Raw genomic sequence first — 72,089 nt, forward strand, 5'->3', positions numbered from 1 at the left:
TCTAGTCTAATTTAACCTTGCCACCACCCCACCCATCTCTGACTGAATCTTCACTTTCTTTCCCATCTCTCCAGACCCTGCTTCCCAATTCCTGTGGTACCTAGCCTCTATCTCCTATGAGGCCAAGGAATATTTGACTTGTTTTAAGCTCTAGAATTATATGATTTCATGAAATGAGAGGTTTTACTTTAGTTAATAAGGATCTCTACTAAAATTGAGGGGTAGATACCTCTACCTCCTGTATAGAGTCAAGTATGTACTCTGTGATCCTGCTTCCTGTTGGCTGGGAAGAGCTCGTCTGGTGTGAACGCTCTGAAATAATGGGTTCTGAAAGCTGAGATGATGGGGGGTTGATTATCCCGGGTGGCCAGAGGCAGTTTTTTTAAGGGAGTAAATCCAAGTCATTCTTAGAGTGGGAAACTAAAGTTCTAACCTGGGAGGTGGAGCTGATTGTCAGGTCTGAGTGTTGTGGCAAGGACAGGAGGCAGCTGGGCGGTTGAGAGCTAGGATGGTTGGGGTGAAGATGGCAGGTAGAGCATGAAACTACCCAGACCAAGAAGCTTAGGACTAAGGCTGTGAACAAGAACACTTGCTTATTCAGTGGCTTGAGGTTCCCCTTGGGAAACCTGGAGCTGCTCTATATACTGGCCAGTGACCAGAGTCATGGTGCTTGGTGGGGAAAGGAAGTGTTGGGACAGGAATGAATTATTGCTGGAATGGGTATTCTTGGATCACAAGATACTGTGTCAATTGTGTGCAGCCTGGCTAGTGGTGAGGTATGTGGCCCAACAGAAGCAGGGGTATTTGAGCTGAGCTCTAATGATGAACAGAGTCTGATAAGCAGAAAGAGATGGTGAGAAATATTCCAGAGACACACAGAATAGCACAAGTGAAAACAACCCAGATAATACAAGCTATATTTTGGAAACTATTAGTAGTTAAATTTGGCAGCATCATGGTTATCCAATATGAGAAGAGGGAAAAATAAGGTTGGTAAAGAGTTGAGTTAGTTTTGAGTCACATTGTTGATGACTTTGGATTTTAGGCTGAAGGCAGTCAATGGTAGAGTCCTTGAAAAATTTGAATAGTGGAGTTCCAGGTAAGAGGGTTGATTAAATACACACATCTAATTCCATTACCTCCTGAAATTCCACTAAAACTAAAGAAAAATAATTTTTTTTATTTCAAGTACAAGAATAAGAAAGGAGACAACAGTTTGGAATCTGAAAAATAGATGGATGCCTGGTAACTAACTTAGGAAGGCAGGATAGCCAAATCTTTCCTGTCAGTGTAGAAACCAAGAAACAACCCAATTTGTACCCCAGAGTCATCAAAAGCCTCAGGAAATGGCAAGACTGGGAGCCAATTGGCAGTGAGTGTGAGGGCCAAAATAAGGAATACTGGGTAAAAGTTGTTTGAGAAGCTGAGCTCTCTTTCCCACTCCATACCACTGGACAACTTTCCTTTCCCACCCTGGCAGAAATCTGGAGTTTTATTATCTGGAGAGAGAAAAGCAGAAAGTTTTTGAAAAGAGGGACATCTCACACATTTGAGGATGGAGTTAACCCTACTGAAAACATAGGGACAGAGTAAATTTATACATACTGAATAAAGATTGCAGAGACTCCACCACTCGTACACACACACCCCTCCTCTCTCACTTGTCTCCCAAAATTCTGACAGCCAGACTTCTACCTTTCAGGCAAGATACTGGAAAGCTACCAGCCCAACAGGAAAGACGTAAAGATGGTTTCCTGACAAAGCGCTCCTGCCAGATCCCTTTACAGTAAAGCTAAAGTTAACAAGGCCATCCATAGACTCAGATCCTCCAAACAGATCTTCAGTTCTGCACTTTTAACATGAACAGGCAATCAAGGAATATTAGATATTTAAGGAATCCCCCAACATGGATGATATATACCAAATCAGGAAGAAACAACTTGGCGTATACAGAGACAATGCAGGAAAAAGAAAGCTTAACCTATCATTAATATCTTCAGAGAGTTGATAGATGATGTTGCAACCATGAAGAACAAGGTTCTTCAAGGTCCTTGAAGAATAAAGAAGTATTCAGAGAACAAAATAGATCTCTTGGACATGAAAACATGATAGCAGAAATTAAAAAATACAACAGACAGATTGGAAAATTAAGTTGTGAAAACCTTTAAGAAATAGAACAAAGACAAAAATACAGAGAAGAGGAGAGAAAGATAAGAAAATAGGAGGATCATTCTAGGAGGTACAACACTGGAATCCAATAATCTAGAATGAGAGATGAGAGAAACAGAGGGAAAAATAATCAATGAAACAATTCAAGAACATTTTCCTGGAGTGAAGGACATGAGTTTCCAGATAGAAAAGGCCACCTCAGTGCTAATAACAGTGGGTGAATAGGTATTTCATTACAAAATTTAAGAACACTGGAGGTAAGAGAAGATCCTAAAAACTTCCACATAAAGATAAGGAATCAGAATATCTACCGATTTTTCAAGGGCAACACTGGAAGCTAGAGACAATGGAAATGATTTCTAGTCCAAAATTCTCTATTGAGCCAAATGATTAAGTGAGAGTAGGATACATTTGCAGATACACAAAATCTCATTAATCTCTACATACCTTTCTCAGAAAGTTACTGGTGGATATGTATGTACAACCAAAGTGATTGAGTAAATAAAGACAAATACATGAAATGCAGGAAACAGGAGATCCAGTGCAGAATTTGTTCACCAGACCTAGGATCTAGCTTGTTCAGGTTGGAACAGGTTCAGAAATTTGTGTCTAAAGACACTGCAGGACTCTGTATCTATATGTATTTTTTCTCCTGGTGTGAACAGGTAGCCATGGTGAAAGCCAATGGAACCTCACTTTTATAAGATCCATAATAATTCTGGCATATGGGTGAGACTGAAAACTGACACATGAAAGAAGTACGTTTTTAATTTGAAGGGTCATACTAAAGACTGGTATCTCTCTTAATTATCTTTGCAAAATCCTTAGTTTAGGCTCTTTTGGTTGCTTAGGTATAGAGTAAAAGCAAATCTGCCTGAATAAGGGGAAAACATACACACAAACATACACCCACATATAAATGTATGTGTATGTATGTATATGTATACACATACTATATATGTGTGTATATATGTATACACATGTTAAACACACATGCACACTTACCTAGAGGCATAGTGTATCTATAGAAAGATGCATAAGAAGCTGGAGATCAGTGCTGCCTCTTTGTGGCTAGGGAAAAGGAATGTGAGGAAGACCTTCATTTCACTATTTATCTCCTTGTTCCTTTTGATGTTTTGGACAAAATGCAGGGTAAGAGAGACAGTAGACTGGGATTATTTGGTTGGTGATTGTCATGTTCTTGGAACGAGGAAATACGGGCTTGAATGAGAAAAAAGTGGGTGGATGCTAAAGCTGGAGGAATCTTTGCCTGGCCTGGTGATGACCAGATGTGGCAGGAGGGTGGGGGTGGGCAGTGGGCACCAAGGGAAAGGTCAGAGGGCAGTGGTCAGAGATGACTCCTTGCTTTCTAGCCTGGGTTCACAAATGTGAGGACACTGAGTAGATGAAACTGGCTTCAGAATGGCAGAGGGAGGAGGGTGGATTGCAAAAGTATAATAAGGGGAAGGAGTTAAGAGTCGGCAACCGTAGCTCACGTTTTCTCTGACCAAAAACATTCATTGGTCATATCATGTGCCTTATCATCCACAGCTTCTGGACTTATGAGATGATGGAATGGCTTCTGGAAAACTCAGTGATGAGTCTTCTGGAGGCACCACCTTGGAAGGCTGAGGTAGTGTAGTGTAAGATGGAGTGTAGGCACTCAACCTGTAACCAACCAAGATGTGGCCTCTTCCATGGCCAGAAAGCACAAGGCTGGGAAATAAAGAGGTGGAAGGGATGATGATTCATAAAATTTTCCCCAGCTCTGCCACTTACTAAGTTAATGACCTTGGGTAAATCACTTTGACTTCTCTGTGCCTGTTTCCTCATCAGCAAAATGGGCATAATGGCCCAGTACCTTCATCACAGGGTCGTTGTGAGGATTCGATGAGATAGTGAGTGTAAAGGTTTATAAGAATGCCTGGTACAAAATAAACACCAGTAATATTAGCTAGTACTGTTTCACTTTTCACCTTTCTTGGGGTTCTTCCTCTCAGACTTGGAACACAAAAGGCCTAGAGAATTTAATGTACAAAGAATGGATGTTTTCACCAGAGGACATGTTAGTGTTTTATTCAATCTTTATTTTTTAATTTATTCATTTTTTAATTTAAATTTTATTTTTGGGCTGCATTGGGTCTTCATTGCTGCATGCAGGCTTTCTCTAGTTGCAACAAGCGGGGGCTGCTCTTTGTTGTGGTGCGCGGGCTTCTCATTGCGGTGGCTTCTCATTGCAGAGCACAGGCTTTAGGCACAAGGGCTTCAGTAGTTGCAGCACACGGGCTCAGTAGTTGAGGCACGCGGGCTCAGTAGTTGAGGCATGCGGGCCCTAGAGTCCACGGGCTTCAGTAGTTGCAGCACATGGGCTCAGTAGTTGTGGTGCACGGGCTCTAGGGCACGCGGGCTTCAGTAGTTGTGGTGCGCAGGCTCAGTAGTTATGGCACATGGGCTTAGTTGCTCCACAGCATGTGGGATCTTCCCGGACCAGGGATCGAACCCATGTCCCCTGCATTGGCAGGCAGATTCTTAACCACTGTGCCACCAGGGCAGTCCCTTTTAAACAAATAGTTTTGAAGTACTACCTTAGGTGCCTGGGATCCACTGGTAAAGAAATTAGACACATTCCTGCCCTCACAGAGCCTGGAGAGTTTTCTTTTTTCCGTAATTTCCATAATTTCCATAATGACTCTTCTCACATGCCATGTATTTATTTATTTTTAATTGAGATATAGTTGACATATAACATTGTATTACTTTTAGGTGTACAACATAATGATTTGATATAGTGTATAGTATGAAATAATCACCACAATAAGTTAACATCCATCACTACACATAGTTACGAATTTTTCTTCTTGTGATGAGAACTTTTAAGATGTACACTCTTAGCAACTTTCAAATATACAATTACATGCATTTATTTTATAATCAAAGTATTTTCAATGAATAAATTTTTATACTAAGCTTTTGTTTAACGTACATGCAAGCACACATTACATGGAATAAAACATTACAAACTGAAAAGCAAGAATCCCTTCCTTAACTTCAGATTTCCTAGTTATCTGGAGAAACAACATCCCTTACCTGACATATGTCTCAGTAACTAGATAAACATAGAATCATATGAGACACAGAGGAAAGGGAAGAGGAGAGGGTTTAGGTGAGTCAGAGGCTTTTAGCTAGGTGACTGGAGAATGGGGCTACCTTAGAGCTGTTAAGAGGAAGGACATACATTAGGAGGATAGAAGGAGTAATATCAGACTATAAGTACTGTTAAAATAGAAGAAGAAAATTTAGACTTTTACATCATTTTAATAGAAATTTATTGAGAACTGCTCTGTATAAGAATAGATACATGTATATGTATAACTGAATCACTTTGCTATACACCTGACACTATCCCAACATTGTTAATCAACTATACTCCAATATAAAATAAAAAGTAAATAAAAAAACATGTTACAAAACAGCAAGATGCTTAGAGCCTAATGAAGGCAAGGGCAGGGCAGAGCACACAAATGGTACTATTACAAGTACAAGCATGGCTAGCATAGCCGTCTATAACCCTTTAGGGTCCTTTATGTAGAATAAGAAGAACTACTATTTCTGGGACTTTCCCAAAGTCCTCTTTAGGTTTGGACTGAGGCTTCTCCATCCTTTAGTGATGCTGCCTTAGAGCCAGAGTCTCCTAACTCATTTCTACAGGGCTAATATATTCCTCTCTTGCACCCAGGTTTCCTGTCATTGAGAATGACGCATAGACAGTCCTCAGACACAAGTTTGCTAGCCCTGCTCCGGGCCAACCATCACCTCCTTAGCACATCTGCAGGCTAAGTCAGCCTCTGGGCAATTTGTATTCTGGTCCTTTTAATTCTGCCCCAGCTCCTTCTCTCTCAGCCATTCACTGAAAGAGCCCTAAGCTTCCTTCCATTCACCCCATTATTAAGATGATAGCTCTCCCCCGCCAGCTCTGCTTCCAGCCAGATGAAACATCACAACAACCTGGCTATCATCAAAACCCCTCCCCAACCTCCAAGGAAACTGCAGTCGGCCTTAAGTCCATTTGGACAGACTGTCCATCTGTTGCTCTTCCTATGGCTTGTGGAAGGACTGGACAGACTGAACATTCATGTGTATTTCTGTTGGTCAAGATCTTTCCTTTTCTTTCCTGTTTTGAGTATTGCAGTCTCTCTCTGGCTCTTGAACAGTTGCCCCAGGCCATCGTCTCAGTCGTTTTCTCTGAGAAGAGAAGCAGGGTTTATGATGCACAGCACTCTCCTGCTTTACCCAGCACTCTTTGCTAAGGCTCGGCAGTAGCTTCTTGGGCAGGTGGATCCTCCTTAACATTAGCAATAGCCCAGATGGTAATGGCTACAGGACTGGTTCCTTCTCTGTCTCTAATTTCCTAGATTTCGAGTTGGTCTGCTCACTGTTGTCAGCACACTGGGCCACCACTTTCCTTACTGACCCTCACAGAGGGACAGGAACTCCTTAGCAGAGGGTGGACTTTTCTCAGTAATTACATTATTATAGTACATATTTCTTTATACTTCCAAATATTAATATTAACACTATAAGGCCATAAAATACATAACTCCCACCCGGACTGAAAAGGTAGTTGTTCAGTCACAGGTATACAAGATGGAATGAGGCACTACCTGAGATTCAGAGTAGATAAAAGCCACAATTCCAGGAACTGGGAGTTTTACATAAAACACAATTTATTAACATTAAGAAAAGAGACTGAATCTGAAACAGGAGGTGTTAGTCTTACACATGATTCCTGAGCCAGGAACCAGTTAGGTGGGCTTGACCCACAAGTGTGCTCTGAAATGGAAAGAAACAGTAAAAATCTGCTCCTGGCATAGAGAGCAGAGCTGGCATTGTAGGGAGGCTATTTCACTTAGAGGGAATCCTGAAGCCCCCTCTATTATTAACAGTAATATTTTCTTGCCTTCTGGGAAGGCTTAGAGAGACAAGAAAAAGGTCAGTCAAAACTTGAAAAGAAAAGCATATAAAAACCGGATAGTCATATGGCATTTACTCTTTAATTAAAAATGTGTAGCATTTTTGTCTCCTGAGGCTGTCTCTGAAATGTTAATATCACACTGGACTTCCTCAGATCTTTCAGGTTCCTGGAGTTCTACTCTGGAAAAACAGAGAAAAGAATTCAGTGAGATTTCACAGTAGAGCCACTTTCTCTTTCTAGATTTCAATGATAGGGCAGAATATAAGGGGATATTGCAATAGCAATGAGGAGAAATAAACTACTGAAGAGAGGTGGGGATGTACCGTCCACACTTCCTAAATTACTATCTTTGATTTTTGTCTGGGCCTGCCCCTGCCCTATGCTGATTCCCTGCTGCCTTCCCTCCGCAGCTCTTCCGGACCACTTCCGAACTAAGTCTGACAGGGCAGGCAAGATCTCAGCACCTGGGCTCACCATCCTGGATTCCGAGACTCACAGCGGCTGGTGTATCCAGGTAAGTGCTAGGCACACTGGGAGCTGTGCACCCTGGGATCATGACTTGTGTCTCTGTGACCAGGTTTTTATTTATTTATTTATTTTTGGCTGCATTGGGTCTTCGTTGCTGCGTGCAGGCTTTCTCTAGCTGCGGTGCGCAGGGGCTACTCTTCATTGAGATGCGCGGGCTTCTCATTGCGGTGGCTTCTCGTTGCAGAGCACGGGCTCGAGGCGTGCAGGTTTCAGTAGTTGTGGCTCGCGGGCTCTAGAGCGCAGACTCAGTAGTTGTGGCACACGGGCTTAGTTGCTCTGCGGCATGTGGGATCTTCCCGGACCAGGGCTCAAACCCGTGTTCCCTGCATTGGCAGGCGGATTCTTAACCAGTGCGCCACCAGGGAAGACCTGTGACCAGGTTTTTGACTTAGGGTTGCTTTGACCCCATGACTGTGTGACCAGAGCCTTGATATTCTTGAGAGTCCAGTTTCTCAGGGTGGGTGGAGGTACAGACAATCTGATTGCATCATGCTGTGAAAGGATGGATCACCAGGAATCTTTGTGTATTCCTTCATGCATACATTCATTCTTTCAACAAATATTTATTTTTATAGCCAAGATATGGAAACAACCTGAGTGTTCACTGATGCATGAATGGATAAAGAAATTGTGATACACACACACATACACACACATACAGTAGACTATAAAAAAGAATGAAATCTTGCCATTTGTGACAACATGGATGGACCTCGAGGGTATTATGCTAAGTGAAATAAGTCAGACAGAGAAAGAAAAATACTATATTATTTCACTTATATGTGGAATCTAAAAATAAATGAATAATAATAACTTAAAAAATCAGTTTATAGATACAGAGAACAGACTGATGGTTGCCAGAGGTGGGGGGGTATGGAGGTGGGAGAAATGGGTAAATTTTTTTTTAGTTTAAATAAATTGAATTTTTAAAAACAATCTGAAAACTTGAACTCTTAAAGAGAAAAAGCACCTCACCAAATTTTGCCTTCCACAGCCCTCATACGTGAACAAAGGAAAATATAAAGAAAAGGGTATACACACTTCTCCCTATGCCATATTTAGGGTTACTTAAGTGCTGTTCTTATTTGAATTTGATTAGGTAAAGGATCTAGAAAGAAAACCAAATAAATGAAAAATAAGTACAAATCAAACAAACAAATTATTGCTCAGCTGAAAGCAAACATAAGAGAAACTAAAGCCCAGAATAATGTTTACTTTTCCACAAAACTCCTTTTCAACATGTTATATACTTATCAAACCATTAGAGTGTAAATTCTGTAAGTCCTATCATCTTTCAACCAGTATTCACCATGAAAATTACAACTACTGAAAACTGTTAATATTATTAAAAGGCTGCTTTCTGTAGATCCAAACATATCTGCTGCTGCAGTTTTACAGTTTAAAAAATTTATTGAGCACCTACTATATGCCAGGCACTGTGCTAGGTTCTGGCAGCACAATGATGAGCTTTGATGATATGTTCCCTGCCCTCTATAAAGTTTGATTTAGTTAAGTTTATAGAGTTTAATAATATAATTACACCACTATATAAGTATAACCTGGTGTTATGAAGAAAAAACACAGGAATCCACATGATACTATAACAGGCTGACACAATCTAGTTTGGGAAGGGTTTTTAAGAAAGTGCAACTTGAGTCAGGATCTGAAGAATGAGGTGAAGAAGTGGCAAAGAACATTCCAAGCACAGGGCACAGCAGATGCAAAGACACTGAGGCTAGAGGGTACATATTATCACTCCTCACTTATTTATTTATTCATTCCACACATATAGGACACCCAGGCACTGTGCCAGGTACTGCAGTTACCATGTTGAATAAGATGCAGCCCATGCTCACCACATCAGACCCTTTTGGTATTAATTTTTTACTTGACCACAACTGAACTTGCCATGACCCTCGGGCATTGTGCATAGGGCACACTGCCATCCATTTATAGCTAGGGCATTTCCCTCCAAGTCCTAACTAGTCTCACTTTCCTTTTCCTCTCCATTAGTTCATGTATGCTGAGGTCCCAGCATGCCTCAGACCAAGCCTAGTTAAATTATAGACTCTCTGGGGATTGTATCTGTTTCAACAATGTTGTAGGGTCAGGACTCACCTTTTCTCAGTCTGTTCACTCTCTGTCCCCTCCACTTTGATGGTTTCTGAAAGAGACAAAAACAACTTCAGAAAATGTATTGCCCATAAATACTAAAAGAGGGAAAGTTTGAAGAGGCTCCTAAGTCCTAGGACTCAGAGAGAAATCATTGTTGCCATATATGTGGAATAGATGGTTCCTTGATGAAATTTCATGGGGACTGAGAAGGAGCTTCTTTCATCCAAAAAGTAAATGCCTTCTTTTGTTCATTGTGCCTTAAGTTCTAATGTTGGGAATAGGTTTTACTTACAGCTCTATTCTTTACTAAACTAAAAATACTACTGGGAGGTATAATACATTTAGTTTTAGCAATCATTTAGTGATGGGGATAAACGTTTCCAATCCTTTTCTGAAAGTAAGGTTTAGAAGGAGGAGGAAAAGGAAATCTTGCAGACGTTGGTGACTAAATGGGTTAGCCAGCTGGTGCTACCAAATAATACACAAGGTTGCATGGAGAGGTTCAAGTGGGAAATTTCTAGTGGGCTAGACCTCCCAAAGCCCGAGTTCCTACTGGCATGGACTTACTACTGATGCAACTTTGGGTGAAAATTCCTCTATGTTGACTGTTATGACCGTGCTGTTGTCCCGCTCTGCGCCTTATAGCAGGGGTTGTTAACCCAGGGTCCATGGAGGAATTTAGGGACCGCAGCAATCCTTTCAGCAACACCCCTGATGGTTTTGAACACTTCCTATCTTTGGCAGTTCTCTTTGTGTGTGCATGTGTGTGTGTGTTTAAAAATAATCAGTTTTATTGAGGTAAAATACACAGTAAAATCCAATCATTTTCCATACAGATTTTGATGAGTTTAACAAATGTATGCAGTCATGTAACTACCACCACAACCAAGATATAGAACATTTATATAAGCCCAAAGAGTTCCCTCCAGCCCCTTTTCAATCAATTCCTTCCCCCCACCCCATCCCCTGTAACCACTGATCTGCTTAATGCCACAGTGGTTTTGCTTTTTCTAGGATTTCATGTAATGTGTAGTCTTTTTGTGCCTAGTGTCTTTCATGTAGCGCAATGCTTTTGAAATTCATTCATGTTGTTTCATGTTACCAGTAGTCCATTCCTTTCTATAGCTCAGCAGTATTTCATTGTATGTATATAGCACCATTTGTTAATCCATTCACCAACTGCAAAAATTCAGGATGCCAGATTTTCAGTATTATGAAGAAAGCTGCTATGGACATTTGTGTGTGTGTGTCTGTGAAGACATATGTCTTTATTTCTCATGGGTAAATATCAAGGATTGCTGATTTGTATAGTAGAGCATAAGAATTTCAGTTGCTTCACATCCTCTCCAACATCTGATATTTATCAGTCCTTTTAATTTTAGCCATGTTAGTGGGTATGGGGTGGTATCTCATTATGGTTTGAATTTGTATTTCCCCAATGACTAATGGTGTTATGACTGTGTAACTGTGCTTATGGGCCATTTGTGTATATTTTTATGTGAAGTATCTATTCAAGTCTTTTACTTTCTGCCTTTTGTTATATGGATTGTCTTCTCATTACTGAGTAGTATTATATAAGTATGTATTCTGGTTATAAGTCCTTTATTATATTTATATTTTGCAAGCATTTTGTCCCAGTCTGTGTCTTGACTTTTCATTTTCTTAAAGTCAAAGGGCAAACATTTTTAATTTTGATGAAGTTCAGTTTATCAATCTTATCTTTTTATAATACAGTTTATGCTTACCATGTCCTATCTGAGATTTGCCTAACCTAAGCTCACAAAACTTTTCTTCTATGTTTTCTTTCAAAAGTTTTTTAATTTTAGCTCTTATTTTAGGTTTATGACCCACTTCAAGTTATTTTTTTGGGTGTCTAGGTTCATACTTTCCCATGTGGATATCTAACTGACCCAATACCATTTGTTGAAAAGACTATCCTTTCTGCATGGATTAACTTGGCACTCTTGTCAAAATCAGTTGACAGAATCATATTTTTTGACTCTCCATTTTGTTCCATTGGTCGATATGTCTGTCCTTTCACCAGTGTCACACCTTGACTACTATAGCTATATAATAAATCTTGAAATTAGGTAGTATAAGTCCTCCATCTTTGTTGTCATGTTTCAGAATTGTTTTGGCAATTGTAGATCCTTTGCACTTCCACATAACTTTTAGAATAAGCTTTTTAATGTCCACTAAGGAGCCTGCCAGGATTTTGATTGATAGTGCATTGAAACCAAAGATCAGTTTGGGAGAACTGGTATCTTAATAGCTAGTCTTCTAAACCATGGACACAGCATAACGCTCCATTTATTTAGGTCTACTTTAACTTCTGTCAGTAGTAATGTTTTTTAGTTTTCAGTGTACATACAGGTCTTGTACTTGTTTTTAAAAATTAATTCCAAAGCCTTTAATATTACTTGATGCTACTGTAAATGGTATTAAAAAATTCAGTGTACAATTGTTTGTTGTTAGTATATAGAAAAACAATAGATTTTGTGTATTGACCTTGTATCCTGCTACTTTGCTACACTAAATCAGTTGTAATAGCTTTTAATGGATTCCTTAGGCTTTTCTACAAACATGATCATGTCACCTGCAAAATAAGGCAGTTTTACTTCTTTCTTTCCAATATGTATGCCTTTTATTTCTTTTTCTAGAGTTGTGACACTGGCTAGGACCTCCAGTACAAGGTTGAACAGAAGCAGTGAGAGTGACATCCTTGCCTTATTCCTGATCTTAGGTGAAAGCAATCAGTCTTTTATCATTAACTATGATGCTAACTAAAGGATTTTAGTAGCTGTTCTTTGCCAAGTTGAGGAAATTCTTTTGTATTCCTACTTTTATGAGAGTTTATCTTTCTTTTTAAAAATTATGAATGGGTATTAATTTTGCCAAATGCTTTTTCTGTATCCATTGACATGTATTCTGTATCCACATGATTTCTCTTTTCAGTCTTTCAATAGGTGAGTTTTATTGCTTGGGATTTGGATGTTAAACTTACCTTATATTCCTGGAATAAACCCCACTTAATCATGATGTATAATACTTTTAATACATTGCTAGATTTCAGTTGCTAATTTTGTTGAGCATTTTGGCATCTATGTTCACAAGGGATATGTGTAGTTTTCTTTTCTTGTAATGTCTTTTTCTAGTTTTGGTATTAGGGCTCCCCCTGCCTTCAGAGCAGCCTAGAAACTGACTCCAGGCAGTAAGTTGTGGACAATCATAGGGCTCACCTTATCTTTTCCCTTCTCTCAGGGACTATAGTATTCTGTAGCCTGTTGTCCAATATCTGAAAACAGTTGTTGCATATATTTTGTCTGATTCTAGTTGTTTACGGCAAGAGGGCAATTCCTGTAGCTGTTAATCCTTAATGGGAGGAAGGAAAAGTCTGTGTCTTCTATATAATTTTAAAAGAGCTTTAACTGTTAGAAAAGTCTCTTATTTCCTTCTACCTTCTTATAACCTTCATCGAGATACCCTTTAGAGCCTCAGTTAAGTATGATCTTTGCACCCTATGGCAGTTTTTAGATATTTAAAGGCAGCACTTGTGTCCTCCCCAAGGCTCTTTTTTCCCCCCTGGCTGAGCATTCTGAGTTATTTCAGATATTTCTTTCTTTTTTAAAATACATCTTTATTGGAGTAAAATCACTTTACAATGCTGTATTCGTTTCTGTTGTACAACAAAGTGAATCAGCCATATGCGTATATATATCCCCATATCGCCTCCCTCTTGAGCCTCCCGCCCACCCTCCCTATCCCACCCCTCTTGGTCATTGTAAAGCACCGAGCTGATCTCCCTGTGCTATGCAGCAGCTTCCCACTAGCTGTCTATTTTACATTTGGTAGTGTATATATGTCAATGCTACTCTCACTTCGCCCCAGCTTCCCCCACCCCACCCGCCGTGTCCTCAAGTCCATTCTCTATGTCTGTGTCCATATTCCTGCCCTGCCACTAGGTTCATCAGTACCATTTCTTTTTAGATTCCATATATATGTGTTAGCATACGGTACTCGTCTTTCTCTTTCTGACTTACTTCACTCTGTATGACAGACTCTAGGTCCATCCACCTCATTACAAATAGCTCAATTTCGTTTCTTTTTATGGCTGAGTAATATTCCATTGTATATTTGACTGATCTTCCAGATACTTTGTAAATCTAATTACGTTCTATTTTTGTCAAAGTTCCTCTTAAAAATAATGTTGCTTATAGTGAATACAGTATTTCAGGATGTCTGTACACCAACACAAATAATATTATCCTTTCATACTCATGACAAAATCACCAGTTTTTTTTTTTTAAAAAAAAGCTTCTTTTAAAAAATGAAAGCAGACAATAAAAAGACAGCTTCTAAACTTTTGGATTTGATTACAAATTTAGCATTTTGAAGAGTAGATATGATGATATCTCCTGGTTTCAGTTTTTAAGCCCTGTGAAACTTTCTGTTTAAATGGTGGTTAAAAATAATTTATTTTGGAAAAGACATTTGCCCTTTAAGAAATCATTCCTGAAAGAGCTGAGGCTCTTCCAAATTTGGAGGAGGGAGGCAAGTTGTAAAAATTGTAGGTTGTTAGGCCCTATTACAATACAGATTTTAGTCAGACAAGAACCAAATGAGGAAGTAAAACTTCAGGAGGAGCTATTTTAGTCTTTCTCCCCAATGGGTAAGCTGAGAGGGTAACTTCTGATTGGGAAAAGACAGTAATTGAAGGTTACAATTTCTCATGCTTTAACTGCCCTATTTGACAAAACAAAAAAGGAGAAGAGAGATTAGAAACCAGCTAGAACAACCATGGCATTTCCCTTTTATTCATTTAACAGCCTAAACAGGGTAAATATGTACAGTTGAGGAATAGAAAAACTGTAACTACTGAACAATCCCTGGAAAGGACTTTTGACACCAGGTTAGTTAGTTGGAGGGCTGTCTCCTCTGAGAAAAGGATTAATATTGGGTTAAGAGGAAGCTGCACTGTTGGAAAAATTTCTACTCATCAGTAAGCTTGTGTCTCTGTGGATGGGTCATGACTGTTTCCATGTTTGTCTACTGGTAGAATTTAGTTCCTTGTGGACTGAGATCCCCATTTCCTTGCTGGCTTTCAGCTGGGGGCTGTTTCCAGTTTCTAGAGGCCACCCACATTTCTTGGCTTACGGCCCCTTCCTCCATCTTCAAGGTCAGCAGTGGTGCGTTGAGCCTGTCTCAAGCTTTGGATCTCTCCTCCTTCCATTTCCTCTTTCTAATCCAGGTGGGAAAGATTCTGTGACTCACGTGATTAGATTGGGTCTACTTGGATAATCCAGGATAAACCCATCATTTTAAACTCAGTATTTAATCACGTATGGAAAGTCCCTTTTGCCATGTAGGATAACATGTTACAGATTCTGGGGTATATGAGGTGGATATCTTGTTGGTGGCATTATTCTGCCTATCGTACAGCCAATGCCAGGGGTATCCACAAACAAGTGCAGACATTGCTAAAGTTACAAAACCCAGTTTTACAAACATCTCATATCTACGTGGCATGGTTACTTGGTACATCTCCCTCCTCCAGTAATATCAAGGCTCTTCTCTTTGACCAAACTTACTGGCACATGTGACTATCTGACCAAACAACTTTTTTTTTTTTTTTTTGTGATACGCGGGCCTCTCACTGTTGTGGCCTCTCCCGTTGCGGAGCACAGGCTCCGGACGCGCAGGCTCAGCGGCCATGGCTCACAGGCCCAGCCGCTCTGCGGCATGTGGGATCTTCCCCGACCGGGGCATGAACCCGTGTCCCCTGCATCGGCAGGCGGACTCTCAACCACTGCACCACCAGGGAAGCCCCAGACCAAACAACTTTTATCTACCAATATTCTTTATCACATTCTTGAGGGGGTCCTATATGTACTATGCTCTCTTGTGGTCTTCTGCCTTTTAATACTCATAGCTCAATTTGACCATCTCAAATGCAACAGACACCCTTACAACTCTCTCATGTATACAGACACATCCTCTTTAACTCCCTTTATCTAGTCTCCTGAATTTTTCTGATTGCTTTTTAGGGGAAGAAACATTTTACTTGGCTTTTCTCCATCCCTTTTCTTTGTTTCGTTTGTAAGCTAATCATTCCAATGCAAAACCAAATTTAGGAGACAGCTTATTTCCAAGCAGAAGGTTGCTTCTGCACATTTAGCTAATTCTAAATGGCAATGAGATTGACAGAAAGAGAAGTTCAAAACGGTCACTTTGAAAAGTCAAAGCCTGGACAAGCATGATATATCTGTACATCTGACCCTGCACTGTGAATTTTACACTTTTGTATCATAGAAATCTCTCAGTATACCCTATACTTTGGCAGTTTGAACGGCTCTGCTATATGCTTTGTGTTAATATATTGAAACTGGATTAGCACTCCTAAATTTCTTGTTTTTGGAATACAGCTGGATGAAATGAATGACTGCTAATGTCATCCATCTATTTTCTAGATGGATCTTAAAATCAGTACCCTGAAATCTTAAGATGCTGACCAGAAGCCTTACTCATCTTGTGCTTTTTACCATAAGCGAGTAAGAAGGTTTTACCTTAATTATTAGCACCAACCAAACTTTTACTGGAGGCAATTACTGAGATAAAGTCCAAGCTTATCTTACAACTTCATCCAAACCAGCCCAAACCACAAACAGGCATGGGATTCTTATAAAGTCAGGGACCACTTTGCCCCCTATTAAACACAGGGCATTTTTACAACAGAAGTCATCGGGGAGGCAGCTCAATGCAGTGCTGTTTAAAATAGCAAAACTATGGGAACAACCCAACTGTCCCACAATATGGACTTGGTTAAATAAATTAAGGTGTATCCACATAATGGAGTATCTTGCAGCCATTTTAAATGATGCTGTAGAATAATACTTAGTGACACTGAAAATATTCTTCCAACATTTAGTATAAAAAAGTTAGAAAACAGTACATGTTATATTATTCAAATTGTGAAAAACAGTCCTCATAATACTATCCCACTTATGGAAAAATAACAGGTTAATACATAGAAAAATCTGGAAGTTATACACTAAAATGTCGGCATAATCATTTTTTTCTTACTAGTAGAACTATAGGTGATTTTTATTTTCAGTATATTTGGTAATGGATATGTACTACTTGGTAATCCATATGAGTTAATATTATTTTTTAAAGTCAGTGGGGAATAGTTCATCTAACTTCTCAGTAAACTGAGACTTTTAGAGATGAGAAGGCAAATCTTATGGTCACCTAATCCTCCCCTTCTCCCACCAAACATTTCTGCTTGAACATCATCAGGTCCATAATTGTGAACATTTAGAAGTGTTTTCACCATTTTACTTCATTGAATTCTCACAGTAACCTCATGAAATAAAGTAGGTAAGGCAAGGAATCATCAGCTTTGTTTGGAAACCAGAAGTACATTTGTAAACCTTAGGTTAGAAGTGTTGCCTTTCCTGGAAATCCAGGCAACCTTATCAGCTGCTGAGTCCCATATGTATGGGCTTGAAACCCTGAGGGAACCTTTTCCTCCAAACACCTGCTGACTTTTTGCCAGCCTGGGCTCAGCCAACAGCTCCAGAAGGCAGCTGATTGGGAAGTTAGCTGCAAAGTGGCAATCTGCAGAGGACAAGCACTGACTCACCACATTCTTTAGAGGGGCCAGCCTGCTGCTTCTTCCTTTTCTTTAGTGTTAGAAAGAACACCATCCCACACACAACGACCAATGTTACAAGTAGAGCTGCAATCCAGAGGATGTGGTCTGGGACAGGGGGGCTTGGCACAGGTGGCTTTGCATCTAAAAATGAACCCAAGTTTTCAATCAGCCAGGAAGGTTGATTATAAAAGCTTTATAATTGCTGCTCTTCTCTTTATTTACATGCCAAAATCTCCTCAGGGCTCTACTGCCAGAGCAGCCTGAAATCCACATGATTTGGACCATAGAAAATCCTAGTCTCAGGGCCTCGGCAGCTGACTGAGAACCAAGCCAGTGACTCTGACCAAGTGCCTGGACTGAGCTATCTTGCCTTCCCTTCCCAGAGACTGAGATGACAATGACCATGATCTAGAAGAGGGTCACCTTGGCCCTTGCTTCTGGAATCTGGGTAATGTACCTGTACTGAGGCTCTGAAGGTACAGTCATCTGGGCAGCATCCGGCTTCCTCAGCCCCCTATGTGGTCAGGCCCCAAGTTTTTTTTTTTTTTGGTTTTTTTTTGCGGTACGCGGGCCTCTCACTGTTGTGGCCTCTCCCTGTTGTGGCCTCTCCCGTTGCGGAGCACAGGCTCTGGATGCGCAGGCTCAGCGGCCATGGCTCACAGGCCTAGCTGCTCTGTGGCATGTGGGATCTTCCTGGACCGGGGCATGAACCCGTGTCCCCTGCATCGGCAGGCAGACTCTCAACCACTGCGCCACCAGAGAAGCCCTGGGCCCCAAGTTTTGACGTTTCTCTTATAGTAATTCCTCCATCCACTATCATCTCTAAATCAGGCTCCAGACACCTCTCACCCGGACAAACATAGCAGCCTCTTTATAGGCACCCATCTCCAGCTTTGTTTGTTCTTTCCCCTGATGTCTAGGTGGACTTCCTCAAGCATGGCGTTCAGCCTCTCTCTCCTACTGGAAAACTTTTGATATGTCTTCATGCCCTGAGGATCAGGGTCAGAATCAGCTCCTGGGAAGTCAGGACTTACTTCCTTGCACAAGGACTCCTAAACTTACAGGAAGTTAAAAAACAGGCTTTGGGTGGAAAAATTAGGACTGAGTGGCCCATGTTATAGACATTTATGGGAAGAGGTCTGGTAGTTAATCTCAAATTACAGGAGAATAGGACCAGCTGACCTCCCATTAGCTTAGGGGCATTTTGTGGACCCATGCCCTGTTTCTGGGACCTTAAGAAAAGGAATTGTTGGTACTGCAGGCCACATTCAACACTTTTTGAGTCTATCCCAGTTTAATCTCACTTGAACCTGTTTGGCATCCCAGTAAAGGAGGGTAATACTTGTTAACATGGAGGCTGCTACCTTTTGATACCCCAAAAGATTCCTTGACACAGGGCCTAACCTGTATCGTATCTAGCCATAGAATAGGGACACAGAGAGGCAAGCCCCATTTTCCTGAGGCAGCTAGAGCTGAAACATTTCTGAACATGGCGGCAGCTAGGAAGGTTTTGGCAGCAGTTGAGAAACGGCAGAAAGGTGAGCCACGATGAGGCTCTAGTGGTGGCGAGGCTCTGTTCCTGTGGGAGTCATGGCAGAAAGCCCCAGGGTGTGTCATGTGTGGTGATGTTGGCAGTGCCAAGAAGGTGCTAAATTTCAGGACAGCATGGGAGAGGCTTCTATCAGGCCAAGAGAGGCTACAGTGGAAGCAACCAGGACAGACAGGGTGACCTCGCCAGTTACTGAACTGTCAAGAGTCAGAGGTGTCTGATCAGAAGGAAATCAGCACCTGCACAGGGGACTGGTCCACTGGTACAGCTAAGCTGGCTGGTGGGGACTGGCCCCAGGGGCTGTCCGTAAGAATGCATCAAGAGGCCAAGTTATGTTTGAACCATGAAACACCAGGAGAGGGGAGGCATTAAAGCCAGAGGATGGAGCAAGGAGCTGGATGGATGCCTTAGGAGGGGGCAAACCAAGGGGCCAGAGTTGGAGGAGGGGCCAAGGCAAACAGAAGGCAGATGGGTGGGGGGAGGGGTCAGGATCAGAACAAGCAGTGTTGAAGGCAGTGTGGGTACAGAGTGCCTTTATTGCAGGAGAGACTCTTGCAATTACTGCTCCTCAAAAGTGGGGTCTCAAATATGGATGTATTCTAGGGCAAAGCCAGGAATTTAAAATGGCAGGCTCCTATTAGTGTACACGGCTTAGTTTCAACCCTTTCCCAGTGGGACTGGCCCCCATACTACACTGTCAACATGCCACAAGCATTTCTGCTTCTGCATATTTCCTTGACACATGTGTGCGATGGCCACCACTGCCTGTGCCCATGGCAGGTACTGCTAATAGATTGTGGCCCTCTCACCTCCCAAGCCTGAATGCTGTTTCAGAATTTTTCAGACGCTACCACAAGTTTGAGTACCTGCCATCTCTTTACCACACTTATTAAGCCCAGTTATTTCTGTTATGGTAATATAAGGTCCCGTGTCCTTTAGGAAGCCTTCACTGACCCTCAAGGAACTTGCCTATCTCTGAATGCTTATAAATCATATTATCAGTCACTCTTGTTTTTAAATTTAGTTGTATATTTCCATGGGATATAATTTAGATTCTAATTCAATCCTTTTACAATCCAATTTACCATGTGTGTCCATCGTGGAGTTCTGATTCTATTAGAAGGGCAGAGAGCATGTTTTATACCTTTTGGTTTTCTCTCCTGAAACCAACAATGTTTAGAATGGTTTTGTACTCATAACAAGTGCTGTATGTATATATGAATGTGTGTGTGTGTGTGTGTGTGTTTTAATGAGTGGAAGAATTTTAGCCTGGAGAAATCCTGCATCTTCTAACCTAAGCTTCAGAATCTTCTCTCTAAGGGTAGCCCAAAAGACTGGGCCAGTGTCAAGGCTAACAGCATGCTTCCTCAAGAGCGGCATAGGTTCATAGCCTCTTGGACCTTGTAGCACTCAGATGAAACAAGAGCCCTCTGTCTGGGTCTTTCCTAACGGTATGAAAATGGCCCAGTTGGAGGTTTCCTGGCAAGCAGGGGACACTGGATGATCTGCCTTACCCATCTGTGTATAATACCTGATAAAAGAAACTGTCAGGCTTACCTATATTGCAAGGTGGCGAGAAAAGCAGTGTCTTCGTTGGCTCAAGTTGCAAGACACAGAAGATGCTCACGTTTGTTTCAGGAGGGATGGAAAAAGACATGCTGATAGAAATGTTGTACAGTTCTGTGATATTATTTTGAGATTTCTTCATGACAGTGTCATACTCAGTAGTAGAATTCTTAGTTTTTAGCAATATATACATCCTCTGAGGTTCTGGGTAACCTTGTGTAGATGAGCAGGTCAAATTTATGATGTTAGAATTTTCTGTTTGATTAGGAATTAGATTTATTTCTGGTTGACTGAAGTTAGCTGAAAGCAGAATAGAGATACAAACAAACAAAAAAAGAAATCCATTTAAATTTAGATGTATCTAGAAGGGAACAACAAATAACTAGGTATCCTGGGAACTCACTGGGGGCACACCTGGCAGGCCTCAGGGTGTCTAAATTGTGGGCCTCAGCCCACGGTGAGAGCCACATAATGAGCCCACATTTATTTTTCAGGAATGGAGTTGGGGCCACCATGCTTATTTCCCGCTGACCCCAATCAAGGAGGTGCTCTCTGAGCAACAGGAGGGCTAGCTCCTTCTGCCAGCCAAATCTCTTGCTCTTCTTCTGTAGTCAGTAGGTACTGTGCAGGTTCTACATACTAATTTATAATTTAGTATATTGTTTCTAAAACTTCAGTGATTCGCATGATATTGTTACAAGTTTTGCTATATCCACCTACTCCTTAAGCGCTCTGCTTGTACGTGATGTGGCTGGTGGAAGGTAGATTGCCATGGTGTTACCTACTTTAAACCTTATTAACGATAATTAATCTGGACCTAGTAATCCCACACCTGGGTATCTACTCTAGAGAAATGAAAACTTAACGTTTATACAAAAAATTTGTACATGATTTTTTACAGCAAATCTATTCATAATAGCCCCAAACTGAAAACAACCCAATGTCTTTCCATGGGTTGAGTGGATAAAACAAAATGCTACTTAGTAATAAGAAGGAACAGATTTTTGATATGTGCAACAACTTGGATGACTCTCAAAGGCATTACGTTAAATAAAAGAAGCTGGTGGTAAAAGGTTACATACTGTATGACTTCATTTATGTGATATTCACACAAAGATAAGACCATAAGTTGCAAAACAGGGGTTATGGGTATAGAGAGGGTATGACTATAAGGGCATAGCATGGGGAAATTTTTTTAGGGTGCTGAAAATGATTTGTATCCTGTTTATATTGCTGGTTATATAAACCTATACATAAGTTCATATTAATAGAACTGTACACCAAAATAAAAATAATTTTACTGTATTTTAATTTTAAAAAGTCTGTAGTGACATTTAGGTTTTTCAAGGCCTGGAAAAACAAGGGAGCTGTTTTGTCAGCTTTTGGGTTGTGTGCCTTGGGTTATTTCCCTCCTGTCTACTGGGCTTATGGTTGGGCCGCAAACAAGTCATAAGCAACCTCTAGGAGGCTGAAGGGAAATCCCAAATCAGCCAGCTGTCACCCTTGGTAGGAGCTCCAGGCAAAGATTTAGTGGGTGAGAACTCTTGGACTGAAGGAGAAAATGAATGTAAAAGAGATTTGAGACCTATATGGTTCATATAAACTTAAGGGCCAAATCACCCATGGTTTTCACTTAGCCACATTACCTTGGTTTAGTTAGCTCTATCTGGTCCCCAAAGCAGATTCTTACAGATCATTCAGAAGTAAACTATAAAAAGTACGAAGGACTTTTAGTTCCCTCCTCCCAAGCCCCGCACTCCCTTCAAACGGGCTTCCCAGAATTGGCTGTCCTCTGCCTCTCTCGAGGCAGCCCTCTCCCCCACCTATTGCAGTCTCATCTGAGAAGTCCCCGGATCTGAACGCGCCATTGGCTACATACCCAGCACTGACAGGTCAGAGCTCATCTGGTGGATGGGAACCAGTCCTTGGGGTCCTTTATGATGGATGAAACATTGATACGAGCCCTTGTCCTTGATCTGAACGTTGTGGAGTCGCAGTGTCCAACTGTCCTGGTCAAAGCTCGTGCGGCCTATATACTTGGGATGGACATTGTGAGGCTTCTCTTGGCCTCTGTACAGCTCATAGAGAACCAACTTATTCTGGTCCTGCCAAAATATCACCAGCTCATCCAGGCTTCGGTTTTGAGAGTTTGGAAAGTGGCATGGCAGGTCTCCAGTCTCATTGAAAAATGCCTGACTTTCCAAGGAAGCAGCACCTAAAAGAAGGAAAGGTGGAAAGTGGGGAAAGAGACACAAAAGGGAAGAAAGAAAGAAAGAAGAAAAAAAAAAAAAAACAGAAACTCCATTTCTCTTTATACAATACCCAGATGCTATCTTATCAGTAATGATCTTGAAGAAGTAGATATTAAACTCTGGAACTGTGCATACACATTGGCATGTGCAGAAAGGAAGGGGCTTTTGTCCTGACTCTACTGATAACTAACTGGGTGGCCTTGTGCAAACTGCAACTCCTATGAGGTTCAGTTTCCTTACCTGTTTAATGAAGGGGTGGACTAAATGTTCTAAGGTTCTTTCCAGTACTATGGTTCTGTGAATTTAAATCCCAGAATAGCGAAAATCAGAAAGTTAGACAAACTCATTCACCCATTGGTTACTTCCCTATAATCTGAATATTGATTCTCTTCACTGTAGCTGTTACAGGCTCCATTACTTCTTCACCATGACCAAAAGCTCCCTTCTCCCCTCCCTGTCCCCTTATTCCTTGGCCTGCTGTGGTGAAAAGAGTTCCGATATCCCTCCTTTCATTATGCCTCGGTAGCTGGGGATCACAGTGACTAATATCTTTGAAATTCAAATAGTTCCCTTTATAGACTTTCCCTCATGACTGCTGCTCCCATGGCCAGCTCTCCCAAGGGTAAAAACAGTTTGGAAATGACACAAATGGTCAACCAAGGCCTCTATTCTGTGACCTCTCTAAGCTCTTTCGGAGATCAGAAAGAGAACTGGGCAGATTTGATGGTTGTTTTGGGATTGTGGTGGTCGAAGACCATTTAAGGTACATGAATGAAATGCTGGAAATGAATCATAAATGGGAAGGTGAGGATGTACTTTTGGAGTACTGGGGAATCCCCAGGTATCACAGACTTGCTCTGCCCAGGACGCATTGCTTTTGGAAATGTTTTCAACCCCTGGAGAATGTGCTGGGAGAGTTCAGAGAAATGCTTTCATCCCTAAGGGCATATTGGGGTTTGTGGAGGGATTTGGGTCTCCTCGCTCCTTAAATGTGATTGCTTATAGGGTTTCTGTAGGACCTATTCTGGATCACAGAATTACTTGAGACCCGGCCAAGAAATTAAGTAGTGGTGAGTGAGAAGTGCAGCGTTAGGGGAGAAATGCTGTTTCTTAGTTAATATGAAGTTAGACGCCACCTTGGGGAGGGAGTTAGGATGGGTTCTAAGTAAAGCTTCATCATTCCAGACTTCAGTAAAGGGATGTTGACATTAAGGAGGAAAGGAGAAGCAGGTTGGTGAGGGAGAAGAGAGGAGTTATCTGAGGCGTTCTTTGAGGGGTGGCAGGAGAAATTAAATTGATCTGATCAATAGGGTTCTCTTCTGAGAGGGAGTAGAAGAGAAATAACAGTGACATGCACTTGGTGAAATTGAACTGTGTGCAGAGTGGCCCAGTGAGAACCATAATCAAGGGGGTGGGTGCCTGGGGTGGTCTTGAACTCTATGGGAAGGGACTCTAGGCATCAGTGAGAGTCAGCACAAGTTTGAATCACTGCCTATTGCATTACACTCACTAGAAGCCTGTGAAGCTCTTGAAAGCAGAAAGTACAGTCTGTACAAGATGCATTCCCATATTGGAGGGAGGCGGGAAAATCTACCTGGGTACCTGGAACAGTGAAAGGGGGACCTAAAGAAGTCTTACTGTGTTCAGTAACTACTTATCAGGCACTTCTGGGGTGCTGCTACTCCTCTGGCAAACTCTGAATGATAATGTATGGGTGTCACCTACTGTAAAAGCTTCTAGCAACTATCTCTGGGGAAGCTCACGCTGGTTTTGTCACTAACTTGCCATATGATATAGAGCAGATGACCTGGTGGGGAAACCAAACACATAGTTGAAAATTCTGCCAGTTAACAGTCACCATTATGTTTTTATTCAGCAGTGCCTCTGGCCTGGAAATGACTTTGCCTTTGGCTTCTTCTGTCTTCCTGACTTAGGGTTGTTTCTCTACAGAGCCTCACAGAGCCTCTTCTCCTGGACACCCACTCTCTCCACTCACAGAGGGGTCCAAGACCCAGGCTCCCTCTCCCAAAGATTATATGGAATTTTTCTTCCACCCATGTAACTGCTCCCCTCTCACCTGCCAACCGAAAGTGTGGTCTGTGCTCTAAAGGCATCGGCATCCCCAAGGGGATGCAGAATCCCTGGCCCCACTCCAGACCTTCTGAGTCAGAATCTGCATTTTTAACAGACCTCCAGTTTGAGAAGCTGCAATAGAGTATTTCTATCTCTGCCTCCAGAGTGGAACAGAGAGATGACGGAACAAGAAAAATTTGTTTCCATCCATCCTTCCCCAAACCCTCTCTCTTCACCCTGGGGTGGAAATCACTCTGAAGTCCATTCTGAGTGGAACTGAAAGTATTTCACAACTTACTCCATAGTTCCTCGCCAACCACTGGCTTCCATGACATCACTTAGAGCTATGTATGCTAATTGCCTCTCTGATGATATGGGAAAATTTAGCTCAAAGTCTGTTTTTTCTAAGTGGCTTCAGGCCTCCCCTGTTATGACCCTAAACCTTAGGCCACCCAGCTACGGGACTTGCTGGGCTCCCCTGGAGGGTAAGCATTGAGATTCTCTCTCTTTCCTAGCACTTGAGTCATAGAAATGGTCTGGGTCTAGTTAAAACTGGTTGCTATGATGATGTTAGGAGCTAGGCACTCAAGAATCCATCTAGACACCTCTCTAATCAGCTGAAGACCTTTCTTTCAAAGGATACTTGAGGACATCATCAGCAAGAAACTGTTTGGCTGTCAGACAAAAACTACAGTCTTCTAACTTTGTGAGTTCTCTGACCCCACCTGGGACTTCAGTCTTCACCAGCTACTACCCCGCATGCATGTCTTATGTATTCTAGGGTCGTATCTTCCTCATATTACTATGCTTATCTGTACTCATGAATTTCCCTTCTTTTACTAAACTTCCTCCAGAGCTTTACTAGGCCCTATGGAAGCCTCATTCCATTGTAATAAACTCCTCTATGTCTTCAACCTCTTCATCAAATGTTTCCCCCAGGGTTGTGCTTTCACTGAAATCTGGCCCAACCCAAAGAACGTCACATGCCTCCAGCTGCTGCTTGTTTTATCACACATCAAAGGGACCTTGAGCAGTGCTCTTCCCCTTTTGAGGTGTTCTCCTCCCTCACTGCTGTTAGCTACTAATCATTTGTCGCTACTTCCTTGCTCACTGAAGATTTTTGGCATTAGATGCAAGGTCTTTCTTTCCAATCAGTTATTCCTATCAAATTGGGTGACTTTGGCATGGATGAGTTTACCAACACCCTTGCCTCAAACTTCTTTGATCTTTCCCACTTCAAAGATCTTCATCTACAGGCTATTTCAGCAGCCCCTTCCCCCTTAACATAATCTTAAACCTTATCACCAAGAATACCTCTGCCCCTAGAATCTTAAACCTCAATGTACCAATCTCTGTCCACAAGATATTTTCCACCGAGATTTGCTCTTGATTCTACCTACATCTGTTCTTCAACTTTATTAAGACCTCAGCTCTGTCCAGTCTAGACCCTATAATGCAGTGCTTTCCAAAAGCACTCTCTTAATAGGTAGCTAGTATGACTGAGAAACTGAATTTTCATCTTATTTAATTTTAACTAATTTAAATTTAAATAGCCACATGTGGCCGGTGGCGGTCATATTGTTTGCACAGTGATAGAATATTTTTTCAATCATTCTCTTGCAAGCAACTTCAATAAACTTGCCCCTTTGTGCAGATTTCATCCCAAGAGCAATCTACTTTTGATCTACATATCTGTTCCTTATGACTGAATGTTTGAGCACTCCTGGAGGAAATTATGCAGTTGATCAGGCTGGTGACATTACAAATTGGTAGTCTCTAGTTCCACTTAACTTGGCCTCTGAGCTGCTTGCCCTGCTCACCACCCTCTCCCTTCCTCACAGCACTTACTTCAGCAGTACCCTCTGCTACTGATTTTAGTTTCTCTTTCTCCTATTTTTTTTTAACATCTTTATTGGAGTATAATTGCTTTACAATGGTGTATTAGTTTCTGCTGTATAACAAAGTGAATCAGCTATACATATACATCCATCCCCATATCTCTTCCCTCTTGCGTCTTCCTCCCATCCTCCCTATCCCACCCTCTAGGTTGTCACAAAGCACAGAGCTGATCTCCCAGTTCTGAGCTGATCTCCCTGTTCTATGCTGATCTCCCAGTGCTATGTGGCTGCTTCCCACTAGCTACCTGTTTTACATTTGGTAATGTATATATGTCCATGCCACTCTCTCACTTTGTCCCAGTTTACCCTTCCCCCTCCCCGTGTCCTCAAGTCCATTCTCTAGTAGGTCTGTTTCTTTATTCCCATCCTGCCCCTAGGTTCTTCATGACCTTTTTTTTTTGGATTCCATATATATGTGTTAGCATACGGTATTTGTGTTTCTCTTTCTGACTTACTTCACTCTGTATGACAGACTCTAGTCAACTCTCTGAAAGAGTAAGTGGAGATTGCTGCCTCCACCCCCAGCCTCTGTCCCCACCTCTCTGCTGAAACTTCCCTGGCAGATGTTGTCAGTGGCTTCCCCCCACTGCCAAACGCAGAACTCTTTTCAGACCTCATCACCTCTGACTACGCTGTTTAACGCCACACTGTTGGCCATCTCTCCTTCTGAAACTCTGTTCTTTTCCAACCTCTGACATCCTGGTCAGTTTTCTCTCATCACTCCTTAAATGGTGACTAGGGCAGGGATGGTTCTCCAGGAGTTTTCATGGCTGATATGGTATTTCTGTTACGATTAGCTTTGCTTTGATCTCATGCTCACCATGGATCCCACTATAGATATAAATATAATGTATATACAATTATGTATATTTATATATTATAGATATATAATGTCTGTATATTTTATAAAATATAGAACTATACTATATGTTATATGAAATATGATCTATTAAAATATATGAAGCATCATATAATGTAAAACACATCATTACATGTCAAAAAATTCAGCTCCTGGTAAGTCCAAGCCATCAGATTACACTACCCACTGCTCCCAGTATCCATCTCCTCCTAGGCACCTGGCTTCTCCATCACTTCCCTTGCCTAGGCAATTTCAGCCTCTTGCACACAGTGCCTAGCCTCTCACTTTCTTGTCCTCTTTTCCTCCAGTATCTTGTCGCCCACTCTACCCCAGCCATTTCTTCCCTGGACCAGACCCCAGACCCTATTGTTACCACTGCACCCCATAAAAACTCTCAATATCAAGCATCTCACCTTGTGACTACCACCTCTTATCTTTTCATTTCATTCTTTCTTCTACCACCACTCCATCAATTCTCCCACCTCACTGGGATATATTATGAATTGGAATATTTCTCACTGTATCTGCAGATACTACCCTAGGCCAAGACTCCATTACCTCTTGATTAGATAGTTGCAATTGCCTCCTAACTGATCTCCCTACTTCCACCCTTGCCCACAAATCTAATTCCTTAAGCCCAATTGATCCTTTAAAATATGTCTCAGATGGTATAACCCTCCTGTTCAAAAGTGTCTGATGACTTCCCACCACTCTGAAAATTATATCCAAATCCTTTCCCATCACGCTGAGAACTATACCCCCAATCCTTCCCATGACCTACAAAGTCTTATGTAATCTGGCCCCCGGTACCTTTCAGACCTCTTCCCTTCACTTACTCTGCCCCAGCCATACTGGCTTCCTTGCCATTCCTCCAAAATGCCAGGCACATTCTATCTCAAGGCCTCCCCCCTTCACTCTTGTTGCACAGCCAAGAAGGCATTGCAGTCTCTGAAGGGAGTTGCCGTCAAGGACTCGGCCCCGTCACTGCCCAGTCACGCTCTTTCACATATTTATATTTGTAGCCCAGGCACTTTCGTTCCTCAGTTTCTTTATTGGGGCCTTGGGCAGAGGTCTTCTTCAGATGCTTCTGCTCAGGCTGCCTTATGGTAGGAGGGAAGGAGGACCTTGGAGACACTTTCCCCGTAGAGAATTACTTTTCCCCAGCTGACTCAGTATTTCTGCTCTTAGCCCTTTCCCCTCATCCTTCCCTTCCACCTCTCCCCAGGGTCCATAAAACTGCTGGAGCCTTTTGTCTGGGGCTCCCTCAACAGTGAGAAGAACCCCCATGTCTGTGCTGATCCACCCGATCCTTGACTGGTGTGCTGAACAGAGGGAGAAAGAAATAAAAGTGTGGAAGAACAAGTTAAGAGTCAAGGGGAGTTAGTCTGAGAAGCTCTAGTATTTTCTAGAAGAAGAGAATGCGAGGAATGGTAGAGAAACAATATTTAAAGAGAGAAAGATTGTGACTATTCAAAATGGAAAAAGACACAAGTCCTCAGATCGAAAGTGTGCTCTAAGTACCGAGTAAGATAAATGAGAATAAATCCACACCTAGATGTGTTGTGGTGAAGCTGATAAACAAAAAGCATAAAATATTTTTTCAAATTTACAAAGAAGAAGAATTGAATCTTTTCATTCTTTAAAAAAATGAAGAAAGAATACCTATAAAACAATGACAGTTACAATGAAAGCTCCATAGCAACCATAAACCAAAGAAGACAATGGGGCAATAACTTCTGAATGAGTAAAATACACACACATTCAAATGAAGCAAATTACAGCATTTCAACCCACTGGACTAATACAATTTCAAAAATTATAAAAATGAAAAGAATTTAGAAACATGAGAAAGTGTGTATGAAACAATATTGAATAGAACATATTCAGGGATTTGCCTATATATTGTGGTCACAACTATATATAACTAATTTTACTCTCTTGTCTGTTACACTGTAGTAAGGACCAGAGGAGTGATTTTTATGTATTTTTTTATTTTCTATATTTTTAAAGTTTTTTTTTCTGATGTAGACCATTTTTAAAGTCTTTATTGAATTTGTTACAATATTGCTTTTGTTTTATGTTTTGGTTTTTTTGGCTGCGAGGCATGTGGGATCTTAGCTCCCCGACCAGGGATCGAACCCACACCCCCTGCATTGGAAGGCAAAGTCCCAACCACTGGACCACCAGGGAAGTCCCAGAGGAGTGATTTTTAAGTAGTGGAGGGAGCTGACTACTTTTTAATGGAGACATCTATAGGGAGAATGAATGAAAGAAAGAGTGAAAATGAAACCAAGAATGGGTAAATACTCTTAGAGACTGTTGAAAGAATTTTCATAATTTTGAGGTCCTGGAACTTGGCCCTGTGACTGGCAATGGCTATAAAGGAAGGGCTACAAGTGTGTTTGTTTCTGTAAATTTTAACAGTACCAAGGGGGCCAAAATCCCGAGTTGCATACTCTGGAAATGGTATTAAGATCTCTCACAGAGTAAAAACAAGCCACAGTCTCTCAAACTCTTGCTGCTTCCCAAAGTAGTCTGTTTGCTATTGGAGCCTCTCTGTTCCCTACAAATTTCACTCTTGCTCCCAATCAGCCCTCTACTTATCCGATTCAGTGACCATCTTCCACTAAATTAACTTGTCTGACAGCCCATTCTCTCTGGAACCTACTAAATACTCTACTAAAATGATCCACTACTTCAGAAGTAAGATACTCCCTACTGGGGAGCAAACATCTATTTCAAAGGCCTCTGAGACAGTACCTTAACATAAAGGGGTGACTCCAATAGGAGAACTACTAGGCTCCATGACAGTTCTTTGGGAATTTGGGAATTACGTCTGAACTATCTATCTATTCACCTCTGTGATTATAGTGACAACTATCAACAGCAACAGGAAGTGGGAGTCAAAGTAATCATATAAACATAATCCTCACGCAGCCACCCTTGTAGGAACCTGCAGAAACCTGGGAGGAAACAGTAGACCCTTACACAAGATACGAAATGAGGGTTAGAGCCAATTTTATGTAAATCTTAAAGTGAATGAAGACCCCCAACTATACCCCTGGTACATTAATTGAACCAGAGGTATTGTTCAAGAGAAATGAGAAGCCTTAGGACCCAGTAAACCCCCAGACAATAAGAGCAACCATAAAAAGTCAAACTAGGAAGAAACTTCCTCCTGATACATGAGCTACTGATTTTCCAAACACCACTCTGACTCCAGCTTTAAATACTACTGGAGGTGCTGGGTAGCAGCCAACAGAGCTGGACAGTTAGAGGTGCCTTTGCAAGTGGCACTTCAACATTCCTTTGGCTTTATGAATACAAAGCACAAATTATAACCTAATTCTGCAAGGCCATGGCTGCCCTCTCGCCCTTTTAGGTTTTAAACTCTCGTCCAATTTTCGCCTCATGGGCAATGTCTGATTTCCATGACTAGGGGAGGACACAAAACATATGGAGGAAAAAGGAGACACAGAATTATTTCACTGTACTGTTTTATCTCTGCTGTCAAATGAATTATTCAGCCCTGCATTTTTGCTGTGGATTATCTGGGTCAATTGCATCTCCTTTCTCCCTTTGGATTCCTGCCTATGGGCAGGTCACTGCTTGCCAGCCCAGCAAGCAGAGATGTGCCCTGAGAAGAAAGATAAAATTCAAATAGATTCTTTTCCATTCTTTAAAAAAGAATGAAATCTGTTTTATTATTTTTAATCGTGTGTTAAGTATTGGTAATGTTATCTTCCAATCAGGTGTTACCATTTTCCTATCCCACTTAAAATTTCTACTGCCAAAAATATAACTACTATTCTCTCACCACCATAAAGCTTAAATGACTTCCATTTGGGGGAGTTATTTTTAAAGTTTCAATATTGATAACTCTCTTTTTAGAATTTAGGAAGTATCCAAGTATCTGGTACATCTTTCTTTCTTCTCTCCCAAGTCATAAAAGCTGGGCTGGTCACTGTATGAGAAGGGCCAGGGCCCGAGCTGTAGGGACAGCTAAGGTGTCAGCTGCTGGGAAGGTGGAGGATGTACCTGGTGGGGAACTTGTGAACTTGGCTAAGGCACAAGCCACATTATCTATCAAAGTTGTTTGAGTCCCCAAGGGACAAATCCTAGTATTATGGAGAGTTCCCTAGCAAGAGTTAGGAGGAACAGCATAATGTCAAGGTGAAGTGAAGAGAGGCTGAATCTATACTGCTAGGTGTGAATCCAAGCTCTGCCACTTATTAGCAATGTTGTCTTAGGCAAATTACTGAACCTCTCTGGGCTTTAGTTTGCACAGCTGTAAAATGGGGAATCATATAACAAGACCTAAAGCAGAGAGTTATGGTGACATTTGAGTTCATATTTATAAAATGCTTAGAACAGTACCTGGCACAAAGTAAGCACTACATCTCTGTATTTGTCAAATAAATAAGAAGTGGGGTGGGAAGGGGTTCTTGCTGGATAATGTCCTGCAAATCTTTGTTTTATCCCCTTTCTCTCTTGCTCTTGCTCATACATCACTTCTACCTCCCCAAGAGCTAGAGTAACAGGTCATATTGGTGCTGGGAGGTGGAAGCTGCTGTTATGACCTAAGTCAGTAAAGTGATCAGTTAGCCCACCTATAGCACAGACCCAACGAGCTCCAAGGTGCTAAACAGAAAACACATCACAAAAGGCCTGTCCCAGCCAGCATCAATCTGAGGGAGCATCTCTCCCTTGTAGCCTGACTCCTTTTACCCACAGCAGGGACAAGGACAGTGGCCAAGGGCCTGGTGTGTGGCTGTCAGAAGGAGGTAAGCTCGTGGCCGGGCCAGTTAGTCAGGGGCAGCCTGTGTGCCGTTGTAGCCAAACAGCAGGCTGGGCTCCCCCTCCCTGTCTGCCCCACACCAGGACCGGATGCCTTCCCTCTCGGTGCTAAGGGTGGGGAAAACAAGCAGCAGGAAGGGGATGGGCCAGGAGAAACTAAAGGCACCCAGTCGCAGGATGGGCGGCAGGAACCTCGGCCAACCCGTTTACAGATGAAACTGAAACTCAAAGAGAGCAGTAAACAGGGAAGGTCTGAGTTTTGTGAGGCCTGACACTTCTAAAATTTCTTTTGAGGGGGAAGAGCTCTTTCAGAAAAAGAATACAGAACACAAAACAAAATGCCCATGGCCACTACAGTGCCACTCAACATGGGGAGAATGTGATAGAAAAGTCAAAAAGTCGCAGTGGAAAGAGACAGTGGTCTTAACTTATTGTGGTTAAAATATCTTATTAATGAAAATTTTACTAAGGCTTAAGACACAGGACCACACTGTTAGGGCTCCTCCTGGGGTCTCGGAGGGGCTTGGAAAGAGCTGTGCAAGTGAGGAGCCCTGAAGCTTAGTCCCTTAGCTTGATGGTAAATCAGCTGATACAATTAGCTGAGGCTCACTGAAGCAGGTGGTAGCAGAGCTGGGTTTCTTGATCCTCCCAGTAATCAGTGCCGACTATGATCTATGGGCACGGGCTGGTGGGGGAGGGCAGTGGATTGGCGGGGAGAGGGAAGGTAGGGAACGAGAAAAACAATGATCGCTAGTGGAAGGAGACTTTTAGAAGCCTGTCAGCCATTTCCTAAAAGTGTGAGAATGCAGAAGTGGGAACAGAGGAGCAGAAGAGTTAAGCTTCAGGCGTGTCAGAGTAGGGACCCTCCCCCAGCTCCCTGGGCACCAATGGACAGGCCAGTCTACCCTCCTCTGTGCATCCAGGACCACGGGTGTGAGACGACAGAAGGTGTAGGGCTCCATCTCAGGCTGGGCCTGCCATCAGCTGAGATACTTGTTCTCGATTGTGATACTTCCTTCTTCTCCATGAAAGTCTTTTGCATGTGGTATTGTGAACGCTGAATAGAAAGTGAGTAAAACCCATCAAATCTCAAACCTCAGCTTGTAGGTCAGGTTCATCGGGAGACAGTGGGAGGATTCTAGGACTTTATAAAGCCCAGAGGGTGCTTACCAGACAGCAGGAGGGCCATCACAACGAGAGTGTTTCTCAGTCCCATGGTGCTAAAGTTAAAAAAGAGAAGATAAAACTTGATTAGAAAATGAAACCAAAAACCAAAATATAACAAGTGGAGTTTGAAATTCACTTAAGCCCATGGGTGTGGCAGAGATCAAACAGTGTGTACACCAAAGCCATTTTTTTTTCCTCCTAACCCCACAGACACGCCCTATTTCCCAGTCCCCCCCACCCCATGTTAGGTGGGCCATGGGACTGGTTTTTGGCCAATGGAATTGTGGGCAGAAGTGACAGGTGTTACTTCCAGATACAGCAGCACTAAAGCCTCTCTCTTGCCTCCTTCCCTTGCCTTCTTGGATGCAGAGGATCCAGAGGAGGAGTCCAAGGGCCTAGAAGATGGAAAGCCTCACTATGAAAGAAGCTGGTTTGCTGGACAAATTAATAAAACAGCTCTCAACACCCCACAGTGATCTATATTGGGCTGTGACATGAGCAAAATATAAAACTTTACTGTGTTAAGCTAATGAAATTTTGGGAGTTGTTTACTGCAGTAGCTAGCATTACTTATCTTGACCAATAAATGGGTATGGCGGGGCAAATAGAAAGTATTTATGTTCAGAAATCAATTTTTCTTTGGCTTCCCTGTGGTTTTCAAACTTAATTGTGCACAAAAATCATCTGGAGGGCATGTCAAAGCAGTTTCCTGGGCCTTGTCCACAGAGATTCTGATTTAGTAGATTGAGTGAAACCCATGACTAACAAACTCACAGGTGATAGCGATGCTGCTGGTCGAAGGACCCCACTTTGAGAACCACTGCACTAGAGTGTTCACTTAATCTATATGATGGAGCCAAGGAAAACGACAGGCATTGCTCTATAAACTCCATCCTCTCTTTTTAACTCTCCTGCCCTCTGTCTTTCTTCATTCACCCACTTACTTCCAACTTAGACCAAAAGGGCTGTAGAGTGGCTTACAGGGAAGCACAGAATAGGAAAGATGACCAACATTACAAACAGGGGAAAAGCAAACCAAATGCAGGAATGTAAAATGGAGCCGAATACAAGGCAAATGCTAAATGCTTACCATAGAACTCTGCCCACTTTGCATGGTGTGGGTCACAAGTTTGGCTTGTAGCTTTTTTAACAGCCAAAGAGAAAAGGTAAACCTAATTGGTGAATTAATTTACAGATCTGTCCATGAGATAAAAATAAACCAATGCTCAGGGGAAAGTGTGCAACTATTCCTGATGCAATAGCAGAAATTTCTTTCTTAGGGGTGATTTGTCTAGAAGCCATCCCTGATGACTTTGGGCTAGGCTAGACACCCTTCCCTTCTTTTCCCATAGCACCCAGCACACAGCTTTGGGCCCAAAGTGTCTGTTTCTTCCCTTCTGGACTATAACCTTTCATTTTTAATTAAAAAAATTTTAGTAGATCATACCTGCACATGGTACTAAATTTAAAATGTAAAGGTGATAAATAGTGGAAAGCAACTCACTCCGAACCCTGCCCCCTAGCAGTCTGATTTTCCCCCATAGAAATAACTGGAGTGACCACTGATACCTGTTAGCAGTTTCTTGCCTCTACTTGAAGTTATTTTAGGCAAAACAAAATGAAAACTTATACCCATATTTTTTTTCATTTTATTATAAAACACAACTGTTAGCATACTATAATGCAGTTTTGCACACTAACCACTCCCCTGGAGATTGTTCTGTATCCGCATGTACTGAGTATCCTTATTCTAACAGTTGCATATTATTCTGGTGTATTCTATTGGATGGCAATAATTTACTTTACCAGCCCCTATCAATAGACGTTTAGGTTTTTCCAATCTTCTGCTGCAATGAAAAACCTTGATCATATGCCAAATCACATACGTGAGAGTAAGCTATCTTCCTATAAGCAGAATGCCTTGACCAAAAGGTCAAAAGGTAATTGTAATTTTAATCTTCACAGATACTGAAAAAATTGTTCTCCCCTAAAAGTTTATGTTTATGCTCCCAGCAGCAAAACATGAGTGTGCTTAGTTTCATATAGTTTTTGCCAACAAAAGCTAATTTGCGATCTTTATCAATAGGGAAGGTTAAAATGACATCTCAGTGTAATTTTTAAAAAATTTTTGTTGTCATGAAATACACATAAAATTTACCATCTTACTCATTTTTTGAGTGTACAGTGGTATTAAACACATTCACATTATTGTGTAACTATCACCACCACCCATCTCCAGAACTTCTTTCATCTTGCCAAAATTAAACTCTGTACCCGTTAAGCACTAACTCCATACTCTCCCCCACCCCTTTGTCCCTGGCAACCACCATTCTACCTTCTGTCTCCATGAATCTGACTACTCTAGGGACCTCATGTAAGTAGAATCAGACAATATTTGTCTTTTTGTATCTGGCTTATTTCACTTAGCGTAATGTATTCAAGGTTCCACCATGTTGTAGCATATGTCAGAATTTCCTTCCTTTTTAAGGCTGAATAATATTCCATTGTATGTATATGCCACATTTTGTTTATCCATTCAACTGTTGATGGACATCTGAGCTGCTTCCTCCTTTTGGCTGTTGTGAATAATGCTATGATCATGGATGTGCGACTATCTCTTTGAGACCTTGCTTTCATTTCTTTCAGGTATATACTCGAAAGGGGAATTACTGGATCATATGGTAATTCTATTTTTAATTTTGGGGGGAACTGCCATATTGTTTCTCATAGCGGCTGCACCATTTTACATTCTCACTAACCATGTACGAGAGTTGAAATTCTCCACATCCTTGCCAACACTTGTTATTTTCTGTATTTTTTTCTTTAGTACCCATGCTAATGGGTGTGAGGTGGTTCTCACTGTAATTTTATTTTATTTATTTATTTTTTGCGGTACGCAGGCCTCTCACTGTTGTGGCCTCTCCCGTTGCAGAGCACAGGCTCCGGACGCGCAGGCTCAGGGGCCATGGCTCACGGGCCCAGCCGCTCCGCGGCATGTGGGATCTTCCCAGACCAGGGCACGAACCCGTGTCCCCTGCATTGGCAGGCGGACTCTCAACCACTGCGCCACCAGGGAAGCCCAATGAATCACGTTTAGTTCAAACAATTACATGAAATTGGTATGGCCCTGGGAAATCCTGGACAGATGGTCCGTGTAATTTGTGCAGTGGGGAGGAGCACTGGATATGAGAAGGAAGTCAACATCGTTTCTGACTTCTCTGTTTGGAAACTCTTTCTTCCCGAGGGAGAAGCTGCCTCTCCTTTATTTCCTCTCATTGATGCTGGTGTTGTTCTCTCAAACTATGCAGAATAAGCCTACCACACTTCTATCTCAGCCCTTCATGGATTTGGGGGATAAAGATCATGTTTGTTCTCAAAATCCTGGCCCAACAGTGACATTCCTAGTAAACTTCACTAACATTAATTTGGAGACTGCCCACCATCCTGGCCAACACTTTAGACACTTAGTTTATGAGGCCCTTTTAAAATATAGGGCTAAAACACATGAGATTGACATGATTCTCTCTTATACAGTATAAATGCCCCATGTAAAAAATTTCTCTCACCTCTAGCCATGGAGTGTGCATGAGGGTGGAGGCTTGACTTAGGAAGCCAGTTTTCTTCAATGTCATCGGCTCTGAAGAAGAGCAGAAATGTCACTGCTTCCTGTGCAATGAACTCTTAACCCCAACTATGAGTCACTGCTTTTTCCAGAGGGCCTGAGAAGTAGACACTCTAGGCTTTGGAGGGAGAGAGCAAAAAGGGGAATGGGAGAGGAAAGAACCTAAGAATTTACAGGGAGGATTCTCTGAGAGGAGATTTCTGTCAGCTATGAGCAGAGTAAAGTCTGTACGTTTGTGAACTGGTCAGAAACCTAGAATGAGTAGCTTCCATTTAGCTGGAGGTTCACTTCAGAAACCAAAGAAAAGTACCCATCAGACACTACTTTCCCTTGCTTTACATACCTGGCCATCATAGAATGTGAGTGAGAGTCAGCTGAATGACTAAGTATATTATTATGCCCCACAACAAGGTGAGATTATTTCTCCCCGTGTTACAGATGAAGAAATGGAGTTTCAGAGAGGTTAAAGAATGTTCCGAGTCACCTGGAGGTTGAGATTGAGAGGTTGAGATCCAAGGTTGGGATTTAAACCTGCACAGCCTCCTTGCATTCTTTTTAATAAATTCTTTTGAGGTAACATTGGTTAATAACATTATATAAGGTTCATGTATGCAACATTATATTTCCACTTCTGTATACACTACAGCTTGCTCACCACCAAAAATTTAGTCTCCATCCGTCACTCACTGTGTTCTTTTTAACACTGGTGTGGTTCCTTTAAAAGTTCCAGCTGGTTTCAGATGTGTTGTAGGACCCAGTGAAAGGATCCCAGTTCTACCCTCTCAGGACAACAGGGGAGCAGCACATCCCTGGGGCCAAGTGTGATGGTGGCTCCTGGAATCGGAGTGTGACACTCAGGGGGACAGGCTGGGCTGCGGGCAGGAGGGAGCCATAAGTGTTCCTGTGTATCAGGAAAAGTTCTGTCCTGAGCTGCCATTCAGTCCACAAATATTGCTTGAGCACCCACTATGTGCCAGGCGGAGAATGCTCCTCTCCATTCCAGCCCTAGACAGGTAATCAGTTTCCTGGCCTGGGCTGACCTCCAGACACATGTTACTGTGTTTCAGCTAAGCTTCACCTAGAAGAGCTCGGGGAACTACAGGTATTGGGGCAGAAAAAGGAGAGGATTAAGAAGAGCTCTTTTTCATCTCAGGTCTGCAGGAGGATGTGGGATCTAGTTCAGGCCAAGTGCAATATGCAGAGGTGTGGTGTAGTGGTGGCCAGCCATGGGGTGGGACAGGGGAGCACAGACCTGATGACTCAGGAAGTGAGAGAAGGATTCCAAGGCAGAAGTTGGGGAGCACCAAAAAAGTTCCCTATTTCTCAACTTTGTCTAGACTATTAGTGGTGATCAGGGCACCAGGAAAAATGATGATAGGTTTGCTGGTGTCTAAGGAAGGTGTTCATTGAGACCGTCTCCTGCCAACATGTAGTGAATTTGCTCGGCGTCAGGCTTGTTCTAGAGGTTATGGGGGAGTGTAAAGATCTGCAGGCCTTGGTCCCTGACCCAGCATTAAAAAGAGAAACAGAATGTCCACAAATAGCTACCATTCAAGCTCCAGGCCAGTGTGGAAGGTGGACTCATTTATCTCCTCCCGGCACATACGAGAGTCCTTGCTCCGAGCGAAGCGGGAGACCCCACAACCTCCGTGGAGGGAGGACTAGATGGGCCTCAGCCCAGTGCTCAGGCCCTGGCCCTTTGCCTTCTGCCAGCTCAAACTGTGACTGGACAAGCCAGGTGTGCTGGATGGGCACAGCCAGCCAGGTGAGAAGAGAGTGAAGGCCAGGAGGACGACAAGTTTGCCCGGGGCTTTGGCTGGCCTCGGGGTGACGTGCTGCATGAATCACTTCTCAGGGCACCAGCAGCTCTACCTTTAGAGCAGCTGTGATAACCTCTGAGACCCTGGGAGGAAGAGGGTAGGCTTACTTCCTTTTTTACGAAGTTGCTGAACTGCAAAATAAGAAGGTTGCTGGGACTTGACTGTATCTGAATTTTAACTTCTGACAGGGTGTCTCATGCTATGCTTGAGAGCAAAGGAGAAATATGGGATATATACTCGCACAGTTACTTGGCTGAAAAGCTGTGCCCTAATGTCATTCATTCATTTAACAAATAGGAAGCCAGGCCTTGTGCTAGGTGCTGGGAATAGAATGATGAGCAAAACCAGAAAGGACTCCTCTTCATGTGGTTGCTTACAGTTTAGCAGAGGAGCAGGATAATGACGATACAAATACATGTAAAATTACAATGATGACAAGTGCTACAGAAGAGAGGTTCATGGTACTCTGAGGGCCCATAATAGGTCTAGTCTAAACTTTGAAGAATGTTGTGATAGATTAAAGATGGACACATAGTCTTTGCTAATCTTCTCTCTTGAGTCTGGGCTGGGCTTAGAGGCTTGTTTGACCAATAGAGTGCACTAGAAGGGATGTTTAGGATTTCTGAGGCTAGGTCAAAAGAAGCCTTGCAGCTTCTGTCTTTCTTGGAATACTCGTGTAAGATGTCCCACTACTGAGACCACCATGCTGGAGAGGCCATGTGTAGGTGTTTGGGTCAATAGACCCAGCTGAACCCAGCCTTCCAGCCATCTCTGCCAAGCCACCAGACATGTGAATAAAACCTTAAATCATCTAGATCAGAGGTCAGCAAACTGCAGCGTGAAGACCAAATCAGGCTATCACCTATTTTTACAAATAAAGTTTTGTTGGACTACAGCCGCACCCATTTATTTAATTATTATCTATGACCGCTTTTGTACTACAATGGTAGAAATGAGTAGCTGTGACACAGACCATATGGCCTGCAAATCTGAAAATATTTTCTATCTGGCCTTTTATAGAAAAAAAAAAAATACTGACCCTTGCTGTAGATCAGCACTGTCTAACAGAAATATAATGCAAGCCACATACGTAATTTGAAAATATCTAGTAGCCGCATTAAAAAATTCAAAAAGAAATAGGTGAAATTAATAATATATTTTGTTTAATCCAATATACCTAATATTATAATCTCAACATGTGATCAATATAAAAATTATTAATGGATTTTTTTTTTTTTTTTTTTTTTTTTGCGGTACGCGGGCCTCTCACTGTTGTGGTCTCTCCCGTTGTGGAGTACAGGCTCCGGACGCGCAGGCTCAGCGGCCATGGCTCATGGGCCCAGCCGCTCCGCGGCCTGTGGGATCTTCCTGGACCAGGGCACGAACCCGTGTCCCCTGCATCGGCAGGCGGACTCTCAACCACTGCGCCACCAGGGAAGCCCTATTAATGGATATTTTATATTCTTTTTTCTGTACTAAATCTTCAAAATCTTGTGGGTATTTTATACCTACAACAAATCTCAATTAAGATGAGCTACCTTTCAAGTGGTCAGTAGCTGCATGTGGCTAGTGGCTACTGAATTGGGCAGTGTACTTCCAGACTAGCCCATTCATCAGTTTAATACCACCAAGTGACCTCAACTGATGCCATGAGGACCAGAAAAATCACTCAGAAGCCTGCCCAAATTTCTGATTCCCACATTGTGAAAGAGTAAGATATTCATTGTTGTAAGCTGCTAAGTTTGGGAGCAGTTTGTGATGCATCAATAGGTAAAGAGAACAGATTGAATAGGTGCTAAGTAGGTGAAGGGTTGGGGGGTGACTTGGAAGGATGCTAGGCAAAGGGAATAGCATGTGCAAAGGCACTGAGGGCACATGAGAGGAGGTCAATGTGGACAGAGCAGTGGAGGGCAAGATTGGAGAGGTCGGCAAGGGTCAGACCATGCTCATTTTATGGGTCAGTTAAGGATTTTGGTCTTTATTCTGAGAGCAACATCAACAGCAGAGGAATGACATAATCAGGTTTGCATTTTGAAGATGACTGGCTGCTGTGTAGCAAATGGATAGTAGGGAAGCCAGGGCAGAGGCCAGAAAACCAATCAGTTGGCTACTCTAGTTGTTTAAGTGGAAGAAGATGGCCTTTGGTTGTGGTGGCAAAAGTAGATAGAAGTTTATAGGTTCAAGCAGGATTATAGCCAACAGGACATGGTGATGGGTTAAATATGGGGAATGAGGACAAGGTATTGATTGATTCATTCACTCAACTGAGTGCCAGGAATCATTCTTGTTTAATAGACTGATACCATGGTGGGTGCTGTGGGGCTGTTTTTTCACTTTTTCACTTTCACATATTTAGTAAAACTATGAATGAAAGCACAGAAATCATACTTCTGCTTTCAAATGTGCAGATGTGCATAAAAATGTGCGCAAGAATGAGCCAGATAGCTACTGGTCAGTTGGTAAGCTGAATTAATATTTATAAAGCCTGAAAAGAAAGTGGGATACTAGCGTGCTGAACCTCAGGGTACACATGAAGATCTGCACTTAAGTGAAGTAGTTAAGTAGACAATAGAGAAGTAGTTTGTCCATAGTAAATGTAAAAATCATATAAGCGTTCGCATGGCAAGGCTAACCAAAAGTTAATTCACTCTTAGTGTAGAATGTGGTCGCTGTGCTCTGTGCTAATCAGACCACATCACTTGTGGTTATACTTGAATGACAATGACAAATTAGAGTTTATCAAGGGATTCACCGGGGAATAGTGAAAGTATGTCAAATGAGGAACAGTTAAAAGGCCTGGGATTAACTAACTTAAAGAAGAGAAGCCTGTAAGTACCTGATGGCCCTCTGCAAATATTTAATGGCCCTCCCACAGGAAGACACATGCACTGTTGTTAAAGGGCCAGTAGTTCCAATAATTGGAAGTTACAGGGAGCCAGAGCTCAGCTTCAGATAATGAAGAACTTTGAATAGAGTGGTACAACCAAGGACTGGACTTTCTTGTGAGGTAATGAGCTCCTCATCACCAGACTTGCTCAAGCAAAAGTGGGGTAATAATGCAGAGAGACATTTTAAGAGAGATGCTTGAATTGGGTGGGTGGTTGAACTTCATAACTTTTAAGTTTACCTTGAAGCTTCTCATTCCATTCCCAGGAGGGAGGAAAAATAAGGGGGAAAACCTGGACACACCACCTTTCCCTGCCCCCACCCAATTCCATTCCTCTTATTTTTAGCATAGTATATGGTAGGGTGCATTTAGAGGAACCCAGGGTCTATGGAGGGTCTGCTGAGCTGACATGTGGTCTAAGGCTTCAGAAGAGATGGAGAACAGCAAGCCCTCCTATAGTCCAGAAGGGTGGGGTGAAGATGGTGATAACTGACCTGGGACTTAAAAGTAGGTCAGATTTGGTCTCAGATCTGTCCTCTGGTGACAGGAACAGAGTAAGCTAGGGGTGTTAGTGCGTGCTGGAGAGAGTCAAGTTCTGTCAGAGCAGATGAAGCTTCTACCCAGCGCTCCACCTAAGCCCACTCATTCTGATATTGCCACTCCAGAGACTTGTCAGCCTAGGCCACTGCGTTACAGAATCTTTCTCAGAGAATTTCTGTCTTCCTTTCATGTTAGCAGTTGTTGATTGTCCAGAACTCGATGTGGTGGCTATCTGCCTCTGTCCTTGAAAGCCTTTGCAAGCTTCCAACAGTTCTTCCCAGGACAGCCCTTCAAACAGATTCCTGAAGAAGTACCATCCTACGCATCCAGTTAATGCGTCTCAAAAACCTGCTGCCTCCTGATGAACCACTTTTAAATGTTTGATTGAGTTTAGCTGGATAAATATTTTAGCCATATTCTTATTTATTTTATTTTATTTTATTTTTTGCGGTACGCGGGCCTCTCACTGTTGTGGCCTCTCCCGTGGCAGAGCACAGGCTCCGGACGCGCAGGCTCAGCGGCCACGGCTCACGGGCCCAGCCGCTCCGCGGCATGTGGGATCTTCCTGGACCGGGGCACGAACCCGTGTCCCCTGCATCGGCAGGCAGACTCTCAACCACTGCGCCACCGGGGAAGCCCTTTAGCCATATTCTTGAGGTGCATGCACATGTATAAGAACAGAGGCAGAACCCTGTGTTCAATGTTTCCTACTAGTATAAAAGTCTTTGGCAACTTCCTAAGCCACAATCAAATATAGTAATGTTATGACACCTGGAAATAGGGGAAGGACCGTGGTCTTTTCATAGGACAGTAAGAAAATCAGGCTGGACTGGAAGAGAGGTTGATGGTTGACTCTGGACAAATAATGGGAAATGAGTTTCTGTAAGCAGCGTAGGATAGCTTAACAAGGCCTAGAAAGTCAGATAAAGAGTTTATATTTGATTTGATAGAAAATTGGGAGTTTGGGATTAATAGTGTGGGAGCAAAAGAATTATGTAATGAAAATTTAAAGAAAATAGTCCTGTCAGTGGCCTGAGGAAGGAGGCGAGGGCTGATATCAGGGTGAACAAGAAAGCCAATGTTAAAGGCTTGTAGACCTTGAGATGAAGAGGCTGAACCAGCTTAAGGGCAGCAGGCATGACATGAAAGAAGATGGGTATGAGTGATGCCTTGATGAAAACGTGAACACTTCCTGGTGTCTGGTGGACATGGGAGGTGATTGGTACGGATACACGTCACCCATCCTGAGCTCTGCTTTCCTTGAGCTTCCCCACCAGCCACATCTCCTAGCTTAGGCTGGATCATATGTCTGACTTGGTTTCCAGTCTCTTCTTGGAGCAAATCCCTTTGGGCCCTCATTGGTGGAGAAGTTTCTTACCTAACACTGCCTTCCTTTCGTTAGCTGTCCTTTTGCTCACCCATTTGGGACAGTGTTTCCACACAGATATGAGGGGAGCAGTATCAAAGATGCCTAGGTACAAAGAAGAAATGTCTAGGCAGATTCATAAGGAGCAGGGGGATGCTTTTCTTCACTCCCCAAGATTGTAGGTAACTAAAGTCTTAAAATTGAGTCCATTCCCCTCACTTGCCCAGAAGAAGGAGCGTAACGTGGCAATAGTAATTAGCTTTTCCAGTCTCCCAACAGCAAGTTTGTGTATGAGACAGATGCCCAGTTTTCCTAGTCGTATCTAGAATCGGACCTTTCTGAGTCAAGAAGCACTGCTTTTTCAAATTATCAATGGTTTTGGAAACCACTTTTCCCCTTTTGCCAAAAAGTTCCTATGGGTAAGTATCATGCAAAGTTTTACAAGTTCCTCTCTCTGAGTCTGTAAACATCCAATTAGGGGCTCTGCCTGACATGAATAAGACCCACAGAACTTACCAAAAGGCAGCCATGCCAATTCCGGCAACCTAAGGGAGCCCCTTCCTGTTCTCTCAGAACCAGAATCATGGTCAAAAAGAGAAAACCAAAGTTTCAAGGGCACAATCTTCTCCCCATTCCATGTACTAACCCTACCCTGGTACTTGGAATTCCCAAATTACTCATTCCTTGGGTAAAGGCATTTTTTGAAAGCCCCTGTTAAAATGCAAATGCTATCTGGAAAGGAGAAATGTCTTTTGTTTTTAGCTATTAAGAGTTAAGTTTGGGCTTCCCTGGTAGCGCAGTGGTTAAGAATCCACCTGCCAATGCAGGGGACACGGGTTCGAGCCCTGGTCCAGGAGGATCCCACATTCCGTGGAGCAACTAAGCCTGTGTGCTACAACTACTGAAGCCCGTGCTCCGCAACAAGAGAAGCCACCACAATGAGAAGCCCGCGCACCGCAACGACGAGTAGCCCCTGCTCCCTGCAACTAGAGAGAGCCTGCGTGCGGCAACGAAGACCCACTGTAGCCAAAAAATAAACTAATTAATTTAAAAAATAATAAAAGAGTTAAGTTCAAGTTAATTTATCTAAATAGGAAATGGAACTCGGAAAGAAATCATATTCATGAAAGGAGGGAGAACAGGGAATGGGACCTTTCCCATCTTGATGGAGAGACAAAGTGCTGGATACTTTTCTTCTTCTACATGTATTCAAAATGGTTTCTCTCTCGCAAACCTCAGCCTAAGTATACTCTGATGTGCAGCTTGGGAGGTCTCTATATCAGATTCGAGACGAGGATAAGGGTCTAATAAAGGGTTATATGCCCAGCCTAGGGCCCTATCCGTCCTTCCTGGCCATGAAAGGTGAAGTGTCCCGACTTGCTTGGACTCTGAATGACTCCAGGAAACTCCCCACCACCTCCTCGCTTGTTTAGACATGTTTGCTCTAGTTCTGTGTCTTCATAGCTTCAATCTCCTGGCCCAGAGACCCCTAAACTCAACTCCCACCTCTATCTGATTTTTTAAAAATAAATTTATTTATTTGTTTATTTTGGGCTGCTTTGGGTCTTCGTTGCTGTGCGCGGGCTTTCTCTAGTTGCGGAGAGCGGGGGGCTACTCTTTGTTGCGGTGTGCGGGCCTCTCATTGTGGTGGCTTCTCTTGTTGTGGGGCACGGGCTCTAGGGCACAGGCTCAGTAGTTGTGGCTCGTGGGGTCTAGAGCGCAGGCTCAGTAGTTGTGGCGCATGGGCTTAGTTGCTCTGCGGCATGTGGGATCTTCCCGGACCAGAGCTTGAACCCGTGTTGGTGGATTCTCAGCCACTGCGCCACCAGGGAAGCCCATCTGATTTTTGAAGCATGGTATCTGAACCTTGATTCTTCTCCTAAGGAATCTAGCTTGGCTCACCCTTTCACCTTTCATGTTCTCTCCCCTCCCACCCTAGCCTCAATTTCATGAAATCCAGTCCTCACCTCCACCAGGAGGGGACATCTGTTATCTGGGGATATCAGAGGAGCCAAAATATCAAGCTAAAAGGCATAGTTATTGAACAGTGAGCACAGTCACAATGAACCATTTCTTCTCTTCAAAGCACTGTTGCTATATGGTCATTTTTTAGTGTGACTATTTAATTAGCACTGTTTTCCCACTAGGTTAGAAGCTTCAAGAGGACAAGGACCATGTCTTTTATGCTCCCTGTTAGAAACCCGGTACCTAGGATGTAGGAAGCATTCAATAAATGTATTTAGAACACACAAATGAGCAGAGATTTGAAAAAGCTTCCATTATACACAGGATAGCTCATGTAAATAGAGTTGGTGGTATCTGTAGCAGCAAACAGAAGATATAATATAAAACTGTGAACTTGTGCACATAATTAAATTGACTTATTTTAGTCTAGAGTCTGAGTCCCAAGATTGAGGTTGGGAGGAACAGGTCAACTCCTCAGTTATTACAAGTTGAGAGGAGTGGGAAGTTCCCTTGGCCAAAAATTATTTTCACCTGTCTCTCCAGAGCCATAAATAACTATTAGTGGAGGCACTATTTTAAGCCTATTTGCAAATGCAAATATGTTCATGGTATACAGAACATGATAAACCACTGCCTGGGCTCTCTTTTGACCTAGGACTATTTCTTTCCAAATAAGCTATTGGTCTCTGGTGCCAGAAGGGGCCAATATTGGGATGGGGCACTTGGATGGGAGGAAGAAATGGGCAAAGGTTTCTGGACAGGAGAAGGGAAAGGCCAAACAAGAAAGCAGAGGCCATTTCAGAGAGTGTAAGTTTTGTCCCCGTCCTCTGGACTTTCTACTGGCACAAGGGGCTCAGTCAGGGCTAGCATACTTGGACAGCTTCTCCTGGAGCAGAGCTACTTGTAGCCCCCAGCACTCCAAGGCCAAGAGCGACTGCCAGTTGTTTGGTAAGTGGTGCCCTCTATTTCCTGCCAGTCATGTCTCTTAGCTCACCAAAGCAGACAAAAGGATCTGACTGGAAGAGACACGTTTCGATAATGTCCCACCTCCGACGTAGCTGGTCTGAGAATCAAGCCTAATGGTCAAAGGTTTTAAGCATGTACCCCTCACCCCTTCTTACCCACTCCCTTGTTGGCTGTCAGCCCCACCTCTGAACATCTGCCCCAGATGCAGCTTGATCCCATACCATGCTCCCCCAGGCATACAAGCTTCATAAGAACATACCTGTCACAAATGCCCATCCACTGCAGCTCCCAGAGACCAGAGGCATAAGACCAATGGCATTCCCGAGGAACACAGAAGCAAGGTATTAAGAATAAACGAAGAGGAGCCTTTGTGAGCTCCCCATACCTCCTAACACTTCTAATAGAGAAAGAATGTCAGGGCTGAGGCTAGATCTCAAATGCAGAAAGGGGAACTGACCAGAGAGAAATAACACCACAGACAGTGACAGTGTTCTCGCTGGTTCCAGATAACTTCTGCTGACAGGTGGGCATTTCCACTGATGAGAATGACTACAGATGCACTCCTGAGAGCGAGTGACTGTAAAGCCCTGAGGAAACCCCCCAAAGACAGCCCCGCTACAAACATGGCAAAGACACCTTCCCTGACAGATTACAGAGGTCTACAGGTAAAGAGTCAGCTCAGTTGAGCAAATGTTTTACTGGGCAGCCACGTGCCAGATGCTGTGTCTGGCTCAGCTGGGTTGCAGGAGACAGTCCTCAACGAGAGAGAGCAGAGAATCCCAGTGTTTCACCTGTCACCTTCCCCACAAAATCATTCATTGAGTGCCACTCCATGGATCCTGTGAGAACCCAATGAGCCTACACAGCCCTTATTTTCAGATTACCCTAATCTAATCCTCATTGTCGTAGCCTAGAATGTTTCTGTTACCTTGGTTTGCTATTCCTGGAAGCCGATGGTACTCTTGAGTCTGGGGAAAAGTCACAAGAAGTATGAAAGTATGTGAATTCCAAGTGGATTTTTCCAAATCCAGTGCTTAGGCAGAAATAGGCCTCACATATATAATCCTGCCCCAAACGCATAGCTTCTTTTTCTGACCCGATCAGGCCCTACAATGCCCTCTGCTCAATTTGGGGGGCAATTATGTGCCTCTGAGTCTGCAGCTCAGGAGAGAGGCAGCCCCCTCTGAGCATGCCTCCCCACCTCTTGGAGGCTAGCTGTGCCCTGCAAGGCTGGAGAAATTAAGAGTGACAAAGTGAAAACTGCTTGATGTTGTCTGAGTGGAGGAGGTCTACCCAAGCAAGGGCGTGTGGTGCAGGGGAAGTAGTGCAGGTTTGGAACTGGTGATCAGTCCAAGGGCAAATCCTGGCTTGAGCCACTGGACCCTGGGCAAGTTATTGAACGCCTCCCAGTCTCAGTCTTCTCATCTATGAATTGTGACTAGTAATAGCTTCCTTGCTGCGTTGTTGTGAAAAACAAATGAGGTCTTGCATGTAAATCACCCGACACAGAGCATGCTCTGCACTATTTAGTCTTCATTACTACTTTCCTATCTTCTTTTTGGACTTTCCAATTCTCACTTTGACCTTTCCACAAAAATCTTCCTTCTATCACTGGAAAGGTGATGATCATTCTTTCCCACTACTTCCCCTCAGCCACTCTGTGTGCATACCTTGGAAACGTCATCCTTTACTCGAATAGGCCCCACCTGGGGTTTTCCTCTGGATTTTACAGTCATATAGTTTTTAATTTGAAAGGGTCCATTTGGTTTCCTTATTGTAACACATGAAATTACCCCACCTATCAGAGCACAGGGAACTAATTCACATTCAACTTACTCTTCAACCTTTCTTCTCTTCCTTGTACTCAGCAATCAAAATGTAAGATTGACTAAATTGGAAAGTCCTGCTATCAAAATATTTGGAATAGTATTTCCCAAACTTCAGTCATTCTAGGTACTAGTACCACTTCATACCCATGTGAAATCTGTACTATTCTTTGTACAATATTTTTCTCTTAACTTACTTTAAGTAAATTTATTTTAAAAGGAATCCTATGTCAATACTAAAAATTTTAAAAAGCAGTATCATTTATCATAAGTAAAGGATGAGTAAAAATAACACGCCACACTGGACTTTGGAATGACAGAGACCTGTGTTCAAACCCCAGCTCCAATAGTTAATAACTGTGTGCTCTTGGGGAAGTTACTTAACTTCTCTGAGCCTTAGTTTCCTCGCAGAAGTAATACTAAGTATCTTATAAGCTTGTTGTAAGGGTCAAATAGGATGACATATATATACGTGGTACCTAGCACAGATTCTGGCATGTAGTAGGTCCTTTTTTAAAAAAGGGTTTTGGTTTTTGTTTTCTTTTTTCCATATCCCTTCTTTCGTACATTTATTTTAGTTCTTGCTCAGAGCAGCCTCCTCCAAAGCTGTAACATAGAAGTGCAGGCAGATGAGACAGGCAGCAGAAATAAAAGATGATACAGTGTCATGGAATTCTCCTACTCTATGACTTAATTTGAGTTGCAGGGTTGTTTAAGGGACCTCAGAAGTCATTCCAGTCTCTCACTCAAGTAACGACCCCCCTCGATATCATCTCTGATAGATGGATGTCCAGTCTTTGCCTTTTCACTAATATTAGAAAACTCACTACCTGATAAGACAGTTATAAGACAAAGGTCTTCTTCAGAGAAAGACAAATACCATACCATATTGCTCATTGTGGAATCTAATTTTTAAAAACGATATAAATGAACTTATTTACAAAGCAGAAACAGACTCACAGACATCAAAAACAAACTATGGTTACCAAAGGGGAAACATGGGGGGGAGGAATAAATTGGGAACTTGGGATTAACATACACACACTACTATATATAAAATAGCTAACCAAGAAGGACCTAATGTATAGCACAGGAAACTCTACTCAATATTCTGTAATAACCTATATGGGAAAAGAATCTGAAAAAGAATGAATGTATGTATATGTATAACTGAATCGCTGTGCTATACACCTGAAACTAACAAAACATTGTAAATCAACTATCCTCCAATAAAATTAATTTAAAAAATAAGACAAAGGTCTTCTTTATAATAATCCCAAATCTCCCACTCCTTACTCCTCACCCCCATAAGTACCATTTAGTTGTCCTTGACATGTTTTCTAGAACTACCAGAATATATGTATGTGTGTGTCTATATCTATATCTGTATCTATATCTATCTAGATATAAAATCCTCCAAATAGTCAAAAGCAGATATTATAAATTTCCTTAATAGTCTCTTCTCTCAACTAAATATGGTCAGCGTCCTCAACTGTTCCTCATATGATTTGTTCTCTAGAACCCTAATCAACTTGGTGGCTCTCGCACTGCCACCCATCTCCCTGAGTTTGTCAATTGTCTCTTTGCTCACAGAATGAAAGGTGCAGTGACAAGATCACTTTTGTTAATGAGTCAGAGATCAAATTAGCCTGTAAACAGTTGCATTGGGAGGTTGGCTGACCATGATTTTTTTCACATGTCGAGTCAGATCACCACCCTCTGGCCCCATCTTGTTTGTGTATCAGTATTTGGGGCCAGCGTTCCGCCAATCGAAATTACTCTGAATCCCACATATGTCATCCATTGTAAATTAGCCATCTCTCCAAGCCTGTGCCACTTGAAAATCTGATAAGGAGGCCTTACCAAGGGTCATCAGAGCCAAGGACAGAGAGGGTTCAACAGTGATGGCGGTCAACAGTTTCAAATGCTAAGAGGTCAAACAAAATGAAGATCAGTTCCTTGTGTTTAGTGAGGAGGAAGTTGCTGGTAACCTCAGAAACCTGCCTTCTGTGTGGGGCTGCTTCCTCCACTGCCTCACTCCCAGATGCTCTAAGGTCTGAGGAGGCCAAGGCTACCAGGAAAGCAGCAGGAGGGGAGTGGCTTATAGATGGTGGCTGAGTGGAGGAAACATCCCTTCCCTATGTCCTTGCTCAGCTTTGCTCAAGAGATGTTCCTCTGGGACCACATCGTTAGGGTCCACTCTGGGAGGCAAAGCTAGAAACCTGTGGTATTTGGAAACAGCCAAACACTTAGCTGAATTTTCCAATTCCATTCATATTGGTTGCTTTATATAAATGGCTTCCTGTGGCCAGTGGTCAAGAGGCACTCTAAAAGTATGCCAGGTGGTGGTTCTGATACTGGATAAAATAGTTTCTACAAATAATTGTAGAGAAAGGATTTATTGAAATGTTAATTAGTGTTTGTTTTCTGAGCTTCCTTGACACAGAGATTTTTGCAGAGAAGGAAGCAGAAGAGACCTAAAGTCAAAGGCACTTCTGGACTTTTGTGAAAGCCCCTGGAAAAGACAATACAGGTGCCCTAGAGGGTGAGAGACAACACAGAGTGCCTTTGAGATGCAGAAGGAAGGGAGAGAGGGCAGAGGGGCATGGGGACCATGTGTAGTGGGAATCAAGCACCGCTCTCACTGCTCCCAAAGAGACAACAACCTCAGGGGCAGTGGCTCATGCCTAGAGAGCCAGCGCCCTTGGCTCAGGGGACCCAGCCTCAGTACGTGACCTCATTCCCCACCGTGGCGTGGGGCAAAGAGCTGCCAGACTTCACAGACCACTGTGGGCTAGAAAGTAAGGCTGCCAATGGCAACCAATACAGACTAGGACTTCCACCACTTCTTAGGCACCAGGCAAACTTCCTGAATTCTGACTGGGCCCCAAGAGGGGAAGGGCACCCCTGTATGATCAAGATGGAGTCTCCTGTCCGACTGGCAGAATGGGGGCTCAGAGTTGGGATTAAGAAATAGGAAAAGTGATCATCTCTTACACACTTGGATTCATGGACAGAAATTCATAGCCTACACGTGGTATAATCCATGCAGGGGGCCCAGGATTGGACTGTAAACACAGTTTCTGAATTTTTCTTTATTTAGAAGTGATGCAGCCTAGGGCTGGGTCCTGTTCTTATTCCCAGCCTTGTCGCACAACCTCTAATAATGCAGGATGGTCAGCTACCCCAGCATCTGACTCTACTTTTAATGAAACTCTGCTGGGTCCACAAACAGGATTCCCTGACACCACCTGAGAAAGAGCATAGAACATTTGCTATGACAGTTGCCTTTTACTGCTGTTGTAAAATTGTATTTTTAGAACCTTCCTCCTTAAAGCATAAACACACTAACCACTAAGAGAATGAAAAGACAAGCCACAGACTGGGAGAAATGTTTGTAAAACACAAATCTGATAAAGAACTGGTATCTAAAATGTACAAAGAACTCTTAAATCTCAAAGATAAGAAAACAAACAGCTCAATTTAAAAATGGCAAAAGACCCGATTATACAAAGTCACCAAAGATATACTGATGGCAAATAAAGCATATGAAAAGATGCTCAGTTTCATATATCGTTAGGGAATTGCTAATTAAAACAACAACGAGCTACTAACTACATAACTGTTAGAAAATGGCTACAGTTCACAAAACTGAGGGTACCAAGTGCTGATAAGAATGTGGGGCAAAAGGAACTCTCATTCATTGCTGGTAGGAATGCAAAATTATACAGGCGCTTTGGAACACAATCTCACAGTTTCGTATAAAACTTAACATAAGCCTACCATATGACCCAGCAGTCATGCTCCTAGGTATTTACCCAAATGAATTGAAAACTTATGTCCACACAAAAACCTACACATGAATATTTACAGCAGCTTTACTCATAACTGCCAAAACTAGAAGCAACTAAGATGCCCTTTAATAAGTAAATGGATAAACAAACCGTGATACGTTCGCACAATGGGATATTATTTAGTGATTAAAAAATGAGCTATCAAGCCACAAAAAGACATGGCAGAACTTTATATGCATATTGCTTGATGAAAGATGCCAGTGTGAAAAGCATACATACTGTATGATTCCAACTAGATGACATTCTAAAAAAGACATAAACCATGGAGACAGTAAGAAGATCAGTGGTTGCCAGGGTACTTGAGGAGGGATGAATAGGTGGAGCACAGGGGATTTTTAGGGTAGGGAAACTACTCTGTATGATACTGTAATGGTAGATACAGGTTATTATAAATTTGTCAAAAGCCATAGAACACAAAGAGGGAGACAAAGTATGGACTTTAGTTAATAATAATGTATCAATATTGGTTCATTAATTGTGACAAATATGCTGCAGTAATGCAAGATGATAATACTAGGGGAAACTGTACAGCGTAGGGGGTATACGGGAATTCTCTGTATTATCTGCTTAATTTTTCTGTAAATCTAAAACTGTTTTAAAAATAAAATCTATTAATTAAACACACACATGCACACTCATCACATGCAATGATTCCTGGTAAAGCAACCAAATGAACGATGTGACATTTTAGAGGGCTTCTAGACGAATGGGTAAGAAATTAGCATGAATTTCACAGTCCAGAGGTTCACTTCTCCGTGTTGCGCATTTATCAGATGCCATGCATAAAATGTTGCAGTGAAAAATCTCCAGTTTTGTGGTTCTGTCCTCTGTTTTGACATTTTCTGCATCTTTCCGGTGCAGAGCCATAGATTTTTATGTCAATTCCTTAGGTAAATTAAAGAAAAAGCCCCTGTTGTTTTCTAAGGACCAGATCAATTTAAAAAAAATAGCTTTCAGTTCCATGTTTCTGGAGGAACATTCTTAGAAATAAAATGTTTCTTTTTTCTTTGAGGAGGAGATACAATCTTGAACTACACTTAAAATAGATTTTATATAGTTAAACATCAGAGTCTTTTTCTCTGAGCCCAAATTCTGCAGCCTCAGTATTTATATCCTGCAAGTGGGTCGACAAGGTAGGAGAGACCCTCACCCTTACAACCTCTAGCATGGGCTCCCCTCCCGTCCTAGGCTGGCTTGTTTGGTCTCCCTAGCTGCCCCTCCTTCTATTCACTTTCTCATGATGCAAATTCACACCTATCATTCATGCATGCTAAGAAAGAGGCCATGTGTATTGTTTCTTAACTTGTATTTGATCAGCTTCTGAACACCGAAACTAGGACCCAGTGATACACTTTTGCCTAGATGTCCTCTAAGAAGTCAGAAAGGCAAGAGGCACCAACAGTTGTTTTGCAAGATTCTATCAAGTGAATACAAAACGTTCTCTCAAAATCACACGGTGGCTTAATATTCAGCAGCAAAGTACGTCTATTTGGATTGAAGATTACATTAGCACGTACTGAAAAGTAGGTTAAGGAAAAAAACTGTCGAAAGGGTAAGCGTCAGGGTACATGCATTTTAGAAAAAGAAGTACTGTTGTACTGGAGATGAGGGTGGCCTTTAGATGAGCTCTTACTTTAGTGGTCTGGGTGAGTGAGGAAAGGGAGGAAGATGGAGCTGGGGGCGAGAACCCCAGCATGTTAGGAGCCAGCCATCCCATACTCAGCGTCTGAGAGGCATCGGTGGTCTGGTGGAGACAGGGCAGAATGGGGTGGGGGTGTGCTACGACACACCCAGAATCAGGAGTTTCTGAGAAGTGTGATATCTACAGTGTGGTGAATGGAGGTACTTCCTTGTTTGTCCCCATGGAACAAGGCCCTTCACTGGGGGACAGGCCCTAGGGACCAGCGGAGAACTGGACCACAGGTCAGAAACAAGGTTAAGCCAGAGAAGAACGGCAGCTCAAGGGAACCAAGGAATTCACAACTCAGTGGACAGAGACCAGGATTATACCAGCAAGATCACAACTAGAGCATCCCTCCTGCCTTGCCTGCCTGCTGAGTGCACAAACACCTCCTGGAAGGGCTGGGCAGAGCATCAAGGCTGGTGCCAGAGCATACATGGGAACTGGTAGTAACTATATACTCTAGTGACGTCCCAATACATACATTTTATGCTTCACCTGTGTTCCCACTGATCTTTGTATCTCAGTTAACATTTCCCACTTTTCAATAATTCTTAAAAATCCACAGATGTAATGACACCATTTGGAATTTCTACTTTTTAATTTGCCTTCATTCACCAACAAGTGCTTAACCAGCCTTGATTAAGTACAGGCCCTGAGCTGGTCCTGGGATCCAAGGTGAGCAAAAGCAGAGGGTCCCTGTCCTCCCAGATCCTGCAGGTGAGTGCAGGAGACCTACGCAATCTAATAATGTCAAGGTACTTGTCACCAACTGATTTTCAACATAAGCAACTTCAGTTACATATGATGTCCTAATGATCAAATACCATCTTAAAAGCATGAGGCAGATTCTAACTAGATCATGCAGGCCACAGTTAAGAAAAATTCCCCCAGGCCCTCCATCTCAAGGATAGGCTCTCTGAGAGATATTTCATATTTTAAATGGTCACAGTGTCTGCATGACCATTAGTCATGGGTGGAACAATCGAGAGAGCTCAGTTGAGGGAGGCGTAGACTAAGTGCTCCTTAACTAATTTAGTAATTCTATGCTCTAGCTATTCAGTAAGGTTTACAATACAATTTTACAATCCCAGGACTTTCTCTGATAGTTTACTCAAAAGATAGTTAACAGGTAACATAACCACATAAAATCTTTCCAAGAGGAAGGAAATATATACAGTGGCAAGTTTAAAAATTGATACAATAAATTGCCAACATTGGTGATGGAACTTTTCAGAATCTAACAGTGAATATCTGATTCCAAACTTACATCCTTTCAATCTTTAGCATTACCTGGGAACATTAAACCTCAGTTCAGAAGATTGCGATCTCTGAATTTAAAGGGGCCCCTTGCTTAAGAGTATGCACTTACGCATTCTGAGAAACTGTCATTTCTTTCACAAAGCGTTTGACATTTGACATTTGCCATTTCCTTTATAACCTCGGTTAGAAGAAATAAAATGAGGTAATATTCTAAATGTAAAAGATGCTAGAAGAGTTAAGTCCATGTATTTTTTGCTGTGTGTGCAGAGGAGGGAATATAATACATAACAAAACTAACACATTTTAACAAATGGCAGTATATTTCAAATTTAGGGAAGCACAAAGACCTGAGAAAGCACCTTTTTATGCAAAATATTTATATAGGAGTATAAATAAAATGTGCACTACAAAGTAAAATAAAATAGACTGGGGCATACAGAACACAACTAATATGACTAAGCTTGTTTAAAAAAAAAAAAAAAAACCACTGGATTTTTTAAAGCTTCCATTTCACAGCAGGGTTGAGGGAGGGGGTACTTCATACCCAAAGGCTCACTTCCCTGTGTCATCTTTGTAACCAAAAGCAATGCACATAAGACTTCTGTGAACCCTTAAAATATGTATTTGTCAATTTGAATTTGCAATTTTCAAGTTGGTGGTGCAGAACCATAGAAGTGTAATTTTTGCAGTTCCCTTCACACACCTTTATCTGGAAAATTCTAAAGGTCCACCACCACGCAGAGGTGTTGCTATATGAAAGAAATTTTCCAGTAAAACAAGATGTTGCTCTTCCTACTCTGCAGCAATGTCAGTAAAGCTTCTTTAGAAAAGTGCCTTAAATAGATTTCCACATAACTGGTTTAAGACTGAAAACAATTTCAAATAAGCCTTGCGCTGGTTAGCTACAGCTTTAAGGTGAGGAGTTGGAATTTTTAAGAAGGACAGCATTTGTAAACCACTTCCATCTTTGTGTTTCATGGATTGAAGACAGAATATTGTATCTGTCATCACACTTGAGTTGCATTTTCACTATGCACGGCCTATTTGCATACAAACAAAAGAGATTATTTTTAAAAGAGGTTTTCTGTGTTTTTGTTTTGGTCCTTTGGGATGACTGTGGTAAGAAGGGACCAAGCCATTTTCACACCCTGGATTTCACACGTGTTTAAGTGACCCCCTCACTTCCCCTTCCTCCCCACCCACTTCCAATGTCAATGGCGGTCAATGTTAGGATCTTTGTCACCATTTGTCCGGACTATTGCAGCAGCCTCCAGTCTGGTTCCCTCTCACTATCCTTTACCCTACCATTATCTTTCATCAAAAACAATCTGATTATGAAACTTCCTTGCTTTAAAGACTTACTCCCTGTTCCTCATGGGCAGAAGTCACACACACTTAGCAAGACACATGAGGCCCTTGACAGCCTGAATCCAAGTTTTCTCTTCTGCTTTTATCAGTCAACTCATATAACTTACCCTCTAGTCACACTTGAACTGTTCACTATTCCCTGACCCTCTCAAATCCTATCAAGGCTTTTTTGCCTTCTTTGCCTTTGCACAGACTGTTCCTTCTGTCTGGAATGCCTTTCCTGCCTTCTCTGTCAGCAAAATGCTCCCCTTCCTTTAAGATCCAGATCATTCCACAGTTCACAGCTGAAACCTTTTTTCTGGCCATCCTTCCCCTCCTCTTTTCACAATATCTATACCTTCCTTGCTCCCAAATCACATTACTTATTCTTCCATTATAGCTATTTCCTCATTGTGCTACAATCTCCCTGCTCACATGGCTCTCCTGTCCTGAGTTCCACAAGGGCAAGGGACATGTTTCATTCCCCTTTGCGTTCCTGGTGCTTAGCAAAGGAACAGGTCCAGTAAATGTTATTAAAGTTAATATCTGTTAGCTGATTGCTTATAAGCTAGGTGCTCTGCTAAGTACTTTAAATCTATTACTTCATTTAATCTGCACAACAAACATACAAAGTTTTACAAGTGAGGGAACTAAGTTGCAGAGAAGTTAGGCCACTTGCTCAGGGACACACAGCTGGCAACCTCAAGGTTTTAGTGGTATATAGAATTGAGTCTGTTTATAATTTCTAACTGATAATACTATGTGACTATCATTAGAATGTCAGGCATCAGCGTACTTTTTTGGTGTGGTTTGGCACTTTTTTGAGTACATGTCTCTACTCTGCCCCTTACTAATTTTGTGATGTTGAGTAACTTACTAAACCTCTCTAAACCTCAATTTCCTCATTTTTTTTCAATGGGGAAAATAATACCAAGCTCACACAGTCATCGTAAGGATCCAGGGACAACACCTATGTAAGTTCCTAGCCCTGTCCCTGCTCATCACAGCCATCACTGTTCCTTCCTTCTTTGAGCCACGCATTTCATATTCCTCCATTAGTTCACTTTAATCCTTACCCTCTGAAAAACTGAAGCTATTCAACCTTCTAACAGATGAAGAAACTGAGGCTTAGAGAATTAAGTAACCTGCCCAAAGTTCCTTTAAGCAGATGTTTCTCCTAAGGCCCCCCAGAACTGAATAAGCCCCTGATATCAATAACTAAGTAGTGTTTAAAGGGATCATTCTGCCTGTATGTGTGAAAATTCAGCTGGAGGCATTAAAGAGCCTGGGTTTGAGCCTGTTTTCCTTTTTTTAACTTTTATTTTCTGGCAACCATGAACACTTAACAAGCCAGGGAATTCTCTTGGAAATAAAGTCTTGGGTGAGCCACTGAATGGGCACATTAACTTTTCTACTCCCTACTGTCTAAATTCTCCATGTTCCTTGAATTTCCACCTTCTCCACTGAGCTCTCAATCAAGTTCTCCCCTCGCTCCCAATCCACTTCCTTCCAACCCCCAGGGGAAGGTCATGGGAACACTCCTAACTCAGTCAGAAGAGCAGAAGATAAGTGGCCTCTGCCTTAGGATCTGGTTTCCATAGGGAAGTGTCTTGCTGGGTCCACACTTTCAACCCCCTTAGCTTCTGTCTCCCAGCTCTCACCTGCCTTGTTCCATCACTCACTTCTGTTATCTGAGGGTCTCAAAGGTGTTCTATGTTTGCCACTTCTGACTTAGAGTCTGTACCCCGCTACTAGATGACTTTTTACCTTGATTTCATCCTCCTTAGCAGAGCAATGAAATCCCTATTTCTAAAACCCACCAATCTAGAGGTAATCACTATGACTATTTTGACGTATTTGCTTGCTATCTTGTTTCTCTGCATTATTTTCTTTATAATTCCATAGTCTTATGTTTTTTTCTGTCATCAAGAAGTCATCATCAACTTCACTTTTAGTTTACTTAACCATTCACCTACTATGAAAAATTTAGGTTGATTCTTATTTTTCATTATAGTAAATAATGGTGTAATAAACATTTTTGTGCACAAATCTGTTAACATCCCTGACTGTCTAATTATATAGATCCCTAAAGGTGAAATTATTAGAACAAGATAAATAAGTGTATTTTTATGATAAAGAAAAATGATAGTTTATGTATCTTCTAGAATTAGAAGTATAAATTTGAATATGTTACCCATGATTACTAATGAGCAAAAACGTCTTTATAAATTAAAAGCAGATAAGCAGAACTAAAATATTTGAGGTCCAAAAGGCTACAAAGGGGGTTTCAAGGACAACTTCATGAAGACACTCACTTGATTACCAATCACAGGACAGGGTTTCATTTTAATGTTTTTGGCATCCTACCTCATATAAATATATTTTAGGTGGCTTTTTTGTTTGGCTTTCACCTTATTCACTTGCATTGAGCCTGGCCTTCTCTTATCTATAATTAGGAGGTCTATTATAGCAACTTTTGAGTTACAGGTAAAAATCCATTTGCTAGAACTGAGTCAGAAAAGGCAGAGCCAAAGAAATTTAAGACTTCATTTAAAAGATAGGAAATAATAGATTTTAAAGAAAATAATGTGAAGCCTAAAATATTTCATTTTCACAAGACTCTACATCCATTATAAATTCTTATAACCCTCATAGCATTGGTAAGTACCAGTAGCCTCATTTTACAGATGAAAGCACTGAAGTTCAGGGAGCTGGATAGCTTCCCCAAGGTGACATCGCTAATAAGTACAAAATTACTTATTAACTACTTATTATTTGACACCAGCCCGACTGACTCAAAATGCTGGCACTTATCTAAGACACAATACTACCTACAGACAAACAGAAAACAGACACCTTTGTGCTCCTGGGGAACCCCCCACACTTCACTCATAAAAATATCACCACATTTGATATATTTACCACTAAGCTGAGCTCTTTCAGCACAGAAATCATATTTGCTCGTCTTTGGTATATTTCAAATGTGTGGCATGGTGCCTGGAACAAAGGTGTTGAAGGAACTGGAAAAATTACTTAGAACATAGAGAAATAGGCAGTGGCCAAGTGTGCTTGTATCTGAATTTTTAAGGCTCTTGATACAGCGTCTTAAATTGCTTTCCAGAAAAGTTATAGCCATTCACAATCCCACAATCAGTAGTATATGAAAGTACCATTCTTCCTGTATACTCTGAGCATGAATACCCCCATCCCCTAATGAAATATAAATTATTAATTTGATAAATGAATATATCTCATTGGTGTTTACACTGGCATTTCCTTAATACTTAGTGAAGATGAAAATTTTGTCTTTTAAAATTACATTTTAAACTCTTTATTTTGAAATAATTAAAGATTCAAAGGAAGCTGAAAAAAAGTATACAGGGAGGCCCTATGTACCCTTCAACCAGTTTCCCCCAATGGTAATGTCTTGCATAACACTAGTATAATGTCAAAATCAGGAAACTGACATTGGTTTAATCCACAGAGTTTCTTCAGATTTCACCAGTTTTATGTTTTATGTGTACTCCTCTGTGTGTGTGTGTGTGTGTGTAGTTCTATGCAGTTTTATCACACGTGTAGATACATGTAACAACTGCCATTGTCAGGATACAGAACTGTTCCACCACCACAAGGCTCCCTGGTGCTATCCCTTTGTAGCCACACATACCTCTTCCTTTCCCCACCACCCCTAACTATGGCAACCACCAAGTTGTTCTCATCTCCGTGATTTTGTTGTCTCAAGAATGTCATATAAATGGAATCACAAAGTAGCATTTTGGGATTGGCATTTTCACTTAGCCCTGGAGATTCATTCAAGTTTCTGTGTGTATCCGTAGTTCTTTCCTTTTATTGCTGAGTAGTATTTCATGGTATATGTGTAGCACAGTTTGTTTAATCATTCACCCAAGGAAGGACATTTTTCCCCTTAGTTTTCGACCATTAAGAATAAAGCTGGTATGAGTATTCATGTGCTGTTTTTTGTGTGAACATAGGTTTTCATTTCTCTGGGATAAATGCCCAAGAATGCAATTGCTGGGTTATATGGTAAATGTATGTTTAGTTTTGTAAGAAACTGCCGAACGGTTTTCCAGAGTGGCTGCACCATTTTACAGTCCCAGCAGCAACGTATGAGTGATCCAGTTTCTCTGCATCCTGCCAGCATTTGGTGTTACCGTTATTTTTTACTTTAGCCATTCTGATAAGTGTACGATAATAGCTCACTATGGTTTTAATTTTCATTCCCATAATGGATAATGATGTTGAACATCTTTTCATGTGCTTACTTATCATCTGTATATCCTCTTTGGGGAAATGTTTTTATGTCTTTTGCCCATTTTGTAATTGGATTATTTGTTTAACTGTTTAATCTGTTAAGTGAAAACATCTCATTGGTGTTTCTTCAATGTCTACTGAAAATGAACATTTTTTTGTTATTTGTATATTTTAAAATCAATTATTAACGGCATTGGATTGCTTTTGTCACTTCATAATTGTTGTTTTCCATTCCCAATTAGATTATAAAAATTGTATGTCTGCTTTTTCTTCTGTATCCTCCATACTGCCTCAAAACTATCAGGTTCTTGATAAAGATTTATTGTTTACTCGGTTGAAAATAGTTGTAATATGGAGGTGATGATCTAGGTTTATCTTTTGGGTACTTATTTATTTCAGGTTTTACCCCATGGTTATTTCCTGGCTGCTATTGACTAATTCATTTATTTCGCTAAATGTTCATTAAAAAAAATTTTATTAGATCTTTTAGTAGAGTCAAACCTGATTAATTTGATCCCCAATAATATAGAAGTATGACATTTGCATTGCTTGGCCAATAATATCCTGAGGCTACAGAAGGCACATTTTAAACTCACTTTGACTTCCAAGCTTTCTAAGACAATGCTTTAATACTTCCCTATTCCAATTCTACTATGTTTTTTCCTGCTTACTGACCTAAGTTATAATAATCCCCCAAATTCCACTCAGGCTTGTTTTTTCCTTTACATCATTAGATTCACCACAGTCTTACAACATCCCCCTTACAACATCAGATTCATCATAGGGTTCATCTCTGAGAAGCTTTGAAAAACACATTTCTTATGGCTTAACAAAAGAGAATGGAATCTATGTCAGTACCACAAATCCAACATGTGAAATGACAGCTGCAGAAAGCAGAGGAGACTCCAGGTCTGGCCGATTGACTCTAGGGTGTCTCCGTGTGGCTCTTTATGGACAGCAGAAGTGAGTTTGGTTCAGTGAAGAGGTCCCCTTTCATCACCTAATGTTTTGTGGGAGTGATCTATCTGCTGTCTCTGTTCTCAGCTAAGATCTACCCCCTCTACTCAGCTGGGAGTGCTCCACAAAGGTCACCACGGACCTCTGGACTGACATTTTCAGTCATTCTCCTACTTCACCTTTCTGCAGAATTTGACACCGTGACTACCCTCTACTTTTCGAAATATTTTTCTCCTCTTAGCTTAGGTGACCTAATCCTTTATTGGTTCCTCACCAAGCTCTCTGAGATATTTATTCACAGTTTCTTTCTCTGGCTATTTGCACCCTCACCAAAGGATTATGTACACCCACCAAATGTATTTGTTTGTTAGGGCTGTGATAACAAAGTACCACAAATTTTGTGGTTTAAACAACCCTCCTTCTGAGGGTTTTAAGGGAAGGATCTGTTCTAGGCCTCTCTTCTTGGCTTGTAGATGGCCATCTTTTCCAAGTCTCTTCACATGGTCTTCCCTCTATGCATGATTCTGTGTCCAAATTTCCTCTTACTTTTAAGCATATCAGTCATCTTGGATTAGGGCCCATCCTAATGACCTCATTTTAGCTTGATTATCTCTGTAAAGACCCTATCTCTAAATACAGTCACATCCTGAGATACCATTAAGAAGAATGGTACTTTCATGTACTACTGATTGTGGGATTGTGAATGGCTATAACCTTTCTGGAAAGCAATTTAAGACTCTGTACCAGGAGTCTTAAAACATATAAATTTTGAGGGGACACAACCAACCCTTAACCCTTAGTCCCTAGAGTCACTTCTTCTGTATCTCGTGTGCTCAGTGTAGAAATTTGGTAAATATGCTTTGTCTTTCCATGAACATGTCCTCCTCTTTTTTTAAACTGAAGTACAGTTGATTTATAATATTATGTTAGTTTCAGGTATACAGCTGTCCTTCTCTTTCTTGCATCTCTCTCCTCCCCTAGTTCCTATGACATCACTTTTCTCCTGCTCTGTTCCCATTCTCTCTAGTCCCTCCTTGGTGTCTACTGTGGACTCTTTATCCTCATCTACCTCCTTAAATGTCAAAATTTTCCAGCTTCCATCCTTCTCTTCTTCTCAATTCACCGTCCCCTCTCCCTAGTGATCTCACCCACAACGAGAATTTCAACTATCACCTATACTTGTGCTGAAGACTCTTAATGTTTTCTGCAGCCCTTACCTCTTTTTTGAGCTTTACACCTGTATATCCACTTGTCTACTTGGACATCATCTAGCTGCTCCAAGAGATCTCAAATTCAGCATTAAAAAATGAATTCAACTTCTGTCCTCTTTCCCCTGGCCCAAACCCAATCCACTTGCTATATCCTCCATTTTGTGAGGATGCCACTGTATACTTAGATCTCTCCTTCCAAGCTCCATATCTGTCAAAAACCAAATCCTATCAATTCTGGTATGTAAATATCTCCTAAATGCATCCTCTCCTCTCTCACCCTACCATAACTGCCCTGGTTTTATGTCCTCAACGCCTCTCCTTGAATTAGTTTCCTATAGTCCTATTAGCCTAATAGTTCCCTAAATGATTTCCTTGTTAACTCAGTTCTGCACTCTGCTGCCCGAGGAATTTTTAAAGCAAATTTTATCGTATTTTTGCTTGTTTATGGTTCTTCAAATGTAGGCTGTGACTTTAGGATAATCACAATGGATGCCTGGGCTCGGGGCAGGGGGGAGAGAGTGTCCTTGTTCTGACCCCTCCCAGTGTCCACCTCATCCTCTATGAGTACTACTTGCCAGGCATCTTCTCACAGCTATACCTGCAATTCCCCCATGCACCCCATTTGTCTACTTAATTACCCAGACCTTGGGTATTTAAATTATGTTGACTTCCCATGAAGCCCACAGCTGGTGGTCTAAAAAGCCTCAGGAGGGTCTCTGAGCCATCTTTTCTCTCCTGTACTAGCTCTCTGCTCCTGGCTTCATCCTTGCATCTAACTTGGCTCTCGGCTTCCCTACCCTCATCCTCCTTTCCAGCATTTGGCTTCCCACTGTGATCAGAGTCATTTCCTGGAAGTGGCTGGTCTTGTCCTTGGACTCTGCCTGTTTCACTGTCAGCTCCCCTGGGAGCCCAGCCTAGGGTTGTCCTGACAGGCTCAGAGGGGATTGAACACTTCTGCTGGGAAAAAAACTTTCCTGATTCTAATCCTAGCATTGACATCAAGTAGCTGTATCATCTTGGACAAATGACCTCCCTTCTATTTCTTAATCCTAACAGTAATAGTAATAAACAACAACAATAATAATAATCACTGAATACTTATTGCGTGGCAAGGTTCTAAGTAACTTACATGGATTATCTCATTAAAATCTCACAATTATCCCCGTTATACAGTAAAACACTAAGGATTTCAATTGTTAAGCAATTTGTCCAAGGTCACACAGCTAGAAAGTGAAAGAATCCGGGACAGAAACACTAGCACTTTGGTTCCTAACTGTGGCCATTTAACCCCTGCCCTGTTCTTCCTTTCACCGGGCAGTTCACTCCAGAGCCATGAGATCCATTTGTAAAATAAGGAAATGAGCACTCCGGTCTCTTCCACATAGAATATTCTATGAAAACAGGCTTATCAGGATCTAGTGATTTATGGGTCGAGTGAGTATATTTTGAGGAGTTAAGAGACAAAAAAGTTAAACATAAAGGGCCAAAGCCCTAACAATGGAACTCCACAAATTATGAGTGATCACATACCACTAGACAGCTGACTGCTTTTCTGAGAGAAGCCAGCTATTGGTTACTTCTTCTTAAATATCTAGTTTTATTTTTCTGCCTGCAGATGTGATCCAAGTTCAAAAGCACAAAGTAGAAAATAAAAATCATCTGTATTTCTAACATTGTATGTATAGAGGTATCATGTATAAAAGTAGTAGCAGTGTACATTCTGGTTTTTTTCTTATACAAAATACATTAAGAATTGTTCTACAATAGAGTTTTTAATGATTGCATGGTATTTCATCATGGATGTTCCATAATTAACCAACTACTTATATTTAGATATTTAAGTTGTTTCTAAGATTTTCCCTATGAGAAACGATGGCAAGAAAAATGTGCTTGCATCCTTACAATAAATTCCTAAAAGTTGGACTACTTGGTTAAAAGGCGTATACATTTTGCTTTTGGTATGTATCACTAGATTATTGTCTAGAAAGATTATATTATCATCAACAGGTAATAAGGGTATAAATGTTCCTCCCTCCTTAGAAACACATAGGATTCTTACTTGCTTGCTTTTCAAACAAAATATTTGCCAAGTTGATAAAAGAAAAATGACATTTCACTTTTAATTTGCATTTCTTTTATTTCAGGTAAGACTAAATAGTATTGACCATTTATATTTTAAAATTTCCTGTTCATGATCAATTTTCAGGCACTGTGAAACAAAGAGAATCTTAACAAGAACAGTATAGACAGTGGCCTGTGGTTCTATAGACATCTGCAGGCAGTGTTAGCATAAGGTACCACTTCTGTGGTTCCACAAAATTATATATTCTGAAATTGCTCACTTCATACGTGGGTAACATTTCAAAATTTCACTGGAGGGAAAAGGAGTCTTTACTTGGAAATTAAATTCTAATCTTCTGAAATAAAAGCAGCAAAGCTGTCTACCAAACCAGTAAGCACTGGATAGACGAGGGTTACGTAGATTTTCAAAGAACAATAATAAATAACCAGTGACCCCAGCTGCCACCATCCAAGAGAAGGGTGGATGTGACTTCTTCCAGTAAGTCACTGCCATGGGGGCCTGCCGGGACATGGAGAAACCTTGTGGTGCAGGACAAAGTGGAAAGAAAGATTTTTACTCCTTATGACCAGCGTGACCTTGAGTTAATTATTTAGCTGCTTTAAGCCACAGTTATCTCATCCATAAAACACAATGATGATATCATCTGCCTGAGAGTCACTGTGAAGTTTAAAATTCAGTGAAATCACACTAGTAAACTACACAGCATATCATGCATATTCAATACCTGGTAGCTAACTGAATTACTCTACCTCCTTCTGCTACCTCACCCTGCTCAGAATCTCCCATGGCCTCTTTGTGACACATGATCTGGGTTCTGCATTTGCTTTTTACACCTCTTATTCCTCTTCCTTTTCCTCGGCCTCTCTCCTTCTACTTTCTCTATCTCATTCCCCACCCCCAGGCCAAACTGACCTTGGTGTCCATTGAATTTACTCCCTGTCATTTGTTATACTTGTACAGACATTTTAAAATTTCCTGATTCTTGAAATCAGTAACTGTAACATTTAAATATCTGACAAAAAATTTCAAAAATCAAAATTAAATCACTTAAAAAACCCCCAACAACCAATAAGCATTTTGACATTTCCATAATTCTCATCTTTAATTAGTAGTCAAATATCTTCGGTAGGCATTTTTTAAAAGCTCCCCTGCCTTGGAGGTATGGGATCATCTTAGAGTGATGGAGCAAGAAGGTGCGAATGGCTTCAAGACTCTAGCTAAACTTCCATAGCATAGATTGCTCCTTCTCCCAGATATTCCTGCTGCATAAATACATCCTTAATACATAATTAGCATTCTTGGGCAGGAAGGACAGAAAACAGCACCATCCTCGATCTCAGCCTGACACTGAGGTCACTTAACTCATAACTGCCTTTCAAGAATAAGAATGATCACTCACCATCCGAGACCCATCTTCACTGGTTTCTGCTGTTGGGGTAACTGTCTGGGAATGACCTCGTTTGTTGTCTGTCTGTGCTAGTTGGCAGTGGGAGGAGGAGCAACCCCTCCTACACCCCTGAAAACTTTCCTCCTCAATGACTGTATACTTTGTAACTTTCTTTATTAAAGGCTGTTCCTCTTTTTTTCTACAGATTTTGCCAACACTTGTGGAAGAAATTTAACCCTTTTCTTGCGTTTGAATTTGTTGACCTAGGTCTAAATGTATTAAAAAAATAATAATTCAGTGACTTTAGTTCCAGACATGGCATTAAGACGAAGCTGACTAAAAATCCCCCCCCTTGAAAGTCTCTCAAAAAGCCTAGAAAATAAGATAATAAGAGAAAAAAAGAAACCCACAACACTCTGCATCTGTAAGATAGAATAAAAGAATGTTCTATAGATTTTGGTAAGACAATAAAAAGTGTGATTTATTATGGATGTGTATTGGAAGTGGGTAGCCTCCCCCTGTGATTTCCACCACCAGGATGATGGAGGATTTCACTGAACTTCAAGGGCAAGGGGGTGACCTCCTATGAGAGCTGCACAACCAAGGAGGTCAAACAAAAACTACCACTTTTATATGTCATTCCTACTATAGCCAAAAGTTAGATTGGTCAAAGAGAGGATTCCTGAAATAGAGACCTGAAAAAAAAAAGCAGAACCCTAAAATTAAAAGATGTACTTGAGAGAGAAACATAAAATTCATCAAGTGGAATCTATTACCAGAAGAAAAGAAATTTCCACTTATGAACTAAAAAAGGCACAATTAAGGAACTCAAAGGGTTCAGATGGTCAAAAAAATGTTTTTAAGAAAATGGATTTTCATCCAGAGAAATCATTGTGAGCATTTTAAATTCCAAAGACAAAGAAAACTAAAAAAAAAAAAAAAAAAAAAGAAAAAAAATTAAAGTAGGATGACTGCAGAGAAAGTTAAACCAGCTTGGCATCTTAATCAACCCTAAATGTCAGAAAACCACGGAACAATATCCATAGTGTTTTGAGGTAGCATTCTCTACCCAGATAAGATGCCAGTTAAGTGTGAAGTCAGTAGAAATATATTACCAAGCAGACAAAAACAACAACAACAAAAATACCACCACTAAGATAACCTTCCAAAGTAAATTACTTAAATATGTGTGTTCCCAAATAATTAGAAATGAATTAAAATTGAAAGCCTAAGAATGGAAAAGCTATGATTAAAGAAAGAAATAAAACTTTGGTAAGCTTAAAAGCCAGTAAAACATACAGAGATAACACTAAAAAAATTGTTGTAAATTAGTTTAGAAGATCAGAATGTTAAGAAAAATTATTAGAAATAGATTACCTATATTATTTTTAATGAAGTTTGAAAATAACAGGTGCTAGGATTCTGGGAAGATGGCAGAGCAAGAAGCACCAGGAATCTCTCTCACTGCCTAGACAATTGCACTGGCAGAATCTGTCTGATGTAACTATTTTGGAACTCTGTAGTCTATTGAAGGCTTTCAATTTCCAAGGGAAGGCTTGGACTGTAAATTGTGGTTAATTTCAATCAATTTCAGCTAGCTGCACAGGGGAGCAGCTACCCATCTGCCACTCCCAGTTCCACTGCAGGCAATTGTGTACAAGTTCCTGGAGCATCTTGCACACAGCTTGCATGTATCAAGGTGGGCAAAACAAGACCCTGTACTCCAAATATCTGGGATATATGTCCTGATCCCTGATTGCTGCTTCAGGTACAGAAGTGCAGACAAAGAGATGAGAAGCTGTTTTTGTTGCACCTCCCCAGCCACCAGCTGAAGTGACTTACAGTGGATTTAAAGGACTGGTGCCCTTCCTCTTCCTTCCTTTTTCTCTTTTTCCACTCTTTGGAGCCAGACATTAAAGACTAGGAAATTCAAAAGCAACTGCATATATGGGGAAAATTAGAAAGTGGGAAAGGCAAAGACTCAACAAAGACATGAAAGGACCTTAAGTTTATACCTCAGTGTGATCCTTGGCACAGAGACAGCCTACAACAATTTAAAAAAACAAAAAGAATAACAAAAAGCAAACAGTGGGAAAGGTGGCTAATCTGATGTCCAGAGTTACCACAGTAGATCCAAATGTCCAGCTTTCAACAAAAAAATCATATCACAATGTATATAAAGGAAAATATAAACTTCCCTCTTAGAATTTTCCATTAAAAGGAAAAAATAAATCAACAGAAACTGATCTTGATAAAGACTTGATGGCACATCTACTTTAAAACAACTATCTTAAAGATGCTCAAAGAACTAAAGGAAGATGTGGAGAAAGTCAATGAAATGATGTATGAACAATATGGAAGTATCAATAAAAGAGATAGGAAACCTGAAAAGAAACCAAAAAAATTATAGAGCTAAAAAGTACAATAACTGAAATTTTAAAATTCACTGGAAGGAGTCAAACGAAAATTTCAGTGGGCAGAAGAAAGAATCAGTGAACTTGAAGATAAGACAAAAGAAATTGTCAAGACTGAGAAACAGGAAAAAAGATGAAGAAAAATTATCAGAGCCTAAGGTACCCATGGGACACCATGAAATCAATCAACATATTCATTGTGAGAGTCCCAGAAGGAGAAGAGAGGGAGAAAGGGGCAGAACACTTCACAAATTTGATGAAAGACATGAATATAAACATCCAGACAGCTCAACAAACTGCAAGTAAGATGAACTCAAAGAGACCTACGCTGAGACATATTATGATGAAGTTTCTGGAAAGCTAAATACAAAGAATCTTCAGAGCATCAGTTGAGAAGGACTTGTAATATACAAGGGATTCTCAATAAGATTAGCACCACATTTCTTATCAGAAACTTTGGAGGCCATGGGCCAATATAGTCTAAGTACTAAAAAAAAAAACCAAAAACCTGTCAATCAACAACCCTATATATGGAAAACCTGTCCTTCAAATGTAAGGGAGAAATTAAGTCATTCCCAGGTAAACAGAAGCTGAGAGAGTTGTTTACTACTAGATTTTCTCTGCAAGAAATGCAGAGAAAGTCCTGTAGGGTGAAATGAAAGCAAACTAGAGAATAACTCAAAGTTGTATGAAGAAATAAAGATCTCAGTAAAGGTTAATACACTGGCAATTCTAAAAGTGAGTATTATTGTAACTTTGATTTGTAACTCTACATTTTGTTTTCTACATAATTTAAGAGACTAATGCATTTAAAAGACTTATTAGTTTATGTTTTGGAGCACACAATGAATAAAGATGTAATTTTGTAATATCAACAACTGAAAGGGGTGGTGACAGAGTTGTAAGGGAGCAGAGTTTTTGTTTACTATTAAAGTTAAGCAAGTATAATTCAAATTAGAATGCTACAGCTTTAGTATGTTTAATTGTAATCTCCATGGTAACCACAAAGAAAATAGATATAGAATATGTGTAAAAGGATATAAGAAAGAAATTTAAACATTTCACTGCAGAAAATTCAACTAAACACAAAGGAAGATGATAATGTAGGAAAAGAGGGACAAAAAAATCTATAAGGAAGGTAGAAAACAAATAGCAAAATGACAAAAGTAAGTCTCTCCTTTTCAGGAAGTATTGATAGTTGGAGACTTCATTAGACCACTCTCCATAATGGATAGAACAACCAAATAGAAGATAAGGAAACAGAGGACACAGTAGACTGACTAGATCCAACAGACATACATAGAACAGTTTACCCAACGACAACAGCATACATCTTCTCAAGTACACTTAAGATATTTTCCAGGGTAGACTATATGTTAGGCCTCAAATTAACTTTCAATAGGTTTTAAAGATGTCACGCAAAATATCTTCTCAGACCACAATGGGATGAAGTTAGAAATCAATAACAGAACCCAAACTGGAAAATTCACAAATTTGTGGAAATTAAACAACATATTTTTAAGCAACTGCAGGATCAAAGGGGAAATCACAAGGGATATTAGAAAATACTTAGAGATGAATGAAAACAAAAACAAAACACGAAAGCTTATGGGACACAGTGAAAACTAGGACTAAGATTGATATTTATAGCTATAAACACTGATGTCAAAAAACAAGGATCTCAAATCAACGATGTAGGGAACTAGAAACTTTACATCTTAAGAAACTAGAAAAAGAACAAACTAATCCCAAAAATAGCAGAAGGAAGGAAATAATAAAGAATAGAACAGAAATAAATGAAATAGAAAAAAAATTGAGAAATCAATAAAATCAAATTTGGTACTTTTTAAAAGATCAAAAAAATTGAGAAACCTTCAGCTAGGTGGATTAAGAAAAAAGGCTAAAATTACCAAAATCGGTAGTGACCGATCAAAGAAGAAATAAAACAAAGGAGTCAAAAAGAAACTTTGAACAGACAAAACTGAAAACACAAATTACCAAAACTTATGTTATGAAGCAAATGCATTTCTAAGAGGGAAGTTTATAACAATAAATGTCTAAGTTAAGAAAGAAAAGAAGTTCTTTTCTAACTAGGTCTTTTAAGAACTTATCAGTAAATTTTAAAATTGTGCTATTTTTATCATCTATTTTACTTTTACTCATGTTTTAAACACACTACATTGTCATTTTTTGCTTTATATGATCAGTTATATTTTTAGCACATTTAAATCTAAGAAAAAAATATTTTATTTTCTTTCATGTATTCCATTTTGTTTATTCTATTATTTCATTAAATTTTTTGTATATACAGCCATCCCTCATTTTATTGTGCTTTGGTTTATTACACTTTGCAGATACTGCACATTTTATAAAATGAAGGTTTGCAGCAATCCAGACTTGTCAGATAATGGTTAGCATTTTTCAGCAATAAAGCATTTTTAAATTAAGGTATGTTCATTGTTTTTTTAAACATAATGCTATTGCACACTTAATAGACTACAATATAGTGGAAACATAACTTTTATATGCACTGGGAAACCAGAAAATTTGTGTGACTCACTTTGTTAAGGTGATTTGGAAACAAACCAGTGGTATCTCTGAGGTATGCCTGTTAATTTCTGGCCAATACATATTCCTTCACCTAAAGGGTTTTCTGTTTGCTTGTTTTCTGCTTTTTGTGTTTTTTTACATTTCTTGGGGAGTATGCATACTGGCAATGAATTTTATCAACATTTGTCTGAAAAAGTATTTCTCCATCATTTCTGAAGAATATTTTTTTCTGAGCAAAGAATTGGAGTTGACAGGGTTTTTTTACTTTCAGCACTTTAAATATGTCACTCCATTGTCTTCTTACTTGCATGGTTTCTTCTTACTTGCAGGGGGAGAAAAAGAATTACAGTCTGCTGTAATTCTTATCCTTGTTCTTCTGCGGGTACTTTTTTTTTTTTCCTATTTTTAAGATTTTCTCTTTGCTTTTGGTTTTCAGCACTTTGAATATTGGTGTGGACTGAATTGTGTCCCCCCCTCAA

General features: G+C 41.2%; 1 protein-coding gene across 2 annotated transcripts; it reads right to left on the bottom strand.

Moving 5' to 3' along the window:
- Positions 1–6,415: 6,415 nt before the first annotated feature.
- CD86 (CD86 molecule) lies at positions 6,416–33,818 on the bottom strand. 2 transcript variants are annotated; one of them, XM_065876081.1, is made up of 6 exons: positions 33,777–33,818; positions 33,603–33,652; positions 22,433–22,768; positions 20,545–20,853; positions 9,788–9,833; positions 6,416–7,320 (listed from the first exon to the last, which is right to left on the bottom strand). In XM_065876081.1, the coding sequence occupies exons 2-6, from the start codon at positions 33,646–33,648 to the stop codon at positions 7,224–7,226; spliced, it is 834 nt and encodes a 277-aa protein (XP_065732153.1). In that variant the 5' UTR covers positions 33,649–33,652; positions 33,777–33,818; the 3' UTR covers positions 6,416–7,223. The 2 variants fall into 2 exon arrangements, with proteins under 2 accessions (XP_065732153.1, XP_065732151.1); XM_065876079.1 differs by lacking the exon at positions 33,777–33,818 and adding an exon at positions 17,427–17,579 and having other exon boundaries at positions 7,205–7,320.
- Positions 33,819–72,089: the final 38,271 nt, after the last annotated feature.

The sequence above is a fragment of the Phocoena phocoena genome, chromosome 4 (assembly GCF_963924675.1).
Source record: "Phocoena phocoena chromosome 4, mPhoPho1.1, whole genome shotgun sequence".
In the NCBI taxonomy this organism is placed as follows: domain Eukaryota; kingdom Metazoa; phylum Chordata; class Mammalia; order Artiodactyla; family Phocoenidae; genus Phocoena; species Phocoena phocoena.

Coding starts and splice junctions, on each gene's coding strand:
- CD86 (XM_065876079.1), bottom strand. CDS start 33,648: ATGGGACTGAGAAACACTCTCGTTGTGATGGCCCTCCTGCTGTCTG. Junction 22,769..33,602: donor GATGGCCCTCCTGCTGTCTG/GTAAGCACCCTC, acceptor TCCTTCTTTTAG/GTGCTGCTTCCTTGGAAAGT. Junction 7,321..9,787: donor AGTGAACAGACTGAGAAAAG/GTGAGTCCTGAC, acceptor CTGTTTTTCCAG/AGTAGAACTCCAGGAACCTG.